Genomic DNA, 72,089 nt, shown 5'->3' with positions numbered 1-72,089 from the left:
GATGAGTTCTTCTGTTCCAGATGATTTCTTCCTGTAATTGTGGACGCTTTGTCATCCTCATCAACAGCTTCCTGAGCTCGCTAGGATTTTAATACCTTAATACCTAAAACTTTCCCTGTGGTGTTTCTACCATCTGGAATCTGCCTCCCATCTTCCCTTTGACCTCCGTGTTGTCATTTCTGACACTATCTCTCATTTTTTAAAAGACTGTATTTTATGGCCTTATAAAAGTAAACCTTTCCGAGTTTGAATTCTGACAGTAGTTTCATCTACTACTCTCCCCAGTTTCTACTAAATGCTCATCTCTTTGTGACAAACCATGAAGGAGAAGAGAATTTGCCACCCCAAAATATGTCCCTTTGGCATATTGAGTCTCTTGAAATGGTTATTTTTAAGAAACAGCAGACACAGAAGCTCTGAAAAACATGTAGAAGTTACCTTTTTGTAAGAGATATTTGTGTTAATAAGGAAAATCTCCATTTGTAAGGGTGCCTCCCCCTCTGTACCAGAGAGAGAAAGAGGACAAACTCTCTAGAAACTCTTATCAGTGGAGAAGGACTTAAATCTGCACAGCTGCCTTACACTTGTTTATGGTGCTTTTCTTGGTAGTCTTCCATAACTGACTCCCTCATCCGCCTCAACACTGTCTTATGTCTTTAGCTGGAGATGGTATTTAAGGTGGTGGGTTGGCCATTTGGGTGAGTTATCGCCCATGGATATCTCCCATGTTTACAGGAGGTAGGCATGTTATTAAACTTCTGTTTGTTTTTTCTCCTGTTAATCTGTCTTTTATTACAAGGTTTCTTAGCCAAGAACCTAGAAGTGTCGAGGGAAAATTATTTTTCCTCCTCTATGACTATAAACTTTTAGAAGGATAAGATCGTATTCATCATTGTATTCTTGCAAGGCTTACAGTCTATTCAACATATAATTACTAAATTGAACTTAAATAGTAATTATTTTAAATTTCTCACATATTTTTCCATGTTTCCATTTGTACCATCTCTTTCAGCCACATCTCTACTTTAATTTCAATTTAAAACTCCTTTATTGTCACTAGTCTTAATATTTGATGTGAGCCTTCAACTAAGTCAGTTTTCTCAACTTTTTCTCTAGTCATTCTTCCCCCCCCCCCCCCCTCCAGATGGGAAAGTCAACTTTCAAAAATTATTTATGAAGAACACCCTGGGATCATGTGCACTCATCAGCTGACTACTTACGATAAGTTGTGGGCTTACTCCATTCCTCTAAATGAGCCTCTGGTTGGAACTGTAACTCTGATTCATCTGAACAAACAATGATGTCAATCTCTTTGTAAACTCAATTGATTTTTCCATTCAATTAAAATCCATTTTCCAGACATACAGTTATCTGCACGTACACACCCACACCCACATATACTATCTTACACATGAAATGCATGTAACCCAGACATTGGAGACTTAGGTAAATGTAAACCAAATGCCCAATTTCTTCATCTATGTGTAACCATGCCTTGCCCATAATCTCTGTAAATTCCAAGCTCATTTCCCTTTGGCTCTTCCTATCTCCACTCTTGCATCTTTATAGGTAATTAACTTGGAAAAACTGATGATGGATTTTGGAGTCAAGCTTATTTTGCAACTTAAACTCCAATTATAACACAAGCTTTGCCTACAATCCACACGTTAATGAGCTGCCATATTTAACTAAGGATGCTCCACATTGTAGTTACTATTGATCATACTTATAATCTTCTCATATCAAAGAAAATATTGAGGTGCTCACAAAATCACTACACCCCATGTGTAATGCTCAAATAATTGTCTTATAAATTTCCATTTAGAGTAAGATCAAAATGAGAGCATTATAGAAAAAAAAAAAAAATAATGTCCCTAGCAACTTTCTTCTTTTGCTTTTCTTAGTTTTAAAATTAGAATGTAATCCAGAGTAAAAACTAGGATGGATTTTTATTCAAAGAAAAATTTTACCTTTTTTTTTTAAATGTTACAAAGTCTGAGAAAATTTCTGTAGCACCTGTAATACCCAAAACAGAACAGATGCACTAGAGCTACCATTTGCTAAGAGCAGATTTACTGAAACACTTTTTCTTTCTTTACCTTAAGAAGGTAATAGATGCTGAATTTGGAACATGATGGTTTATGTCATTAGTACTCCTTGGTCCTATTTTTTCAAATTAGATTCTTTCCCGAGTGATCCTGATAAGAGTCTCACTGCTTTGAACTCTATCTATTCCCTAACAACCTCCCAAATTGCATCCCTGACTACCCAGATCATATACTCTGTCACATCCTCAGCAGCCCTACTTAGAAGACCATTAAGCAAACCTACCTCCAAAAACAAGTTTTGATTCCTCCAAACACCTTTCTAAAAATATCCTTCTTCTCTAGTGTTCTCCATTTCGGTTGTTGGAAGCATCATTCACTAGGTTGCACACATCAAAAACTAGAAGCTATTTATAATTTTTTCTCACTCCCTATCATTTCCAAGCTATCAAAACCCCCTGAGGTGTAGGTCCACCACCAGTATGTATTCCAAATCCAACTGCTTTTCCTCACTCCATTATCGCATGCAGGTGTAAGCCATCAGTGCTCCCCTGAGTTGCCAAAAGAGCCACTAGGATAGTGTTCTCACCGACAGCCTTGATCTATTTCAATGAAGTCGCCACACAGTAGCCAGAAATTTGTTTTCTCTCTCTCTCTCTTTTCTTAATGTAAACATATTGTCGTTACCCTCTGCTTAAAATCCTATAAATGTTTCCTACTATGCTTAGAATAAATTTCTGTCTGTGGTCTGGATCATCTCGAGTGGGCCTCTGTTTCCCTCTCTACTGTCATACCCTAAGGTTCTTCCCTTCTGTCTGTCTATGTCAAGCACACTGGCCTCTGGCTCCTTCTCAAGCATACCAACCATTCTCCTCAAAGATTTTCAATGAACACTGTAATGTTTAGCAAATATTCATTCCCTGCTTCCTCCTAGAGTGGGTCAAATATTCTTTCCCACTCTCTGACCATGACTTTGGCCATGAGGCTTTCTTTAGTCAATGGCGTGTTAGCAGACAAAAGGAAAACAAAGACTTGAAATGCGTTTGCAGGGGCGCCTGGGTGGCGCAGTCGGTTAAGCGTCCAACTTCAGCTCAGGTCACGATCTCGCGGTCCGTGAGTCGGGCTCTGGGCTGATGGCTCAGAGCCTGGAGCCTGTTTCCGATTCTGTGTCTCCCTCTCTCTCTGCCCCTCCCCCGTTCATGCTCTGTCTTTCTCTGTCCCAAAAATAAATAAACGTTGAAAAAAAAATTAAAAAAAAAAAAAAAAGAAACGTGTTTGCAGCATAGGGCTTGCCTCGTTGCTCTTTTGCCACTGCCACAAGAAGAACTTTTCCTGGATGGTCCCCAAATGAGGAGAAAAATGAATCAAAGCTGAACTAGCTGCCCTGCAAACCTGCAGTTAAACTGAGCTTCCTGAGCTTAAAGCTGAGTCGCCTTATCTAACTCACATAAAAATGGGATTAAACAATTTGTTTTAAGTAACTGAGTTTTAGGGTGGTTTGCAATGCAGCCTTTTTGTGGTGTTAATTGGCTAATGATACAACCTTCCATTTTAAAACCCATCCCAGTGCTACCCCATTCAATCTCTATAGTCTTTATTTTTCCATTAATATTTTGTCTTTGTAAGTAACAATAATAATCTTTGTGTGTGTGTGTTATTTCTTGTATTTTTGCAACACAAAATGATTTTCCCTAGTAGTAACTCATTAAATATTGTTAATTGAATGAATTAAACTAATGCAATTAGTTTGTTAAATGAATGAATAAACTAATGCAACTCTAAGTACCTCTCCCTGATGGTTTTAGGGTAGTGATCTCTCCCTTACCTCTCACAAGGACATATTCATTCTCCAATCTATGGAGAATGAAACCCAGGAAGCAAATTGCTTTTGGAGAGACTCCTAGCTACGTGGTATGAGAGAATGCTTTTCTTCAAGGGAGTCTTGAATATTATCTTAAAGTATAATTGACATTTTGTAAATTACCATTAAAAAAATTGAGAGTATAGTAGTCCTAAAGGCACATATTGTTCTTTCCAGTGTGGTGAGCCAATTTGTGCAGAAAGTGCAGGTAAGGTCAAGTAGTTAGAGGCAGAGGTCTAGAGGGAACAAGATAGCCTTCTGAGCCTAGAAATAGCCACCAGAACCAATACCCCAGGCTTCAGAGTAATCTAATGATTAAACCTGAAATTTATTTATTGAGAACCTACTCTATGACAGTCACTGTCATCAGGTTAATCTGATTTCATGTAACAGAGCATACTGTGAAAGAAGATGCACAGAATGATTTTTTTTTTTTTTTTGCCATTGTGTAGGTTAAAAAACAATAGAAAGGGCGGTAGATAATTTAAATAAGGATAAGGGGATTTATTAAGTAGAGCCTGGATGAGACTAAACAATGCTTTCTATTACAACAGCTAATCTTTCTAATATTAATACTGGATCCAAGTACAAGTTAAAGAATATCTGGTATTAACATGTTGTAGAAAATAATATGCCAAGTAAAAGACAAACACTTTAAACTTTAAAAGTACATTACTAAATTTTACTAAAAATGTCAGATTGTATTGTATTTTCAAATTGATTGTAATTCATCAGTTTAGCCTTGTTTCTCTCCCTTTCTGGGCTTAGATGTGTTTTATGCATATTAAACAAATAAAGAAACTTTTTATGTCAGCGTCCTTTTTCCTGTTATAAGGACTATGTAGAACTTAAGTGGGCTCTACATGCATTGACTTGTTTAAACTGGGGTGGAGAATGAGAAAATATGAACAAAGAATGAGGGAGAAAGCAAAGTTACTTACACCCCAAGGGGAGTCCAAGTGGGCCTGGGAAGGAGAACATTTCCCACTTTGTACTCTAGGTGGAAGCACTGGTATGTATAGAATAAAAACACCAGAAAAGCACTCTTTGGGGTACTAGAGCATATTTGAATGCCATCCACACTCATTAAATCAAAGAATGTAGGAAATGAAAAAGGGCTGTTTGGAACAGCCATATTCTACTTTAATTTTACAGGGAAGGAAATACAGACCTAGATACTCTAAGTAGGTTACACATTCTCTCCACCTTCCAACCTTTCATCACATTGGTCACGACTGCTCAGTCTAACCTCACTTCTTATGCTAAGAGAAAGGTTATTCTCCAACATCAGTCAAGCTATTTTGAGAAATTAATTAATCTTCTGTGAATTTCTCTATTATTAGTACAGCATTTCCACAACGAGTTGAGAAACATCCAAAGGGTATTAGTCACTATAACACGTGCTTTCCTTTTGGAAAGGCCTCTCCTGTTGTCCTTTTCTGTATGAAATGTCTTGCTTTTGGCATTATCAGTTTCTGTTGCTAACTTTCAGAAAACACAAATCTGTTAGCTTCTAAATCATGTATTCTCTCTTCATATGATCTTTTGTCTCCCCCTTATGTTATAATATCATCACCTTGTTTTCTATGTCCTCTCCGGCCTTAATGTCAGATAATCATGGTTATAAAGCAAGGACCCACACTCAAATGCCTACAGAGACCAGGTAGGTAATATGTCCCACTTAAATCTTGTTTAAGGGAGGGGCGCCTGGGTGGCTCAGTTGGTTGAGTGACCAACTTTGGCTCAGGTCATGATCCCGTAGTCTGTGAGTTCAAGCCCCACGTTGGGCTCTGTGCTGACAGCTCAGAGCCTGGAGCCTGTTTCAGATTCTGTGTCTCCCCCCTCTCTCTGCCCCTCTCCTGCTCATGCTCTGTCTCTCTCTCTCTCTTTCTCGATAATAAACGTTAAAAAATTTTTTTAAAAATCTTATTTAAGGGAGTTAGCTACTTGCAACTGAGCTTAAATTATTTTTCTTCATATATACATGTAAACATAGACGCAAGTGGCAAATCTTCCAATTTTTCAACATTTCACAGAAATTCAGACTTTTATGGAAATGTCACAATCTTTACATGAAAATATTTAGCTCAATTTTCTTTTCGACAACACTCAGCAAACTCTAGGGCCCAAGGTGGGCCACTCTGGCCTGAATAGTATTCTGAGCGGAAGGCAATTGAGACACTATGGGCTCAGCAGAAACTTTTGCCCCTCCCTTAACCATGTAAAAGAATCTAAATTGGGGGTCTTTCCCAGAACAAGAGTTATTAGCAGAAATAAATTGTCTGAGTGACACAACCGTATGGCAAGGCAAACATCTAATTACCAAACATCTGTTCTTCTCATTGCCCTATGAATTGCATTCCTTTCCCGACCCCCTCCCATTCTCGTTAGTTCAAGATGACATCTATAGCTCATTTTGCCTGATTGTCTTTGGGATTTCTATACTGTATGAATTCCCTGTATGTACGTTATTAAATTTGATTTTCTCCTGTTAATCTGTCTCATTTCCATCTGAGTCTTACCCCAGCTACAAGGACCCTTGAAGGAGACAAGAAATCTTGCTCCCTGACACGACAAGTTGAAATGTCTATGTCTGAATTCAACCTCAAGATCCACCATTTTGTTAGTCTTGGTTTACGTCTTATGCCAATAACTGTTGAGCTGTGTCTTTAAATTTTAACTCTCTGAAACTTTTCCATCATCAGCAAATATAAAAATAATAATTACTGTCTAAAACATGGCAATGTAAGTTACATATGGGTACCATATATCACAAAGTGTGTATGGACCGAGCATTCAATACGTTAGCTTATGCATCTGACTCTAAGCTACAGACACTCCTCTCATTTATAATTTCCCCTGTCCTCTAACTTCCTACTTGACATTTACATATGTTAATCTTTTCAGATCATTCTATTATCTGTTCACGATATCTTAAATTAGACTCCATCTCAGAGATTCTATGGAAACTTTTTTCTTCTTTCTTTCCAAAGACCCTTTAATTTTCAAATTGGAGATCTTTTAATGGTAGTTCAATATATAACTTTTGTTCCTCTGTGGCTTGTTTTTTAATTGAGGTATAATGTACACACAGTGAAACGCACAGATCTTAAGTGTAAAGGTTAATGAATTTATGCAATTCACAACTTATTAAAGATGAAGATCATCTCTTTCACACTTGAAAATTTTCTCAATGAATTCCTCTGATATCAAAAGCAAACACTTAGTTTTGCTTATTCTTGATTTTCATGTAAATGCAATCAAACATTGTGTACTTTTTTGTGAGCGTCTACTATTTCCCAGTGTAATGTTTTTCAGACTATGTTATTGCACATATGAACAGTTTGTACCTCTTTATTGCTATTATTCTATTGTAGACATATACTATAATTTGTTTACACGTTCTCTATGAGAGGAATATTGCGTTTTTCCAGTTTGGAGTCATTAGGAATAAAACTCTTATGAATACTCACGTTTAAGTATTTTCCTGGACATATATTTTCATTGCTGTTGTATAAAATACTTGGAATGGATGTTCTGAGTTATAGAGTAGGCGTGTGCTTAACCTAAAAATAAATTGCCAGTTTCCCATGTGGTTGTACCATTTTAAAATTCCACCAATAACATCCTTGCTAATATATGGTGTTGCCTTTTTTTTTTTTAATTTTAGCCATTATGTTGGGTGTAAATTGGTGTCTGATTTTAATTTGCTTTTCCTTGATGACTAATGATGTGGAACTCTTTTATGTGCATAGTAAACATTTTTATATTTTCCTTTGGGAAGTATTTTTTCAGGTCTTTACCCATTGTTTAACTGGATTGCTTGTCTTTTTTATTGCTACGTTATATTTTTTTTTTTGAGCATATATATGTATTGCAAATACTTTACTCTGGTTTGCAACTTGGTTATTTTTATAAGAATGTCTTTCAATAAGCAAAAGTGTGTAGGTTTGATGAAATCTAATGCCATACTCTATTGATTACTGTGGCTTTACAGTAGCTTTGAAATCAACAAGTATGAATTCCTCAACTTTATCTTCTGCCAAATCATTTTTGCTACTTTAGGTTCTGTGTCATTCCCATCAATTTTAAAATTGGATTTTGTTTAAATTTTAAAACCTTGGTTTGATCAGGTTTGATGCAAATCTAGAGAGCAAATTGAGGATGATAGATATCTTTGAAATATTGAGTCTTCCACATGGCATATTCTCCATTTATTTGGGTCTTTTTATTTATTTGGGGGGGTCTTTTTAAATTTAACTTCTCTCAGTAATGTTTTGCAGTTTTCAGACTAGTGGCCTGTTTTGTTAAATTTTATCTTCTAATTGTTAATTGTTAGCATATAGACTCCAGATAGATATTTGTATTTTGTCATTGTGTCCTGCAATCATGCTAAATTCACTTATTAGATCTACTAGCTTTTTTGTATATTTCTTAGGTTTTTCTTAAACAATCATAGTATCTATCATTAAAGTAATTTTTATGTGTTCCTTCTAAACTTTAAGTCATTTGCTTCTTTGTGTTCTTTTTCTCCCAAATTGAATTTGCTAGAATCTCTAGTACAATGTTGAGCAACAGTGGCAAGAGCAGAATTACTTAACCTATTCTTCATATCAAGTGAGAGGAGTTCAATATTTCACAATTAACTTTTATGCTACTTGTAGGTTTTTCCTTGTTTTTCTAATTTGCTGAGAGTTTTTATCATTAATGGGTATTTAATTTTGTCAAACACTTTTTTCACATCTATTAAGAGATCATATGGATTTTGTTCATTCCATTAATGTAATGAATTATTTGTACTGATTTTTTAAAAATAATAAATCAACATTTTGTTACTGAGATAAACCTTCCTATGTCTTCTCATTATATTTTTATATTATTGAATATAATTTCCTTGTACTTTTTAAAGGATTTTTCCATGTCTTTTCATGAGAGATAGTGGTCTGTAGTTTGTTTTCTTGGAATATATTTGACTAATTTTAGTATTAAGGTTTTTCAGACCTTATAAAATGAGGTGGGAAATTATTTTTGTTCTTCTATATTCTGATAAGTTTGTATAAGGTTGTATTCTTGTTTTATCATTCGTTAGAATCTGCCAGTAAAAATACTTTGGCCTGGTAGAATTTTGAATTTTTAAAAAACAAATCTAGTCTTATTAATATGTTCTATTTATCTTATCTAATCTATCCTTTATCTAAAACTAATCATGGGAGATAACAGAAAGGTCATCTGGTGCTTATTTTAAGTCCTTTCATGTGAGTTTGCAAGAGGCTGAAGGAGTACCACAGATTATTTAAGACATGGATAATCAACAGTTTAAATGAACATAAATATTAAGACTAACACATCTCAATAATTGTCTTCCATCATGATCATGCTAAGAAATTGTCTGCAAATTCTGACAATATTTGTCAATATTAGTTTGAAGACAATACTAGCTTAAGATGTTGCTTCAGTAAGTATATCTCTGTTTTTAAATGCATATATAGAACCCAGCTGGATTATTCTGGTTCTAGTGATTAATGTCTTTCAATGAATTTTACTGTATTATCTAAATTATCAAGCATTCATTAGATATCTGCTTGTATTTCTTTATTATCTCTAATTGACTGGAGGATGTATAGCAACATTCTCTTCTTCATTGCTGACATTGTTTGTGTTTTTATTTATTTTTTTTGATCAATTTTGTTAGAAAATTTTTAGTGTTATTTATCTTTTCAATGACCAACTTTTGGTTATGTTATTTTTTTTTCCATTATTTGTTCTTTATTTTACTGATTTTCAGTCTTATTATTATTTTCTTTTATTTACTTTTGGCTTGGATTATTCCTTTTCTGTTTCTTTTTCTTTTTTTCTTTAATGTTAGGCTTAGAATATTGAGTTCAAGACTTTTTCTTTTATAATATAAACACTTAAATCTATAAATTTCCATCAAATCATGGTTTTAGTTATTTTCCACTAATTTTGATAATTTGTATTCTCACTACCATTCATTTAAAAATATTTTCTAGTTTTCTTGTGAACTTTAATTTGATATAGAGTGCTGGATCCCGTCTGCAGAGTTTCTGATTCAGTAGATAGGGCTGGAGTCAGAGAATTAGCATTTCTAACATGTTTTCATATGATGCTGACACTGCTGTTCTGAGGACCAGACGTGAGACACCACTGCTTTCAGGCACCATTCTTATTCTTAAAGTGTGGCCTCTAGTGATTTGGAAATCAAATTTCTCCCAACACCTGGCTAATTCTAGAATCTCTGTTCTTTTCTCATCCTTCCAACAATTATTCTGTGGTGGGCCTGTGGAGTCAAGCCTTGTACCATTGTTTTGTGTTTAGCCAAATGTCTGAAATATGCAGATTTCTGAAACTCTTTCTCTATGCAACTCTCTCATTTCTGCTAACGTGTGCCACAGAGTACAAGAAGCCTCAGCAGTTTCAAAATGGGACCACTGTTTGTCCAGCGAGGCTACTGTCTTCCTTTTGGGCCCTTCTTCCTGGTGTTGTGGTTTTGAGAAGTGCTCAGAGGAAAAACCAGGGCGAACAAGGGACTCAGCTCACCAGTTATCCATCCTTCAGGAAGTATAGTCAGATGCTGTGCTTTTCCTAAAGCCTCCTAAGAGTTCTTTTCTATATTTAATCCTATTTTGCTGATTTTTTATGTCAGGACAGTAAACCTGATGTCCATGACTCTGCTGTGGCCAGAACTGGCAGTTTGTTTGCTGTGTACACACACACACACACATCATATTGCAATTCTTCATCCTCAACCCAGTGAAAGATATTACCTCAAAAAGCTAGTTCCTTTTCCTTTCTCCTGTTCTCATCTTCCACTCTTCAGTGCCTGCTCCAATTACAAAACACAGCAAAATACTTAATATTTGGAACTCAGTTAAATGGGACCATCAATGAAATACCTCCCTAAGTAACATGTTGACCAAAACTAGATAAATGTAAACAGCAAACAAACTGATATAAAAAATCTGTTTTTCAAGTAATCACTCAGTTTTAGTTAATACATTCAATTTATATTTATTGACAATTTACTTTTTGTCAAGCACTGAGCTAAAGATTGGAGATTAAACAGTGAATAAAAGAGCGATGGTTCTTTTACACTGTTTGCAAAGAGAAAATCTGAAAGAAAAATCTACTGATGAAAAAAAAGAATATTCTAACTGCCCTAGATGCCAATAGTTCGGTTTGGTTGGCATCTATCTTGGTGAGTTTGCCATGGTTTAGGGTCCAGAGAACTGGATCATGTCTTAGTTCCAGATATAATAAAATTCTAGGCAACTAATTCATAATAACTGAACTCACCAGATAATAAAGTACTTTAATTAGAATAGCAATTCTTAAATTATTCTAAGGTCTCTAACTACCATAGTGTTTGCTCTCACACGCTCAAGCCAAGGATTCTTTCACTGCACACCACGTCTATTATAATCAGGAACTGTTCTGTGAGAATGAAATCAGCACAAAGACCATTCAATGATAAGAATGGTTTCTGGCACCAGTCTCTGGTAATCTAATATTTCATCCTTAAAGGAATAATAGCCAATATTTATGAAGTCATTACTTTCTCACAGCATTTTGATGTACATATCACAATAATCCTCGTTTTTCACACAGAGACATTGAGGCACAGAGAGCTTTAATAACTAGTAAATGGTAGCAGGATGCAAATATATGGAGTCTGGCTCAAAAACCCAAATGCTCAATCTCTCAGCTGTATGGTTATACAGAGTCTACTATAGCAAGATCTGATATATTGATTTTGGGGATGGGCGGTACTTGTATTGACATTGCTTGGGCAAGTCATTTCTTTCTACTTTTCTACATTTCAGTAGCTGGCTAATGTCTCTTTGATTAAGTCATTATTTCTTTATATATAATAATGAATTTAATTTTCTTTCAGTGAAGTTTGTCAGGTGGCCTTGAATAGTTCTCCTTAATCGATTATTGCTAATTTATAGTAAGATCTCAACCTGGAACACTCCAGTTGGTCTCTGCATTCAGTAATATTGTATTTGGCTTTAGAATCTTTAAAATGATAATTTTGGCCATGCATTTAATATGGTAAGATGGCATATTAAAAAAAAATTTTAATGTTTATTTTTGAGAGTGAGACAGAGAGACAGAGCACGAGCTGGGAAGAGGCAGAGAGAGAGGGAGATACAGAATCCAAAGCAGGCTCCAGGCTCTGAGCTGTCAGCACAGAGACTGACACAGGGCTTAAACCTACGAACCGTAAGATCATGACCAGAACGGGAGCTGGATGCTTAACTGACTGAGCCATCCAGGCGCCCCGTAAGATGTCTTATTTTTTTTAAATTTCATTGGATATTCTTTCCTGCTTTGTTGAAGATTAATTGACCGTATAGTTGTGGTTTCGTTTCTGGGTTTTCTATTCTATTGATCTAAGTATCTATTCTTGTGCTAGTACCATATTCTTTTGATCACTACAACTTTGTAATATAACTTGAAGTCCAGAATTATGATGCCTCCAGCTTTGCTTTGCTTTTCCAAGGTTGTTTCGGCTATTTGAGGTCTTTTGTGTTTCCATACAAATTTTAGGATTGTTTGTTCTAGCTCTGTGAAAAATGCTGGTGGTACTTTAATAAGGATTGCATTAAATGTGTAGATTGCTTTGGGTAGTATCGACATTTTACCAATATTTGTTCTTCCAGTCCGTGAGCATGGAATGTTTTTCCATTTCTTTGTGTTATCTTCAATATCTTTCATCAGTGTTTTATAGTTTTCAGAGTACAGGTCTTTCACCTCTTTAATTAAGTTTATTCCTAGGCATCCTATTGTTTTTGGTGCAATTGTAAAGGAGATTGATTACTTACTTTCTCTTTCTGCTGCTTCATTGGTACATAGAAATACAACAGATGGTGTGGGGAAAACTGGACAGCAACACACAAAAAAATGAAACTGGACCACTTTCTTACACCACACACAAAAATGAATTCCAAAAGTAATAAGGACCTAAATATGAAACATGAAACCATTAAAAATTTTAGAGAACATAGGCAGTAACCTCTTTGTCATTGGCTGTAACAACTTCTTTCCAGATATGTCTCCTGAAGCAAGGGGAACGAAAGCAAAAATAAACTATTGAGACTTCTCAAAATAAAACATTTCTGTACAGTGAAGAAAACAATCAACAAAACTAAAAGGCAACCTAGAGAATGGGAGAAGGTATTTGCAAAAGACATATCTGATCAAGGGTTAGTATCCAAAATATATAAAGAACTTACAAAACTCAATATCCAAAAAACAAATATTCCACTTCAGAAATGGACAGAAGACATAAATAGACATTTTTCCAAAGAAGATATACAGATGGCAATAGACACATGAAACAATGCTCAACATTACTGATCCTAAGGGAAATGCAAACCAAAACTACAATGAGCTATCACCTACCACTTGTCAGAATGGCTGAAATCAATAGTGCAAGAAACCATAGGTATTGGTGAGGATGTGTAGAAAAAAGAACCCTCTTACACTGTAGATGGGAATGCAAACTGGTACAGCCACCATGGAAAAGAGTATGGAGGTTCTTCAAAAAGTTAAAAATAGAATGACCTATGATCCAGCAATTATACTACTAGGTATTTACACAAAGAATACAAAAATAGTAACTCAAAGGGACACATGCACCCTGATATTTACAGCAGTATTATCTACAATAACCAAATTATGGAAACAGCCCTAGTGTCCATCCACTGATATATATCTGATATATATATATATATATATATATATATATATAGGCCATAAATAATGAAATTTTTCCATTTGCAAAGACATGGATGGAGCTAGATAGTATTATGCTAAGGGAAATAAGTCAGTCAGAGAAAGACAAATACAATATTCGTTCACTTATATGTAGGGGTGGGGGGGAAAGGAGAGAGAGAACCAAACCGAGAACAGACTCTTAACTGTAGAGAACAAACTGATGGTTACCAGAGGGGAGGTGAGTAGGGGGGGTGGTGGGTTAAATGGGTGATGCGGGTTAAGGAGTGCACTTGTGATGAGCACCGGGTGTTGTATGAAAGTGTTGAATCACCATATTATATGCCAAAATGAATATTACATGTATTTTAACTAACTGGAATTTAAATAAAAACTTTTTTAAAAATCGAGATTTTCATGAATTCTCTTGAAAAAAATTAAAAAATATAGAAATAACGGACCCACATTCTGCATAGTGATGATCCACTAGAGCTATCCAGGCCACTATATTCATTAGTATCACGTGCTTAACAACCTCAGGCATTGTCCTTAGCAATCCTTGATATATAGGGTAACTGGAAGGAAAGTGATTACTGCTATCATTTCTTCAAATTGTATATATATCTAACTTTTTATTTTTAATATTCCTGGAGTTATCTGTAATTGGAGTGACATTTATTTAAACATTCTCCTACACTTACATGAAAGATCTAAGTCACTAGATTGGGGTAGCAGTGGAACGACATCTCAATATATCTCCTATTAATCATTTGAGTAAATGCCTATATTCATCATGAAATCTAATATCAGCTCTTTTTCCTTCACTTCCCTCCTCTTCATCTATAAAAACAAAGCAGACCTGCTAACAGAATACTGGGAAGGGAATTTTGAAAACGTGAATAGCTTACTTGCAGCTCTTTTTACCTGCCCGTGTTGCTCTTGCTCTCACAAAGTTTTGGCCTCAAAGACTGGATCCACAAAGTCACATCTGTGCCCACTGCAAACAAGCTCAGATCTCTGAAAATGTAGAAAAGGCAACTTTGAGAATCATACATTTCTTCCTAACCTACACTAAAAAACTTAGCTAGAATTTGAAAAGCTATGGCATCTGTGTCTAACTTTTCCAGAAGGAGTCTTCCCTTACAAGGCTGCATAGAGTACTCTAGTGAGGAGGATACAACCTGCAAACTTCCTGACAGTCGGATTTGAATCACTCTTAGCAACTCTGGTACCCTTTCAGTCCAGAATGGCACTTTTATTCATTGAGAAAGTCTGTAACATTGAGTCTCAAAAAGAAGGTGTGAACCAAGAGCCCTGAACAGCCCAGGAGGCTCCCAGATCCAGATGCCAACTCATCCACCTCTTCTCCCAGAATACTATTTGACATTACAGGAAGTAGGTTTTCTTTCTTTTTCCCAAAGGGGAAAAGATAATGTGATGTTCTTCCTAAAGGAAACTTAGTCCAAGTTCATATGCTTCATGTTATTGCTATATTAGTCTGGTTGAACTGTCATAACAAAATATCACAGACTGGGTGGTTCAAGCAACAGAAATTCATTTTCTCAAGGTTCTGGAGGCTAGAAGTCCATAATCAATGTTACAGAAAATTCAGTTCTGGTGAGGACTCTCATCCTGGCTTGTAAACTCCCACCTTCTCTCTGTGTCCATATAACCCTTTCCTGTGTGTGCTTGCAGTGAGAGAGAGCTCTGTGTCCCTTTCTCTTCTTATAAGGATACTAGCCCTATAGGATTAAGGCCCCACCCTTATGACTTCATTTAACCTCATTTAGATAATTCCTTAATGCCCTATGTTTGATTAAGTCACATTGGGGATCAGAGCTTCAACATATTAATTTTGGGGGGACACGGTACAATTGGTATTAGTGTTTTGACACATATGAAGCTAATATGCTCTCCATATCAGAGGAAAGGTATAGTGGTATAGTGAATTAAACTTGCACTCACACAACCTTTAATAAGTTTAAAAATAAAACATTCCTAATCTAATTAATACACATTTTATTAAGTATCAATTAAGAAAAAAAAATCCGAAGGCGAGGCGAGTAATCGTATTATAATTTTAAACCATTATTGTTGTCAAATCTATAAAATAGCAATACTAATACTTCCTTCTCAGACTTACTAAAATTTCTCTCAACTATCCTTAATAGATTTAATTGCTTCCCTCCCATGTCACCACTGTACTTTCTGAATAGCTCAATTCAAGCAATGATCCTTTATATTGTAATTGTTTTTCCTGTTCTAGTCAAGCTTTTTAAAAGCCGGAACTGCGCCTTCCCATCTTTGAATAGTAGGTTTTATATCAGTTGCTTCCAATACTCTAGTCATCCAATAAATATTTATTATATCAAATAATTAGTTAGCTTCAAGTCAATGTGTTTTTTAAAACATGAACAATACATGGTAAGAAGTAATGAGTGGTAAATTTAAGATTATGTTTGGATCTTTTCAACAGTAATAATTTAACTATTTTTAACCTTTGTTAAAAACCATTAACATCTAAGGGTGCCTGGGTGGCTCAGTCGGTTGAGTGTTGGCCCTTGATTTCAGCTCAGGTCGTGATCTCAGGGTTTCTGAAATGGACCCCCACATCGGGCTTGCTCAGAGCTGACAGTATGAAGCCTGCTGGGATTCTCTCTCTCCCTCTCTCTCTGCCCCTCTCCCACTAGTGTGCACTCTCTCTCTCTCTCTCCCTCTCTCTCTGCCCCTCTCCTACTAGTGTGTGTGCTCTCTCTCTCTCTCTCTCAAAATAAATAAACATTTAAAAAGTCATTAGCATCTGTTATTACACAATATTCACTTCAAATTACCACAAATTAATTTTAATCTCTCACATGATGCATATCAAAGGGGAAAACCAGATATAAGATTTTTATTTTGGAATTAATAATATTTGAAGTAAACCCCATGGTCTTAAACCAACAAATGATTATTCTTCGTAACATATTTAAGTGCTCTATATTGAAGAATATTTAAATTATTTTCCCTGTAAAAATGCTTACTCATCTTTAATATTTACTGATGCTATCTATAACCTAGTCAGACCTGAAGACTGATCACCAACTTTAATTCCTTACAAGTAATAATTCTAGCATTTTCATGTGTGAATAGTTGAAGAGGTAAGAAAAGAAAATTAGTGATCTTAATTCTGTGTAGGAACAATCCATTCTAACATAATAATCTTAAACTGAGTCATACAAACTCAAGGTGGCAGGAACTGCAGGAGATCGAGCTAACCTTTATTGGTCAAGTACTATGTACTTGGTCAAGTATTAAGTGTACTATGTATGCAACCTATTGCAATTTTCACAACAATAATATTAGGTGTGGATTCTATCCATTTGAGGTTAGTTAGGAAAATAAGGTTCAGAGAGTTGAAATAACTCAATGCCCCAATATCACAGAGCCACCAAATAACAGAGGCCAAATTCAAATTCAGATATGTCTGATTCCAGGACTCATGATCTAAGTCAGTAGGAATGACCTCATATGGCAGTAGTTCATTCTCTTAGTACATTTATTCCTTTCCTGAGGGAAGGGAATATTAACTGGAAGTTTTCTACTATCAAGTTCTGAGCACCCATTGTTATATTTTTAAATTTACATCAATCATATAATTTGAACCTCAGAAAAAATGCTCTTGCTCATGAACATGTGTTAGCATAGAGTAGAACCAAGAATAGAACTTGTGCACTATGTTAGTAACTCAGATACAGGTTTTCAGTTAACATATAAAACAGAACAAGATAAAAATATCCAATAGCTTTGCCTTTATTCAGCCTCTCTCCTTTGGAAGTATGTACCACGGTCCTGAATTGTTTTATCCTCACTTAGTTCATACATACAAGGTGTGTCTTTTGTCATTGTAATCTTCCAGATAGCAATATATTGCAAAACTATCAAATGTCAAATTGTGCATGATTTAATTATTCTCAGCTCCATATCCTTCTGTGTTTCCTCCTGTGCCAACAGGGTTAGAAGTCCACAAACTGTATTTCAGAGACACTTTGCCAAACTAAAGGATTAAGTGACAACTTACCCTTAAATTCTAACATTGAGAAATATTAGCAGAGGTTTGAAAAGCAGGAGGAGCCAAGAACCATGCAAATATTGGCCCTTCTCTGTTGGAGTACCTACTTCAGGGCTTTTGAAAAGAGGAGACCTTCTAACAGGAGTGGAAGGTCAAAGAAGTTTCTCTAGCGCCTAAGAAGTCATTGCTGGCTCATGGGTTCCAGCACAAATATGCCAGCAGCTTCTTGGTATTCTGCTTCTGTTTCTCCATTCTTTACAACACCTTCGTAACCAATTCTCTGAATCAACCTTTGCTTGGCCTTAATACTTAAAGTAGTTTAATATCTTAAACTAGTGGCTTAATATCTTAACTAATGTTTTAACTTAATATCTCAACTGGAAACATATGGTAATAACTTTTCTTTCCCTATCTATCCCATATTTGTTAAAGGAGAGTTATGAATTTTAAAATCATTAGTCTTTGACACATTAAAATTTAAAGAACAAATATCTAGTTTGTTTGCACATCATATATCTTTATAAGACTTGCTGTTTTTTTTTTAATTGTACTAATGTTTCATGAATTCATGAAAATTCTTATCAATGGATTACAACTATTTCCTTTCTTTGTAGAACTGGAAATAGAGGATATTTAGCCCTGTGAAATTCACACCCATGTTATTTAAATACTTGCAAAGAGACTGAGTATATACAGTTATATAATTTAAAAAGAATACTGAGAATTGTCTTTCAAGCCTACTACTGTGTGAAGTGTGAAGTTTGGATATTCATTTATTCTCTTCTGAACTCAAAAACCTTTTCCTTAGTAGAAAAATGAGTCCTGGCATGGATGAATTGTAAGGCCTGCTTACAAAAATCCCTAGATTTTTATCTTGTTCTGTTTTATATGTTAACTGAAAACCTGTATCTGAGTTACTAACATAGTGCACAAGTTCTATTCTTGGTTCTACTCTATGCTAACACATGTTCATGAGCAAGAGCATTTTTTCTGAGGTTCAAATTCTTCATTTATATAATGAGAGATTTGAAACAGAGTTGATCTGTTTCTTACCTACCCTAAAATCATCTTTGATTCCAGTTTAACTATTCTTTGTTTTGAGCAATAGTGAAATCAGTTTATCCCATGGCTCAAACCTTGGTTTACTTATTTATAAAATTGAAATAATATGTTCTTTTTACTGAGCAGATTATAATTATGAGATGTCAGGCATAAAAGTGATTTGTGCAAAGCACTACAACAGGATATAATGATTCTATTATTTTGTGTAGTAAGTGAATGTATATTTGAGGGTGTTCATACGTTGACATGCACCTATCTAATTTTATTAAAGTATCTGTGTTTCACAACACTTTGAACACTTTGAAGTTGAGCAATTTCCAGTAGCAACCATCCTTATACAGATTTGTCACTTTATCTCATTAGAGTTAATAAAAGCCAAGGCTAGTAAGTGAAGAAATTTGGCCTTTTATTTAGGACACAGGTATCTGGACAACACCCAACTAGTCAGCTATTCAAATACTGTTTAATTAATTAAAAGCTTGGAGCTGCCTATTGAAGCTGGATGACTAATTAGACGCATTATTATATAAGTCCTACAAAAGCTTAGAAGTGCCATTCTAAACTTTTCTGGAGAAGCAAAGGAATATAAAACTCAAGGGATGAAATGGAATCTCTGCTTCTGGGCTTTTCCTAAACTACACAAGATACTTATTTCTAATCTTTTAGATAGGTTATTTCACAACCCATAACACCAACTCCATTAATCAAAACATTGTGAGAAAAGTCACATCCATTCCAATTTTTAAACATGATTTCTATTATCAGGAACAACTAAGACAGGAGGGAAATTCAGAAGATGGATACTCATTGGAGCCATCACAATTATATTAATAATAATGGCTCTGGAGTTCAGTTTAGCTACTTATTCTCTATTAACTTTTGGGGGTGGTTTTCTACCTTCCACTATAAACAATGCTCTAATGAGTAGAGTGCCCTTTGCCATGTCTTGGTAGTCCAGAGATTCTCATTCCAGGTCTGATTTTACTCTTCTGGTCAATTTTAGTTATTTCTGAGTCTTTAGTTGTCAAAAACAAAAACAAAAACAAAAACAAAACAGGCTCCATATCTATTTTTCCGTTAATTGAGAATGGGCTTTTGAGTAAATCAGATAAACTGATTGATTATAGCAAGCCATGTAGTGTGTTATTTCCTCACAGATCACCATGTAAGTGGTGACAAATGAGCTCAGAGTTAAGTATCTGTGTATAAGCCAAGATCTAGCATCTCAGCTTTACTGTGTTTTTGTTTTTTTATACAGGCCCTGGGGAAAACTGGCTCTTACCAGCACCAATGTGTATGATAACTATACCAGTAAGCCAAAGTAATCATTAAAATGTGAAGAGTAAATTTCTGGTAATAAGAATACAACACATTGGCACAAAACAGTATTTTCAAAAAAAATTATTTTAAATTTGCATCTAATGGAAAATGAGAATGCATTATTATCATTTTTTTTTTCATTTTGGAGATCAGAAAATTGAGGCTTCAGTTAATTAATTTATCCATGATCTTTACCAGAAAGTGGCAGAGCTATGACATGGATCCCTGTCGACGTAGCTTCAAAACTTATGACTTTTAAATCCCTATATCTACTACTCTTTAAATGAAATCATATGTGCTAGAGCTAAAAGGCAGACAAGTTCACATAATAACAGAAAGCCTTGATGTGGTTATGAGAAATGAGGTGGGGGCAGTGGAGGAAGGGGGATTTGGAAAAAGGTGGTCAAGAGGTACAAACTTCCAGTTACAAGATAAATAGGTACCAGGGATATAAAGTAGAGCATGATGATTTTAGTTAACATTGCCGCATAATATACATGAAAGTTGTATGGGAGTAACTCCTCAAACTTCTCATCACAAGGAAAAATATTTATTTTTCTTTTTTGCTTTCTCTTCTTATTGTACCTATTGAGTTGATGGATGGTAACTAGACTTATTGTGGTAATTATTTCACAATATCTATAAGTCCAACCGTCCCGCTGTATGCCTTAAACTTAAACAGTGATGCATGCCAATTGTATCTCTATACAACTGGGGAAAAATTCAATTAAAAAAAAACTTTCTAATACAAAGAGAGGCTGGGTTTATTAGACGAAGAGTTGACATACTTATTTTCTGTTTCTTCGTTTCTTTCTTTCTTTGCTCTTTCAAAACAGGTTTTCCATTAGAATACATATTCTCATACTGTTTAGCTATTGATATCAACTCAGCCACAGAGTACATAATCTTCCTTTGATTGGAGAGTATTCATTCTTTCGTTACATATAATGTACCATCTTCCATTGTTGATTTTTCATATGTTAATCTAAATATGTAAGGTAATAGCTCATTATTTTGCCTGAGCTTCATATTCATAGATGAGTGCAAGGACATTCTAACTATTCTATTCTCTACCATCAAAACTCATTTTTACACATTACACCTTTTAAGAAAAGTAGGGATTGCAGAGGTAAGTAACCATCTTTCTTCTATGAAAACTAATATTGGTTCAGAAAAAAAAATGATGCAAGCTTAGAGTTATTAAAAGTATAATTTTCAAAAAAACCTGAAATGTATGGGGTGCCTGGGTGGCTCAGTCAATTGAGCATTTGACTCTTGGTTTCAGCTTACTTAGGTCATGATCCCAGGGTCATGGGATCAAGCCCTGCCTAAGGGTCCTTGCTGGGCATGGAGCCTACTTGGGATTCTCTCTTTCTCCCTCTTCCCATCTCCTCCACACATGGTCTCTTGCTCTCAACAATAAATAAATAAATTTAAAGAATAAAAATTAAAATATGCTGAAATTAAAATAGGTTGGGTATAAATTTGGTTGATGTCCAAGGCACCTGAGTGGCTCAGTTGGTTGAGCAACTGACTTTCCCTCAGGTTGTGATCTCTCAGTTCACAAGTTCGAGCCCCATGTCAGGCTCTGTGCTGACAGCTCACAGCCTGGAGCCTGCTTCAGATTCTGTCTCCCTCTCTCTTTGCCCCTCCCCCCGATAGTGCTCTGTCTTTGTCTCTCTTTCAAAAATAAACATTAAAAAAAAATTAAATTGGTTGATATCCTATAGGGCAATAAAACCATAACCTGAACGAAATTCATTTGCAATATACCTTTAAAAACAAAACAAAGCAATTTAACACCTAATCTCACAGAGTCTGGGCCCAATCAATAGTAAATAGTGAGTTTAAAAAAATGTGTTATTCCAGAGAATTGCAGAATCTTTGGGAGGAACTCTTAGACAATACTCCACTATATCACTGAAAGGATACACTTTCATTAGTTTGCCTTATTTTCAAGTTGAGATAATTTTTCACACTATTCTCTACCATGTACAAAAAATAGTACTTTGTCTAATACTATGTGTCAACATTTTGTAAATAATATATCATTTGGTTGTCAAATGAATGTGAATAAGCATAAGGTTTTTTATGAAAATGATTATTTCCTTGGGAAAAATTCATATGATATTAAACTTGGATAAAGGACTTCGAATATTTTGAAGGTTATTGATACATATAGCCAAATTCATTTCTACAAGGGATAGGGCTATCTGCACTACTCATGAGGAGTAGTCCACTCTGACCATCATACTGACAGAGTTGGGCCTCATCATTTTAAAAATCATGCAATTTGGTGGGTGCAAAATAAGACCTCATTTCAATCTATCCATATAATATCTGATTACTTATAAAGTTGATATTTTATTTTATTTTACTTTATTTTTTAATATGTATTTATTTTGGGGAGAGCACAAGTGGGGGAGGGGCAGAGAGAGGGAGATAGAGGATCCGAAGCAGGCTGGGCACTGACAGGCTGACAGCATCTAGCCCATGTGTGAATGTGTGGGTTTGAACCCACGAACCATGAACCACGAGATCATGAGATCATGACCTGAGCTGAAGCAGGACACTCAACTGACTGAGCCACCCAAGTGCCCCTAAAGTTCATATTTTAGAACATGATTTTATTATTTTTTCTAATTTGTTACTTGCTTATTTTTCGATCTAAGTATTAGTGCCCATGTTTTCTATTCCTTTCAGCTTCTAATATCTAAAGGACATTAACACTTTGTGTTTAATTCTTACCCATCAAAGGGTTTGTCATAATAGTATTAATAGAATATTTTATGTGAGGAATAATAACATCCTAAATGAGATTCATCTGTGCTAACTTGAAACTCAACATAAGATTATGCTAATAAAGATGTAATGTTGTTTCCTCTTGTTCCATTAAAACTCTCTTAATGAAAAATGAAAACTGTATATACAAGTAATGTTAATAAGGGTGGAGAACCGAAACTACAGGAAACACAGAGATATTTGTAAATGCAAAATTCTTTGTAAATTGACTGCAATCATTATATTAATCAGTAACTATATTAATCATTATATTAATAAGTAAACAGTATAGCTTTAGGGGATTATATTTTGAACAATTTAGAACAACTGGACAATCATCCATAATAGTTAAAATCATTGTTTTTGTGATGTGTTTGTAAAATAAAATAAAAAACTGAAACTAACGTATACTCAAGATTATTTATGTTGTATATAAAGTGTGTGTGTGTGTTTGTGTGTGTGTATGTAACATATATGTATAAAACAAAACATATCATTTCTGCTTTTAGTAGTTTAAAGGCTTTCTCTGGTAACACTACCATAGATCCATTTAAAAGATGAGTATATTTTTGGGGTGCCTGGGTGGGTCAGTCAGTTAAGCCTCCAACTTCAGCTCCGGTCATGATCTCATGGTTCGTGAGTTGGGCCTCTGTGCTGATAGCTCAGAGCCTGGAGCCTGCTTTGGATTCTGTGTGTGTGTGTGTGTGTGTGTGTGTGTGTGTGTGTCTCTTTCTGCCCCTCCCCTGCTCATGCTCTGTCTCTCTCTCTCAAAAATGAGTAAACTTTAAAAAATAAAATAAAAGATGAGTATATTTTCTTAAAATTATCCATTCTTCCAGTAATAGAAGAGAAAGTCATTGAATTGAGGGATTAGCTGTTGTAATGTTTTCTAATTTATAACAATTGGAATTTATATATAATATTTATGTTCAATTAGAAAAAATACATAACAAATTTAAAATAAAATAACGTCATATAAAATGCATATGTGTTTATATACATGTAGAAATATATAAAATATGGAGAACTGGAGAGCAATTATGATAGTAACTATTGGGGGGGAAATGATTTTTTTGAGCTCTGTGAAATCTTGTCTAAATCAATGCATATAAAACTTATAGAAACATTTAAGATCACTTTTGGTTGCTGTTGTTGGGGGTGAGGAGGATTCAAAGAAAGTGTATGCCTGCTTCTTTGTCAAGGTCCAGAGATCCGCGAGCTTGAAGTGTGAGCCAGAGGGAACCCACGGTCCTTAGACTTCCTTTCCCTGGCTCCCTCCCCTAGCCTGGGAAGCCAAGCTGGCGTTGGTGGGAGGAGGGGAAGTGATGGGGCCGGACCAGGGTCAGCAGGAAAGGAGTTGGTGGGGGGCCCGAAATCCTAGCGTCGATGTCCTTGGGGAAATTATGCGGGCCCTGGCCCCTGGACGGCGCTTTCCCACGGCGGCGTGGCGGGAGCAAGGGAGTTCGGTGGCCACTGCACCTTGGCCTCCCGCACCCGCGTCTAGTCGCCCAGCTCTGCCAGGTTGCGCGGGTCGTGGGTTCGATTTCGCGTGGGAACAGGTGATGCCTCCTCTCACCGCTAGACCTTCACTGCGCGCTTCAAGTTCCACGAAATCCTCCAAGTTCACTACTTGAGAGGCAGGAGCACACAGTTGGCTGGCTCTTCCTTCAAACTCACACAGCCCCCAAATCTCAGTAATGTTAAAGATGCGGCAGGGGTCGGTGTAAACACCCCAAATCCCGTCTGGTTCTGACTGCCCGTGCTGTGATCAGCCCTGGAGCACTTTGGTCTTTTAGGTCCTTCAACTTTCGGAAAATGAACTTGAAAAGTGTGGATGCGTGGAGTTGGGGGAAACTCTTAGAATCTTGAACTCGGGGGCTCCTCTGAGTCCACCTTGATCCAGTCTCCGGCTTCGCTCCTCCTCCACGCATTTTAGAGCCCTGAAACCCCTCCCCCCCTCCTCTGGGCAGGGGAATTTTGTGTCGAATCGGTAGACAGAAAGTTCTTGGCCCCCACTCTTGCTTGCTACGATCAGATTACTTCTCACAGACTGGAGCTGGTTGGGAGGTGGGGGTATTTACTTTTAATCCTTTTATATGTGTTCAGTTCACCTTGTGTGGTTGGGTGTGGAAAGCGGGGGAGGGGGGTTTCCCAAGGGAGTGAAATTCCCATTCCATGGGTATTACCATGCCCGTGGGGTTGGCAGTTCTTAAAGTTTAACAAGTCTGCAAATAACTACAGAACACAATAGAGCCCCCCTCCCTTCCTCTCCCTCTCTCTCTCTCTCTCTCTCTCTCCTCTCTCTCTTTCTTTTCCTGCTTCCAAACGCCTTCTCCGAGGCTGAAGCTGGGCAGGTCTCCAAAGGTGCAGCAGCCACAACAATCCAGCAGTTCAAAGTCAGGCAGCAATTGCACAACTACCAGCAACTCTCTGAGCCTGCTGCTAATGAGCTGAAAGCCAGGACCGTCTGAGGAGGTGAAGAGGAAGCTTCCAGCCCTCCTCCCTCCAATTCGAAATCCAGATATCTCCACCCCCCACCCCAGATAACACTGAGATACGGTCCTTGCTATTCGCTTGCCTGGGGGACCATGGCTCCCTTTGGAAGAAATTTGCTGAAGACTCGGCATAAAAACAGGTAAAGTTCAGCGTGTGTGTCCTCGGGGGCTTCTGTGTGAAAGTGTTATGTTTTGTTGCAATTAGATTATGATGAAAACTGTTAGGGGGGGAAAGCTCTAGGGAATAAGGTTTTGTATTTATACTCAACTGGTGAGGTTATTATTCCAGTAACGGGGATCTCAGTGGCCTCAAGGATCATTGAAAACGAACAAACAAACAAACAAAAAACAAAAAAACATATATATTCTTTTTGTTCCCCCTTTGACCAGTCCTGGTTCCACAACTAGCATCATCAGAATCTCTCTTTGTGTTGCGGGGCGTATTTGAGAGTAGTGGGAAGGCACGTTTCATTTTGGTTCAGAGTTTTAGCATATTATAGGAAGGGTTAAATTTTTGATGAAGATAGAACTAGAATTTATTGGCCACTAATTAGAAGGAAAAACACAGCTGTAGATACAATCCGGAAACAATGCTTTGGCTCCCCTTTGAGTGGGGCATTCCTGAAACCTGGAAAGTTCCCAAAGTGAAAATACTTTGTAGAGAAACTTTTTGTGAACTGATTCTTTCAAGTATCTTTGGGAACTTTAGGTGGTTGTAGGCACCAAAGGAGGATTCAATCAGCTGTCCTCCTTTGTCTGCATTATTAGAATTTTACTTTGGTTTGATTTTTTTGCTATTTCAAGCCTGCAATGCCCATAGTGTAAATGTGTAAAAAAATGTATTTCTCTCTTTGTTTTTCTCTGTCTCTCTGTCTCTGTCTCTGTCTCTGTCTCTCTCTCTCTCTCTCACACACACACACACACACACACACAGATTTTCATTGAGTTAGTATGTGTGTTTCAGCCCTATTAAGTATTTTATTAAGACTTCAAATGTTACATTTTTATGCCAAAACAATTTGAGGATCATTTTAGACATGGGCTTTACTCTTTTAAAATGTATTTATTTTGGAATAAAGGCTTTTCAATAACTCTTCTTTCCATCATGCCTGTTTGTACTTGTCATAATTTACTTAGGGTAAACTTAAAAGCATACAATTACATGGTAGGAAATGATACAATTATTTTAAGGTGTCTGCATGATAATATATAGTGATACAGTTTTAAAGTAAATCTCCATACTTTGAGCTTAAATATCTACCTGTTTTTATTCCAAATGTATCCATGATTTAGTTGATTAAATTTTCTGAAGAAACTAAAGCAACAATAATTAGTACTACAAAACTTTCTAAACCAGTTTTATTTGCTAATGATTTGGTAATGTGTCACAAATATGGCATTTCTGGTAATTAGTGAAACTATAGGTTACAACAAAGAAATATGTCTGATTATTTAAAAATATATATTAGTAATGGCTATTAAAAATAAGTTTGTATTTTCCTACTGTCAATGCATTAAAAAATATACCAGAAGGCTTCTCTTGCCAACAGAAAGTCTTCCTGCTTTTTAAGCGATTATTTAGTAGCACTGTTTGTGAAGTATGTTTGTTTAAATGCGATCAAAATATATAAAAAATCACTTGGGGAAAAGTTCGTGGTTTTATAAAACAAGTTGTGTTTTTGGCATGCTTTCTGAATACTAACTACCTGTGTAGTTCAGGGTTGTTGCATGTGTGTGCTTTTGTTTTTGATTTTGATTACTATTAATTCTAGAATTCTGTCAATGGTAAGCCAAATAACAGTTCAATATCACCTTGTGTGCACCCCTGAGAGTTTGCCCAGGGAAGTGCGTCCACTTTCGCTATCTCAATTTTGCCACTGTACCCTCTACCATTAAACTAGCTTTCATTCAGGGAGGTGTGTATAACAAACAGTTTTTAATATGATATTTTCTATACAAAATTGTGAGAAAAATGGAGAGAATAAAAAATGAGGAGTTTAATAGTATTTCAGGTTTCTCTGAGGAAATGGAATGGCGTTCCCAGTGGTGATGCTTTATTGTGAATGTGTTTTGATGAAAGCGGTAATAGGATATGTGTAAGTTGCTCTAATAATTGAGTGTTTCCTGTTACGAATTTGTATTTTTCCAAGCCTTAAGAGAAATTTAAGCCACAGCAGTGGTCAGAAAGATAAAATATGGATATCTCAAACTAAGCAGCACATAAACCATGTGGTGTTTTGAGATAGAATAAATATATATATTTTTTCAGTGTCCAGTATTGCTATAGATGAGATATTTTTATGTGTTTTTTTGTTCTGTTTTTTTTTAACCTTTTCAAAGGTGAAACTACAGGTGAAACTTAGTTACATGATTAAGTCTATCATTTTGTTTACTGCATTCCATAATGGCTTAAATAATCTTACTTGGACATATAGGAACTAAATACCTTTCCTTATATGACAGGTGACTCATCCTTTGATAGCAAATATGATTGGTGATAAAACATTCATCTGATAAGCCATTCCTCAAATATATAGTATAGAATTCCTTGTAGAATGCAGAGGAAGAATTCCAGTGTTTGTGTATCTCCTGATACATAATTTCTACAAGTAAATTTCTACAAGTAAAATTTCTACAATTTGACCATAAATGCATCTTTGTCAGCAGGGAAAAAATACAGATTACTAGAAGAAATATCAGGGATTTGAGATCATGAAATTTTGGCAAAGTTTTGTATCAAATTTTTCCGGATCTGTTCTCTTTCTGTCTTTTCAAAGCATGAGGCAGAAAATCTTATAGAAAATATAAACTGTAAAGCTTAGAGAGGGCAGTGCCGTATCTGTGTAATCACCATTGTGTGTTGTGCGTAGGACAGTGCCTGGCATATTATGGATCTGTAATACAGTTATTTATATAATTTTATAAATTACCTTATAAAAACCTTGTTACTATTTTATTCTGTGCTCATCATCTGAGGTCAGCAGGTATTGTATAAAAGTGAATACTTCATAAAGGGTAAAATCTAAAACCCAAATAAATACACAAATAATTTTATAGATTTGGACACCAAGTTAATCCTACCCCACCAGATAATCTTTTCTAAATTTTAAGAAGCATTTAAATTTTTTAAAAAATGAGGTAACAGTCTCTTGGGAATTTGAGAATAATGTATGATCACAAATGATTATATTCTGGCACACAAAAATGGAGCCAGCCGAAAATCTTGATGTTCATAATCAGAATTAACCTTTTAAAATTTCTAATTGTAGTAACAATGCCACAAATGTTTCATCAGAAGGAAGAAATAAGTTTTGCGGTTAGGATAAAAGTTGCTGGCAAGATGGATGTTTTCTCTGAAATTAGAAGTATGGTTATTTGTGAATTCAGCAGAATGGAAAGCTATCATGTACTGTTTTGTCTAACCTCAAATAAACACTTAAAATGTTCCTGAAATTGGATTAAGAAATGCCAGCTATTTGAGCATGTGCATCTTTTTAGTTCCCAGGAGTTTCTGAAAGAGATTTCCCCTGATGATACCTGGTAACTTAAGTAGTTCTTAGTTGGCAACAGACAGCCCATTAGGAACAATGACTGGAATGCTTTATCCCTGGCAAAAATATACCGAGAGCAGGGAAGGCAGTGAAATTGAGCTCTAGGTTAAATCTTGAATTGTTGCTCAAACAACTATCAGCCAACTTAAAAATCCTCTACATAAGATCTTGTATTATGTACTGTATCAGTTCATGAAACATGTCAAGGTGAAATGTTCTTAAATGGACTTTTTGAGAAAAATGTTTAAAATTATAGCTGGTTAACATTTTGATTTAAAGAACATCTTTATTAGCTGGACCACATTACAGAAAGTTTTGCTGTTATTTGATTGGTATGCAGTTCCAGGAGATCTGATAATAGTTCTAAAAATTCACAAAAGTGTGTCTCTCTTGTTTTCATTTTAGTTCTGAAAATAGAATAAAGTTGAGGAGGGGCATATATTTACCTCTTCCGGGTGTATGAGGATACCAGTCTTTGATAGGGAATTTCTTTGTCTCTAGCATATTGGGTTTCTGAAACAAGGCAATATGTTATCTGTACTGTTCAACATGCTTCTGTGCTCTAATATTCTTTAATGTATGTTTTCTTAGGAGTTTTTAAAGACGTGTTTTTGGCAAAAGACACACAACACATATAACATTTCCTTTTTTAAAAAAATAGGTTGTGATTGTCATTCCTGTGTAACCTGTTATAATAATACACTTTCTAGACAACATTTGCATATTTGTTTATTATCATTTAAGAAAAATTATTAATGTGAATGGTCACCCAAGGGCAAAGTAATTACTTCCTGTAGATAGAATAGAATCTTGGGTACATGTTCAGCAGTGATAAGCAACATATTTTAAGAATAAGAATGATCAATGAGGATAAAATATGCTGACAAACAAGGGAAATTATCCTCAATGGTTTATATCTGCAGGCTAGAATGCCCTCTGTTTTTATGAATAAAGTGACTTAAGAGATCTATAAAAAATTCTTGTTGAGTATACTCAGTAAGAACAGGGACCTAGATAATCAGTGAATGGGTTCTCAAATATCTGTTGATTGAATAAATGAATTCAACATATACTCTTCAAATACAGCTGGTCCCCATACAGTACTTGGATCAGAGTACATCAGTACATTTTCACTGAGTGGACGCATAGATAACTTAAAGAATGAATCCTTAAATTCAAGGTTGCCCTCTCATTATACCTGCTCCTAGGCTCAGCTCCTCTCTTTCAAATGGTGAATGGCCCTATTTGACAAATAGACTTTACCAGGCTTCTGATAGAAAACAAACCAAGTGGCAGGGTAACTCATTCTTCTCAAGAAAAGCTCTTATTTCCCTTCATGTTCCTTGAGTGCAACCATGTATGTATATGGGTGAGGTTTGGCAGATGATGGTGAATGGCTATTATAGATATCACTGCAAAGTGTGGAACATTGCCTCCTCTTTTTGAGATAACAGGAAAATATGATTGGGAACTATTTGTTTTCTTACATGATATGAGGATTTATTCTCTTTGTATGAGAAAATTGTAGTTCATGAGACAAACGGAAAATTCTAGAACTAGGCAGAAAAATAAGAATTCCAGCAGGGGCACCTGAGTGGCCCAGTTGGTTAAATATCTGACTCTTGATTTGGACTCAGGTCATGATTTCTCGGTATCATGAGATCAAGCCCTAATCAGGCTCCTAGAACTTGCTTGGGATTTTCTCTCCCTGGATCTCTGCCTTTCCTCCTGCTTGTGCTTTCTCAAAAGAAAGAAAGAAAGAAAGGAGGGAGGAAGGGAAGGAAAGAAGGAGGGAAGGGAGGGAAGGGAAGAAGGAAGAAAGGAGGGAAGGGAGGGAAGAAGGGAGGAAGGAGGGAAGGGAGGGAAGAAGGAAGGAAGGAGGGAAGGAAGGAAGGGAGGGAGGGAAAAAGGGAAGAAAGGAAGGAGGGAAGGAAGGATTCCAGTAGGCATTGGGTTATATCTCCCATTTGCCATTACTAATTGTGTGCCCTAGGGCAAATATTTAATCTTTTTAATGCAAGAACAACAATAATGATAGCATGCAAAGGAAAATCCAAGTTTGACAATTGGAGGAGGATTGCTCTTTAATAGAATACACAATTATGAGTAAAAGTATTACTAAGATCATTCTGGGGAAAACAGCTATGCAAATGAGGCAGCACTTATGTTTAAGCTTCATTAGCTGGCTTCAGGGTAAATCCACCTTTGCTAGTTCTTCTTATAACACTATGTGCCACTGTTCTGAGTGGTTTACATAATACTTAAAATAATGCTGTGAAGAAGGTACTATTATTTTTCCTATTTTCCATTTGAGGCAATTAAGACACAGAGCAGTGCAACAAATAATAAGTGGCAGAAACAGGATTCGAATCCATGCACCTAACCATTATTCTGTATGGCCCATTTAGGACTTAGTTTTCTCATCTCTAAAATAGTGTTAATTCATAGACAAATGGAATAGAATAGAGACTCCAGAATTGGACCCACAAAAGTATGGCCAACTAATCTTTGACAAAGCAGGAAAGAATATCCATTGGAAAAAAGACAGTATCTTTAACAAATGGTACTGGGAGAACTGGACAGCAACGTGCATAAGAATGAAACTAGGCCATTTTCTTACACCATTCATAAAAATAAACGCAAAATAGACAAAGGACCTGAGTGTGAGACAGGAAACCATCGAAACCCTAGAGGAGAAAGTAGGAAAAAAACTTCTCTGACCTCAGCTGCAGCATTTTCTTACTTGACACATCTCTAAAGGCAAGGGAATTAAAAGCAAAAATGAACTTTTGGGACCTCATCAAGATAAAAAGCTTCTGCACTGCAAAGAAAACAATCAACAAAACTAAAAGGCAACTGACGGAATGGGAGAAGATTTTTGCAAATGACATATCGGACAAAGGGCTAGTATCCAAAAACTATAAAGAACTCACCAAACTCCACACCTGAAAAACAAATAATCCAGTGAAGAAATGGGCAGAAAACATGAATAGACACTTCTCTAAAGAAGACATCCAGATGGCCAACAGGCACATGAAAAGATGTTCAACGTCGCTCCTCATCAGGGAAATACAAATGAAAACCACACTGAGATATCACCTCACGCCAGTCAGAGTGTCCAAAATGAACAAATCAGGAGACTATAGATGCTGGAGAGGATGTGGAGAAATGGGAACCCTCTTGCACTGTTGGTGGGAATGCAAACTGGTATAGCCACTCTGGAAAACAGTGTGGAGGTTCCTCAAAAAATTAAAAATAGACCTACCCTATGACCCAGCAATAGCACTGCTAGGAATTTACCCAAGGGATACAGGAGTGCTGATGCGGAGGGGCACTTGTACCCCAATGTTTATAGCAGCACTCTCAACAATAGCCAAATTATGGAAAGAGCCTAAATGTCCATCAACTGATGAATGGATAAAGAAATTGTGGTTTATATACACAATGGAGTACTACGTGGCAATGAGAAAGAATGAAATATGGCCTTTTGTAGCAACGTGGATGGAACTGGAGAGTGTGATGCTAAGTGAAATAAGTCAGGCAGAGAAAGACAGATACCATATGTTTTCACTCTTATGTGGATCCTGAGAAACTTAACAGAAGACCATGGGGGAGGGGAAGGAAAAAAAAAAGTTAGGGGAGGGAGCCAAACCATAAGAGACTCTTAAAAGCTGAGAATAAACTGAGTGTTGATGGGGAGTAGGAGGGAGGAAAGGGTGGGTGATGGGCACTGAAGAGGACACCTGTTGGGATGAGCAGTGGGTGTTGTATGGAAACCAATTTGACAATAAATTTCATATTAAAAAAAAAAAAGAAAAGCTAGATCTGAAAAGTGAAAAAGTAATCAATCTGAATTGAAAACAATTGAAAAATTAAATGAAAATTAAAAATAAATAAATAAATAAATAAATAAAATAGTGTTAATTCTAAACCACCTAGTGTGAGACTAAATCTGATTATATTTAAATTTTTTTTTTCAACGTTTATTTATTTTTGGGACAGAGAGAGACAGAGCATGAACGGGGGAGGGGCAGAGAGAGAGGGAGACACAGAACCGGAAACAGGCTCCAGGCTCTGAGCCATCAGCCCAGAGCCCGACGCGGGGCTCGAACTCACGGACCGCAAGATCGTGACCTGGCTGAAGTCGGACGCTTAACCGACTGCGCCACCCAGGCGCCCCTAAATCTGATTATATTTAAAAGACAGCACAGTACTAAGATAGTAATGAAATCTCAGTAAATATTCACTCCTGTTCAGGCCTGCAGGATTGAAATGCTATGAACTATATCTCTTAAGTTTTTAATATTTACACATGGTATGATATTTTGGGCCTTGAAATCTCAACTCAGAACTTCTGTATTACCACTGATGTCTTTTCCTCCTTAGATACAAATAAGTATATTATAAATTACTGAATATGATGAGAAATGAGTTTACCAAAGTTGTACAAAACTATCTTTGCCGGGGCACCTGGGTAGCTCAGTTGATGACTCAGTCAGATGTTTAGTCTGACTCTTGATCTCAGGGTCCTGAGTTTGGGCCCCATGCTGGGCATGAAACCTGCTTAAAAAAAAAAAAAGAAAACAAAACAAAACTATTTTTAGAGCTTGATGTAATATTTGAATTTGAACAGCTTTTAGGTTCAATCCTCACACTTCTTTAGAGCCAAATTAATGAGCCATTAATGATTTTGCAAGGTGTAACACACCATAGTTTAAGGGATGTTTCCTGATGTGTCTTTGAGAAGTTTTCATAAAAAGAAAGGATACATAATTTAAATATTTCTATCTTATCTTTGTCTAATAAAATGAAAGATTGAGTTAGATTTTTAAATCCCTTTAATTTCTAAACTTCTATGATTTTAAAATGTCCTCTGCAGAGTAGAATTTAATTCTCTTGCCTTGCTTTTACCTTTTAAAGATAACTTTTAATAACAGCATTAAAAGAAGGATTTTTTTGTGCGTGTATAATTTTATTTTACCTAAAACATGATGCACTGCCACATAACCTCTACCACAAAATGTTGCCTTATGGTAAAGCTCAAAAGTGTTTATTTCCACTTATAAAAAAATGGGATTACTTTATAAATTATACTAAGAATTATTGAGTGTTTGCTATTTGATATGCACAAGTTTTAGTTTAATAAAACAAATATATGAATGTTAAGAGTAGCTATCTTTTTATTTTAGCTCTTTAGGATTGGTAAACTCTGCATTTGGTATTGTACCAGACATGCAAAGACACAACCTAATTCCTAAGAGATTAAACTAATTGAGAGAACAGTACTGTAGTTAAATATCTCAAGCATGAACTTTCTTTTAAATCACCCTTCCATGGGAAACTGTCCTTGACAGGGTAGGTAAAATCACAATCTTTATGATGCAATTAAGAAGATGAGAGTATACTTGCTTGCAGTGGAAGAAGGCTGTTCCTTGGTACATTAGGTGCTCAGTAAATGTTTTTGATTGCCTCTAAGTAGAAGTAAAAGAGGAGTGCATGGAGGAAAAAAAATAATAATAAAAAGAGCATCATCATAATTAGATAGCATTTATTAAACTCCCACAGTTAGGTGACAGGCTTGGACAAGAGTATGGAACACAGTAAGATGTGTAAAAAGATGTAGGAGGGGGCTGAATCACACAATGGTAAGACTGACTAAGATAGGATAATCAAGAGATAAGGATCGAGAAGCAGACAGAAATATGGTCAGTTTGGCAAGAATCCATAATCTTGGTGGGGTTGGTAAAAAGAAAGCATTTACAATTGAGGAAGTGCACAGAAAAAATTTAAGGATGTGTCTATATAGCAGTATTAGATTTACAATCTAATAATTATATTACATTGGTCAGTGTATCAGTTCATAAAACTGAGTTATTCTGCTTTGTAAATATTTTAAATTTTTGTTAATGCGATAGTGGTCCAACTTTAGCAAGTTTTTATGCTCACTAATTATGGTATACAGTTGACAGGAGTTTTGTAGCCAAGCCTTCCTGATATACTGCACAGTACATGCTTGTTCTCAACCAATGACTAGGATTTTTTACAGCCACCTCAAATACTTCTAGTTACTCTACTCTTCATTTACTCTGATTTTTTTCTGTCCAAAAATTCCCTGCAGCTATGGGTAACTGAGGGTACTTAAGATCCAATAGCAGAGCATTAGTTTGGGGAGACCATGGTCTTTCATAGTAGAGCCTGAGGATACCCACCCTCAAATCTGCACATAAGGATCTTACATTTGCCTAGAAGCCGTGAAAGATGATATTGAAAATCCATGGGTAGACATACAATAACCACAATCTCATATGAAGAAAATAGTTGTATACAATTAGGAAAAGTACTTATGAGGCTATAGTGGATGTTTGAGATTCCATCCTTTTTAATAGTGTGGGAAGTTAGGCACTTTTTAGCAGTGGGCCACAATGTATTAGCCTTGGTTTCTTGGCTGCCTGGGCTATTCTTGTAGTGAAAGTCAAAGAATTTCTTCCCAGTGCTATTAATAATAGGCATGAGATTTAGACTAAGTTACTTTTTTAAAAAAAATGTTGATCATCTTTTTTTAAATTTTTTTTAACCTTTTATTTATTTTTGAGACAGGGAGAGACAGAGCATGAATAGGGGAGAGTCAGACAGAGAGAGACACTGAATCTGAAACAGGCTCCAGGCTCTGAGGCTGTCAGCACAGAGCCCGACGCGGGGCTCGAACTCACGGACCGAGAGATCATGACCTGAGCCGAAGTCGGCCGCTTAACCAACTGAGCCACCCAGGCGCCCCAAAATGTTGATCATCTTTACTGGTTCTACCTTTAGTTAGGAGAACTTAACGTGATTATAGTTTCCAGGATTAAGTGAAATGACAGTGTGTGTTATATGACACCTTACAAAGTCTGAGCATACTACCAGACTACTTACTTATCTGCCTTAGCTTCTAAAAACAAAACATTCATCAACTATCCTGCTTTGTCAGATTTGGCAACTACTTACATATATTTGCTTTGTGATGACTCAAGATGATGGTTATTCGATGATTTTTAAAAATTCATAAATATTAAATTAACCACACGTTTTGGGGGGCATGATGAAAGAACAAAGAGGAATCAGATATGGATCATGCTTTTAAGGAATTTGCTGGTTAGCAGGTACACAGACATACATAAATTATTAAAGTACAGGGCAGGCGTTTTAAAGTATATTCAATGATAAATATTTATTTACCTTATAATATGTGCCACATGTTATTTTAGATGTTAGGGATGAAATAGTGAGAAAGATCATCAAGATCTCAGCTCTTGAACTGATGGTGTAGTGGTGGACAGGCAGGCAATAAACAAACAATAAATGAACAAGACATGTCAGATAGTGATTATTAAAAGAGTCACTACGGAGGCAGAATTTTTTAACTATTTTTATTAGTTTATTTATTTTGAGAGACAGAGAGTGAGCAGGGGAGGGGCAGAGAATGAGGGGGAGAGAGAGAATCTCAAGCAGGCTCCAGGTTGTCAATGCAGAGCCCGACGTGGGGCTCAATCCCACGAACCGCTAGATCAGGACCTGAGCTGAGACCAAGAGCTGGATGCTTAACCGAATAAGCCACCCAGGCACCCCTGGAGGCAGAATTTATACGAATTCAACACTGAGTGGATAGGGCAGTAGACAATATCAGGATGAAAAACAAAGAATCAATGATAACTATAAATTTGGGCTTGAGTAACTGGGAACATAGTGGTATGATCATAAAGAACAGAAAAAAATGGCAGACGTAATTTTAGGAAGGGAAGAACATCAGGATGAAGAGTGAAAAATTCAAGGTGTAATTTGTGTGTTTCCAAATATTCCACCTCCAAACACCTGGTGTTTGGACACAACACACCTGAGTTGGGACTGTGAAAGCAGCCTTTCATCCAGCCTACTCTGCTGCCTCTTGACATCTATATGGGACTGATTGATATGGAGCATACTGCACCTGGAACAGGGCTCGAAAGGCAAAACATTGGTTTCCCAGTCAGGGCCTTCAAGCTGACTAATCCTATGTCAAACCTACTCAATCTCCAGGAAGCATTTAGTGCCCATCCTTTTAGTGATCCTTTAATTATCACCTTAGTTGAAATTACTTCCAAGCATGGCCATCACTTCTAAGGGATTACAGATTTCTTCTGTTTAAAGATTTGGTTATTTAGAGAGTCATATGTAGAATTATGTAGATATGGGAGTTTAAATAATGTCTTAGTATTTAGATAAATAAAATCTAGATTTTGGGTGCAGGTAAATCATCTAGGTCAGGAGTTGGCAAACATTTTGTGTAAAGGCCACATAACCAATGTTTTAGGTTTTGGGGGCCATAATGTCACCATCCCAACTACTCAACTCCGTCAGTGTAGCATGAAAACAACCACGGACAATATATAATTAAATGGGCATGACTATATACCAACAAAACTTTATTTACAAAAATAGGTGGTGGGACAACTGTAACTACCCGGCCCTAGTTGACTGAAAATTTCTTTTTGTTTACTTCCCCCAAACACACTTCTACCTCCCTGCTGCAAAATAATAATAAATAAATAAATAAATAAATAAATAAATAAATAAATAAAACCAAAACAAAACAAAAGAAAGAACATTTAACATCGACTGTGTTAGGCACTTAGGCTTCAAAGATGAATGATTCAGTCCAGGACCTACCTGGCAAACTAGAAAAAAGAAAGGTAGAAAATGCTGTTACTGAACGCATCAAGAAGGAGCACCCATTTCCATCTGGGGTGGCAGGAATGGGGTTATTCAGAGAAGGTAAGGGAATTTTCCTAGTGAAAGTGACATTTAAGAAGAGTAAGAGTTAGCTTCAGGCAAGGAAATAGGTTATAGAAAATCTCAGAATGAAAACAAAACCATGGCAGATGTAGTCCAGTCTAGAAATCCATAGGGTGATACATATGGCATCCCTTGGAACTATGAGAGATTAGGGAGAAGTTAGGGGTAGCTAGTTATGTGCATATTAATATGCATATCAAAGAGTGCTTGCCTATGATATGGGGGAATCTGATCACGGAAGGAATCCTAGGAGTAGGCAGGAGAGAGAGAAAGCAGGAGAGAGAGGGGGAAGGGCAGAGACAGGAGAGACGGGGAGAAAAAGGAAGAGAGAGTAATTGAAAAAGGACTTAGAAACCATTTAAAGATTTTAATGAAGGAAGGTATACTGGTAGACTTACAGTTTAAAAAGGGCAGCCTGGCAATATTGTGAAGCACAAATGTGAAGTGGGCAAAAGTTTGTAATAAGACAATATGTAATAACTTACTATAGTAATCCGTTGTGAAACTGAGAGTTGTCTGAATCATAGCAGTGGTGATTGACATAAATGTGCATATGTGAGACATTTGGGAGAATGAATAAGACAGACTTAGTGACTGGTTGTTAAAGGGGGATGAGATAGAGAAAAGAATCTAAGGGAAGGGAAACAAAAATAATATAAAAACAGGGAGGGGCCCAAAACAGAAGAGACTCATAAATATGGAGAACAAACTGAGGGTTGTGGAGCAGGGATGGGCTAAATGGGTAAGGGGCACTAAGGAATCTCCTCCTGAAATCATTGTTGCACTATATGCTAACTAATTTGGATGTAAATTTTTAAAAATAAAAAAATAAAATTAAAAAAAAAGAAAAGAATCTAGAAAGATCCAAGTTTTTAAGCTTGAGAGAAAAGGTGGTGGGATGGTGATTACAGTCAGTAGGGTGGGGAATCAGGAGGTGAATAGTTTGTAATATGAGTGGAGAGGATGATGAATTAGTTTTGATCAGTAAAATTTGAGTTTCCTATGGATTATACACTATAAATATGAAGTAAGCATGAAAAATGGAGGTTGAGAATATGGATCCACAGCTCAAGGGCAAAATATTTAGATTTGGAATTATTAGCATACAATTGACTGATAAGGTTGTGGACAATATTAGACCTACCCACAAAATGTGTACAGTGAGACAAAAAATGAGTCACAGGAACTTGGGGGATTTTATTTGTATCAGCTATTACCTATTGCATAATAAAACATCCTAAAAATTAGTGGCTGAAAACAACTTGTTATTTATCTTGATTCTTTTTTTCTTTGGAGATATTTTTTAATTTAAATTTTGGTTAACATATCATGCAATATTGGTTTCAGGAGTAGAACTCAGTGATTCATCACTAACATGCAATATCCAGTGCTCGTCACTAGTGCCTTTCTAATACCCATCACCCATCTAGCCCATCCTCCCCTGCCACCTCCCTCTGTCAACCCAGAGTTTGTTCTTATCATCAAGAGTCTCTTGCGGTTTGTTTCCGTCTCTCCTTTTTTCCACTGTCTGGATTATTTTTTATTTTTATTTTTGTTATTTTTAATTATTTATTTATTTATTTATTTATTTATTTATTTATTTATATGTCTTGATTCTGTGGGTGAACTGGGGGTGATTCTTCTGCGGGTTTCACCTGGGAGGGAAAGGTCACGGTGCATAATGTTACAAAGAGGTCAAGTCAGATCTGTTCCGGAAATGGCTGCTGGGTTTGACAGTTAGGAGATCTCCAATAAGCCTAAGAAGAAATGTGTCTGTTGGGGGTGGGTGGGGCGGAAGTCACTTTATGGTGGGTTGCTATTACTGAAAAGTGAAGAACTAGAGAAAGTGACTGTGGATTCCTATTTGAGTTTGTGAACAAAAGATAGGTGGTGGGAATATGTGGCCAAAATGAGGGTGGTTACAACATGACAGGATAGTCGGAAGGGCCAGAGGAAAAGGTAGAAGATTAAAAAAAAAAATTAAGAAGGGATAAATTCTGAAGCAAAGTTCTAGAGGAGGTGGAGGCAGCGAAATTTGGAGCATATTTAAAATTTAAGGTTTGGGGAAGGTAAACGGATTCAGGATGCTTTTGACATGGATGAACAGTTCTCTTATCAGCGATATTTTCAAGTATCTCCTTTTTTAAAACAAAATGGCATCACTGGCCCTGGTATGTTCATATTTCTACATGTAAAGTTGTTATTGCCTTTTAGGTAATTTATTTGCAACTAATGTGAAGGGCTGATTATTTCAGATGAAGCTTCTATTTGGAAGCTGTGTGCTATTACCTTTTATTATAGAATATGTTCAGAAAGTGGAAATCAGGGGTAAAGGGTCTCATCTTGTGTTTTCAGCTATCCTATTGAGTAATTCAAATTCTTACATGTCTCTAGTGCCATGCCAACACATTTCAGAATACGTTTAGAGAGGGAAGAGTAGGTGGCTGCCGGCAGATGCGAGCTAAAAGAGTCACGATCATCAGGAAATATCTTCCACCAAGTAGGCAAAACCAATTATGGACTTAGCTGCCCACAGGAAAACTCATGTTAAAAGTTGACAGAACCACAACTATCATTAAACTAAATATTCAGGCTAAGCAATGTTCCTTTAATGAATATGCTTTCTTGTTATAAAATATTTCTCTGAAAAGTACAAATCAGCAAGGAAACTTAAGTTATTTGCCAGGCACAGGTAACACTGGGAAATAAGCATAAGAATTTCCAATGAGATTAGATATTTGCTCAACATTTCTTCTGGTAAATACTACATGTTAAATATTTATAGTTTGATTAAATCAATTTCTGGAATCCGAACCATGAACCTGGTTTACTTAACCCCCATTGTCTCCAATACACATTCTTTACACATTCCTTTCCCTTTTGTCTGTTTATGGGAATTATGTATTATAGCAACCCTGCAATTATTTTATGTAGAAGGCTTTTCTTACTCCGCATGCTTGGCTTACTTCCTAGAAAATTAAACTAGCATTAGAACATAAACCTAGTGTTTTTTTTCTGTGTGTGTGTGTGTGTTTGCGTGTACCCTTAACCTCCTGTGCCTCAGTTTCCTAATCTGTAAAATAGATTTAACAATACCACCCATATGGTAGGGTTGTTATTAAAATTAACTGAGTTAATATATATAAAGCCCTTACAACAATGCCTGACATGTACTAAGCATTCAACAAAGTGAGCTATTATCCAATGTATCCTCTCACACACACACACCTCTCCCCAGTCACTCTACTATTTTCTAAGTACCTGTCCTTCAATTACCAAGTCCACACATAATCATGTGAAATCACTATTTGAAAGGATCTTCTTGGTGCACCTAGGTAGCTCAGTGGGTTGAACATCTGACTCTTAATCACAGCTCAGTTCTTGATCTCAGTGTTGTGATTTCAAGTCCCCTGTTGGGCTCCACACTGGGTACATACTTAAAAAAAAAAAGTGTGAGGTCTACTTTACAGATGAAATCTTAGATATTTTTATTTATTTATTTTTAAGTAAACTCTACCCCCAAAATAGGGCTTGAACTCATGACCCCAAGATCAACAGTTGCAAGCTCCACCAACTGAGCCAGCCAAGCACCCCTATGGACAAGATCTAAATCAACATATTGCTCAAATTAAATCTCTTGAACCTCTTTTATTTACTCGGACTTTCTACAAAGAGTTATAGAAGTGGAGAATATATTGAAAACATTGAGGTCAATTACTGTTTTTATTATTATTTATTAAATAGGACTTAAGTTTTGTTATTTTTTTTTAGGTTTTGGAATTCCATAGCATATTTGTTCAGAGTGTATCTCATGATTTTCAATATTGTTTAAGATGATCTTGAATTTTCAAAATATCTCTTTGTAAGCATATCTTTGCTGCTTCTGAGCTATATGACAAATTCCTGAACATAAGGATCATCTTATCTTGCATTTTATCCTCCCCATTTACTCACATTAGCTAAAACTACTGTTTCATTGACAAATGAATGTTGAAGCAAGTTATAAAAACTCATACACCATAATTCAGAATGGACAGCTTATTTGGAGGATAGCTAACTTGGTATGGATTCAGTTAATTTATATAGAACTTTTTTTATTTTTAATACCTTTTTTTCTTTTGAGAGAGATTTTGTACTCAGGAGCCTGTGCAAGAAGGGATGCAGGGGACAGGAAGAAGGAGAGAGGGAGAAGGAGAAGGAGAGGGAGAGGGAGGGGGAGATGAAGAGGGAGGAGGAGAGGGAGAGGGGAGGGGGAGAGGGGGAGGAAATCTTAAACAGGTTCCACACCCAGCATGGAGCCATCACCTGAGCCAAAAGTCACCCAAGCATCCCTTTTTTTTTTTTAATTTTTTTTCAGCGTTTTTATTTATTTTTTGGGACAGAGAGAGACAGAGCATGAACGGGGGAGGGGCAGAGAGAGAGGGAGACACAGAATCGGAAACAGGCTCCAGGGTCTGAGCCATCAGCCCAGAGCCTGACGCGGGGCTCGAACTCACAGACCGCGAGATCTTGACCTGGCTGAAGTCGGACACTTAACCGACTACACCACCCAGGCGCCCCCAAGCATCCCTTTTTAAAAATACATTTAAGCCTTTATCTTTACCCAATTTTGTTTCTAGATTTCTGTTTGTGTTTGGGTCATTCCTTTACTCTTATTACAAAGCTGCCCAATCATATACAAAATAAAAATTTTCTATAACATAATAATGACAAAACTAAGTAACTTATTAGCTAAACTAGTTATAGTTGTACTGTGATAATTTTGATTATCGGGAAAAGATGCTATTAAATTTGAAAGTATGATATTTTATGTTGAAAATAGCCTGTGACTTATAATTTAACATTCAGCAACCAAATTGATTATTTATGGCATCTTCAGCATTTTAAATTTTATCATTGGTATGGAGTTAAGCTTGTAAACTCAAATATTAGTTTATAACCTTTGGTATGGAACTTAATTTGGTAAACTTGCTTTTTATCATCATCCATTTTTATTCTTTAATGAATTATATGCTTTAATTCAAAGAAATGTGAATTCCTACAAGGTATTATCAGACTTGAGCCTGAGATAAATATACTGAAATCAAATTTCTTTTCTTATTATTGTTTTGTAGCTCTCTTTTCTATTCATCATTTCTGAAACTTTCATTGTTGGGTTATTCTATCTCTATATGTTATTTACTGACGTGTTTTTAATATGAGTGCCACATACAGTGAGCTACATGTTGAAGAGTTAAAAGGACGGGACTTCATACCCTGTGAGAGTTATAATTTATTTGGGTACGGTGTTTTGCAAAAGAACTGCCTAAAAATGGTTTTTATAACTTCATACTCATCCATCGTACCTATAAAAAAAATCTATTATGAGGCATTAAAATCTTCTTTCTCCTGGATCAGAATCTCTTTGCAGGAACTTTTTTTTTCTTTCTGTATTGCTATTTGTATTTCATTTATCAGAATAGAGGACACAAAAATGAATGACATATGTATTCATACTGTATCAGTTCCAGTTGTGTTCCTTGATATGGCATGGAACTGCACAGTGATATCATAATAAAATTAACTCCTCTATCTTCTGAGGATTAGAAATGTGTTTTGAGGTTTAAGAGATAATTTGAAGGGAATATTCATAATGTTTGCTTTGTATTCAGCAATTGGCACAAATGACCAGATATCTATCTATGTATCTATTTATTTATTTATTTTGATTTTTAAAAAATGTTTATTTTTGAGAGAGAGAGAGTGCACAGGTTCACTATCTGAGCCACCCAGGTGCCCCAAGTCCTAATTAGTTTTAGATGTCAAATTTCAATTAAAGTTTAATGTCTACTATGTACTAGGAATAAATGTTACTCTTTGATTTATTCTCCTGTGCCTCAACTTCAGTGCCCTTTTCCTCTGGATAGCTGAATAAAGATGGCCAAAGTTTGGGGCACCTGGGTGGCTGAGTTTAAGTGTCTGACTCTAGGTTTCAGTTCAGGTCATGATCTCACAGTTGGTTAGCTCGAGCCCTGCATCGGGCTTTGCGCTGACAGCATAGTGTCTCCTTGGGACTATTTCTCTTCATGTTTCTCTGCTCCTCCCCATCTCTCTCTCTCTCTCTCTCTCTCTCTCTCTCTCTCAAAATAAATAAACTTAAAAAAAAATGGCCAAAGTTTATCCATTTATCTTCATTTTTCTCTGCTTTCATACTGAATTTTTTGTCAGTAAATATATATTTTCTGAGATCTTCAAGTTGGCATTGTAGTATCTTAGTAAATTCTTTATCTTAAAACTTCCTGATTGAGACAATTTATTTTCTGATGCTTTGTGCATAATTACTCAATAAAATTATTGAAGAAATACTTGAGTGTGTGAATATTGCATTTGTAATTACAAGCCAACTCATCATAATTCTGTATAATTGTTTTTGTGATGTTAATATTAATTATCAATGGAGAAATATTTTTAATTTCCGGTTTGACAGTAGAGTGAATTCAGAATTCCAGTATTTAATTTTAATTATTATTTCAGCGTGAATATGGAAAAGTACCTGTAAGTGAAGTTAATACATGCTGTTGAAGAATTTTACTTAGCATAGAAATCTTAATTTTTTGGTGATATCCCAAAAAAGGCACACACTGAATAATAAAATTCTTGCAGAATAATATATATATTTTAGTGTAGTGCAACTCATTAGCACAATTTTAATCAAAATCAGAGAGTTATAAAATGAGAGAAAGATTAAAAGCATTCTTGGATCATCTGTGAGCTACAGATTATATTAATGATGTTTTTAAGTGTTTCTTATTAGCCAAACAGTTAGTTATATTGGAAGTACACATGCAAAAAAAAAAAAATTGACAACTGGAACCAGGTGGAAAAATATTGTTAGACAGGTTGGAAAGTATTTGTAAAATAATATTGTTAACTACTATAGCAAGGTCAGTAAGATTGCTGAATAAGCATACTAAAAACACTACGCCCCTCTCTGCATTAAATAATAACAGTAATTTTGTTATTAGTTTAATAACCTGTATTTACCCAGTACATTTTTCACAATTCTCTAAGCTCTTTTACTCATTCTCTTATTTGATATTTGTAGCAACCTTGTGAAAAATGTGAGTCAGATATTACAGTATCACAGTGAAGGGTACAGAGGATTAGAAAAAAAATGATTTCTCGGAATTCACAATGACTTAGTGATAGCTAAGATGAAATCATAAATTGAAAATTTCAGGTCCATTTGTTCCCACTACACTTTTTTGCACATCTTCACAAATAAATGTTATTAATGTTTCAGAGGGAAAAAATTTGAAGCATGTGATAAAATGCTGTAAATGTTATTTTCTTCTGTATAAATAACTAATTTTCTAACTAGTTTAAAATAAATTAACCAGAGGTGTGATAAGTGAGAAAACAGAATATTTTCATGAGAATCTTGGGGTATATGCAATATTATCATATTTAATAAAGTATTAAAATACATAATTAAAAACAGTATGCGAGTAAGAAATGTCATGTATACTACATAGTTATAGACATAGTGTAATATATATTTAGAATATGTAGTAAAATCTGTTGAATATTTCAATTTAGTTTTAATTCAGTTTCCAGTGAGTACAACATAGTAAAAGATGATTGTATGAAACAGTTCTGTATTGATGGGAGTCACAGACCTTAGATATTTAGATATTAATAGCATTTTCCTCTATTTCTCATTAATCATTCTTGAAATAGACTAATGAGTTCAAGTCAAAACACAATATAATCTTATTCAATTTTTCAAATATATTTCATTATACAATTCCTTAATTTTTATTGATCTTTCTGTTTTTAATTAGAAGCAAAATTTGAGGTTCACTACTTTATGTAAGGCATTTAAATTTTTTTTTATTCATTGGTTTTGCTTCCTTAAAGTGGATACCATAACGTAAATAACCTTGATACATGTGAAAATATGATAACTGATTTACATCTTCCTGGTTATATTATTTATTCAGGAAATTTCATTGAAAATAAGATATGAGGAATGTTTAGTACCATACTTTGAAGTTTATTTATATATTTTTCAGTAATCTCTACATCCAACATGGGGTTCGAACTCATGACCCCAAGATCAAGAGTCAAGAGTCACATGCTCTTCTGACTGGGCCAGCCAGATGCCCCACTGAGTACTGTACTTTGAAGCCATGATCTGACTAAATTCTGGTTTATAGAATTTCATATCTTCTTACAGTTTGTATGAGTGAACATTTATCAAAATAACGGAGAATTTAGATCGGTGTCAATTAAATGTGAGCATAGTAGTTATTTTATTCTTATACATGTACAATTTTTGAGTAAATGTTTTTACTTTACAACATAATCTAAAAGTTATAAATTTTAAATCCTATAACCCAAGCAAACCCCAGTTTATAACCATTTGAACTACATGAATAATATACACTTGCAGTTATGGTATTTTTATATAACCTCTTATCTGGATGTCCACCTGTTGGTTACTCCCTCCTAGACTATCTAGAGAGAATCATTCCTGCAGCCTCCATCCATGTTAACCTTACCATCTGCCATCAATCCCTTTGTCACTACTCCTTTCATATTATACACTTAGATACATAAGACTCTCTCAATACTTGCTTTTATCCTAGAAAGTCAATGAAATAATTACAGATTTGAAGGAAGGCAAATTTATATTTATAAATGTATATTTATAATAAAGCCAGGAGTTTGATTATACTAGGTGGAAAATTAATTTTATATGAAAAATGCATTGAGCTTTAAGCAATTAATTTAAAAATAATTTTAAGAATGTAAGCAGTTCATAAATAGGGAAATATTTGTGAGTAGGTATTCATAATGGCTATTATAATTTATTTTCAGGGATTAGTCATAAGTTAATATCAAAAGCCAGAGTTGGAAAGAACACTTCTACCTTCTAGTTTTGTGAGTTTTGGCAAGTAACTTAACTTCTCTTTGTCTCAGTTCCCTCATCTGTAGGATTGGGATGATATTACTGTCTACAGTACACATGAGTTCTTAAAAATCAAGGGTGCTGCAAGTCAAGAAATGCCTAAAGTAAAAGTAACTTTGTTGGTTTAAAAATACCAAATACTAACAAACACATTTCCAATATACAGGAAAAAAAAATAATTTGTGCTCTTAAGTAATTTTGAGTGAGCAAGGGCAAAGTATAGAGAGCTGAGAAGAAAAAGAAAAAAAAATATTGTTAATCAGATTGACAATGTGTCTATTTATAAGTGAAACTAAAGCACTGCGATAAAAATAGAAAATAGACATGAATTATTGAGATAAGGCATTTATAAATTAAAGCTCTATTACCTTTCACTTTTTGTGTGGTTATAGTATGTTCTCTGTAAAGTTTCAGGTCCAGTAAAATTTTGATCCCTTATTTCCCCAATAAACATATACAAAAGCAATACAGGGGCACCCGGGTGGCTCAGTCAGTTGAGTGTCCGACTTCAGCTCAGGTCATGATCTCGTGGTTTGTGGGTTCGAGCCCTGCGTCGGGCTCTGTGTTGACAGCTCAGAGCCTGGAGCCTGCTTTGGATTCTGTGTCTTCGCCTCTCTCCGCCCCTCCCATGCTCATGCTCTGTCTCTGTCTCTCAGTAATAAATAAATGGTAAAATTTTTTTTTTTAAAAAACGAAACAAAGTAAAACCAAATAAACAACACTCTTAGGCATGCTACTTGTGTATTTCTTTTGCATTAAAATTGGAGATTATGTCTCAACTACTAGATTTGAATCACTAGGTGAGAACTGTTTGTGACATTATATTGCTAACAAACCAGTTTTTCTAGTCTAAGTTTGTATTTTTAACCTTTTGTTGCATATGTATTTGCAGATGTCATTACTTATACTAGATGGTGAAATCACAAAAGTTGGGAAGGGAATATTTTAAGAGTTCTAGTCCTAGTATTAAATTCTTTATATCACATGACTATGTCTGTTGAGTGTGTGATCAAATGAAAACAATTATTTCTACAAGGTAGTGATTATTTAAGACTCCTAAATTGGTGTAATTTTGATTAATATCTATTTTATAAATATTTTGGCAAATTACATTGGCCTGATGCTGGGTGCCATCAGGCTAGCATTTAGAAACCACTGATGAAATAATAATCTTAAAACTACAACTGACACGTATTCCCTTCCCAACCCTACTATTGTTTCCCGCAATAAGCCAGGAATACTGCCTTTGAAATTATACATGTCTTTTTGTCATCTGCATTTCCATGATTGTGTTAACCACAGAGGAGGTGTCAGCTAGTATTTGTCAAATAAATGGATAGAAATTCAATTGGAGCTGTACTATAAAATAAATACAGTACTTTTAAATACTTTAAGCCTGCTAAAAAGTATAATTTAAACATGATGAATCTTCTACTAGGTATGGAAGGTTTATTACTGAAATTCACTGGTCATTACTTTTAAATGTGTTCAATCAAGAGGCAGAATTTTTAATATTATTAAGTTTGAATAATGGTTGTAAAAATTCCTCAAAATATTTAGAGATAACTATCTGGGTGGCCCAATTGGTTAAGTGTCTGACTCTTAATCTCAGCTCAGGTCATGAGCTCATGGTCATAAGAGTGAGCCCCACATTGGGCTCTGTGCTGACAGCACAGAGCCTGCTTGAGATTCTCTCTCTTCCTCTCTCTCTGCCCCTACCCTGCTTGCTCTCTCTCTCAAATAAAGAAATAAATATTAAACGACAAAAAAGCAAGGTTTGGAACCAGTCAGATGGTGAGGTTATCACAAAGGCACTAATTTTCTCATATGTGGAAATAATGCGGAATTAATAATATGGAATTAATAATGTGGAAATAATGTGATCATTTTTGATTGTGCAAAATGACCATAAGGGTTACGTTATCCACATGAGCTGAAAATTAGCAGATATCTAGGGGAGGCCACAATAGAGAAACATTCCATCCTTCCAAAAGAAAAAAATAGATCCCAACTGGAGTAGATGTGGATGTGGAGTAGATGTGGATGTGGATGTATTGGGGAATTGTCATGTACATCATCATTCTTATTCTTGGTAGGATACCAAAGGATTTCCTGACCTCTGCTTCCCAGTCTTCTTCACAGCTGTAGTGTAGGGCTGAAGAGTTTATAGGTCATGTGTCATTCTTTCTTAGAGACCCAGAACTTATGTTTCCCATCCAAAAACTGGAACAGGACATGGGGACTATTCAAAGACAACAGTAAGGACTTATATATATGAGTTTTGTCAGCCAACAGAGATGCCCAGACCTGTCAGAAATCCTTTAGTACTGCATCAGAGTAGGGACATGCTTAATAAGGAAAAAGTGCAGAAGGTAACATAGTCTTACACACTTTTCTCTATAGCTGGCCATTGGGAAAAGCCCTCCCTTGATCAACTGAGTGTTCTAACGGCAAATTAGAGTTCCATTGTTCCATTCCATTCTGGAAAATTTATATAATAAAGTTCTTTAAAAAATAGTTTATTTTATGATTTTTTTTCCCAATTTAATCCACATATCTAAATCACCAAACGAGACGTGCCTGGCTGGCTTAGTCAGTAGAGCATGTGACTCTTTATCTTAGGGTTGTAAATTTGATCCCCATGTTGGGTGTAGAGATTACTTAAAAAAAAATCTTAGAAAGAAAACCATCAAACCAATAAACTTGTTTTTATAATATCAAGGTTAGACCTGTACTCTAGAGCTTGTTTTCTTGCTTGGGTTTAAATTCTCAATGCACCACTAACTGACTAAATAAGTCATTAAAAACCCCTGTGCTTCAGTTTCTTTGTCTGTAAAATGGTGACAATATTATTACCTACCTACAGATTTGTAAGGATTAAATAACTCGATAAATGCAAAGAGTTTAGAACAGTTTTATTTATTAAATGTTTTCTGACTGATGGTTATAATTAGTGCTACTTATTTTTAGTAAGATTGTTTTTAGAGTTTAACCATGAACACTAAAAAATAAAATAAAGATGCCCTACGGTCTTAGTTTTAATGTAATAGCTATTGACGTCATCTGACAAGGTAGATAATTACAATTACTCAATTTTGTTATTTTTACCGTTACTTACAAAAAATACATATTGAAATAGTTATAATTTAACATACAGTAAGTGCATGGAGTGTGCCTTACTTCTTTTCAAATCATGCATTTTAGTAAGTGAACTTCTAGCTTCATAAAGTAAAAAAAAAAACAAAGTTTGTTAATTTTGGGTATTATATATACACGATCAAAACAGATGAAGGTAATGATTAATGTAGAGGCAATTTATGCTGTAGACCCATGACCCAGATAGTAGTTAGTATCAAGTTACTTTGAGTATTTATTTGTTTTTGCTTAGAATGCATTTGTGTGCTGTTTTTATACTAATTGAAATATGAAAGCAATTCTGTTATCCTACTTTTTGACTGCTTCAAATTATTAAATGAGTTGTAGATATTATCAAATATCACATTATTCAATGCTGGGTCATTAAATGTGAAATACTTTATAAGAGAACAATCATAGCCCAGTATGATTTTTTGAATATTTGTTTATATAATTTGGATACAATTGGATATTTAAATTGTACTGGGGACTCTTTGTCATTTGGTGTCGGTGATTTGTTCCTTCATCTTATAACCTCAGGAGAGTCAATAAAGATAATAATGTAGGATTAGTTACTATTGGTACTAAAACATAAATACTGTAAATTCTAAATGTTAAAAGATTCTAGAAGTCAGGGAAAATTTCTTCCATACATGCCTCATGAGTCATATGCTTTGAGGGTGCTACATAAATAAAGTAACATAACTCACAACAAGCCAATTCTATTCAAAAATCTTGTCTCCATAAATCATATTGTATGATAACTCACTTTATATCATCTTTTCTTAACGTTCTTTTAAATAGATATAATGAAAGACACGGTCAATTTGATTTATACTCATGATGCAAATATCATCCCAGAAATTCTCTACTAGGTGTAGCCTATAAACCACGGAACTTTCTTGCTTCTTTTACTGTGTGTTTTTTTTTTCTTCAGAAAACTGATTTTTCCCCATCCCTCTTTGCTACAAAGGAAATTATTAGCAAGTCTTTACTTGTATGTATGTCCCAACTTTGACCACATCCTAATACCTCTGCAGCTAAAACCCTAGTCCAGGCAATTCTTCTCTCTTTCTTATATGTCAGCACTAGGCTTTCAACTAAGTCTTCCTGCCTCTGCTTTTGCTCCTTTTTTTCTTTACAGTCCATTCCAAAAATAATCCAGATATACTTAAAGCATAAATTTGATCATATCCCTCCTACACTTAAAATTTTCCCATGGCTTCTCACTAAAACTGGAACAAAACCCAAATTCCTCATAATGGGTATGCCTTTCTGCTAGATCCCATCACCTATCACTTGACCTTTCCTTCCCTCCAGCAACAACCCCTGACTCTACTACCCTCAGCCTCCAACTACCTTCCTGTTCTTTCTGTCCCTAGAATGTACCTTGTGACATTTACACTTCTGTTCACTCTAGAATTCTTCCCTTAGGTCTCTGATTGCCTTCTCAAAATGTATGCCCTTGTTCGAGTGTCATCTTCTTAGAGAAGTATCTCCCAAATACTCTGGATAAAATTGACTTCTCTTTCTTCCAAATGATTCCCTATATCTTCATCCTGTTTGATTTTCTTTCTAGTATTTACCACTACCTGTTATTATACTGATCACACATTTATACCCGTTCTCACCTTTGTGTACTGCTTTAGTATTTTCAGACATGTCTGGCACACGGTTGACATATAATAAGCATTTGTTGAATGAAAAAATGACTGTTTTCAATAATGGGATTTTTAAAAAATGTTTATTTATTTTTGAGAGAGAGAGAGAGAGAGAGTAGGGGAGGGGAAGAGAGAGAGGGAGAGAGTAGGCTCTTCATTGTCAGAGCAGACCCCAATGTGGGGCTCAAACCCATGAGCTGCGGGATCATGACCTGAGTCGATATCAAAAGTCAGATGCTTAACTGAATGAGCCACCCACGTGCTTCAATAATGGACTGTTTTTAACTCTGTGATTCTCAGCATCATCCCACCATTCCTTCCTATGCTATGTTTCCATGGTCTTTAGTCCCAAGGCTCCAACAAAACTTACCTTATTTTATCTTCCCTTATTCATTTATACTTTGATTATTGTTTTAACTCTAGAAGTTCTAATTGTAGTTATATCACCTCTGGCTTCTATAGATAAAATGGCCTCAGTTGTCTTTGATGACAACTGCTCTTTCCAGAGCCCACTAAGAAATAAAAGGAAGTTACGATATTTTCCTTGATTTTTTTTCTTGCAGTAAAACTTCTGATTCTTATGTAGTCTCAGCCTCAAATGCATCTCTCATTAAGGATAAAATCTAGAAAGGGTATTAAAGTTAAACCATCTTTCTGAGTTTACACAGGTGATGACAGAAATATAATGTACTTTGTTTTTCTTTCAGATCTCCCACTAAAGACATGGATTCAGAAGAGAAGGAAATTGTGGTTTGGGTTTGCCAAGAAGAGAAGATTGTCTGTGGGCTAACTAAACGCACCACCTCTGCTGATGTCATCCAGGCTTTGCTTGAGGAACATGAGACTACATTTGGAGAGAAACGATTTCTGCTGGGGAAGCCCAGTGATTACTGCATCATAGAAAAGTGGAGAGGCTCAGAACGGGCTCTTCCTCCACTCACTAGAATCCTGAAGCTTTGGAAAGCTTGGGGAGAGGAGCAGCCCAATATGCAATTTGTTTTGGTTAAAGCAGATGCTTTCCTTCCAGTTCCACTGTGGCGAACAGCAGAAGCCAAATTAGTGCAAAACACAGAAAAAGTGTGGGAACTCAGTCCAGCAAATTACATGAAGACGTTACCACCAGATAAACAAAAGAGAATAGTCAGAAAAACTTTCCGGAAACTGGCTAAAATTAAGCAGGACACTGTGTCGCATGATCGAGATAGTATGGAGACATTAGTTCATCTGATTATTTCCCAGGACCATACTATTCATCAGCAAGTCAAGAGAATGAAAGAGCTGGATCTGGAAATTGAAAAGTGTGAAGCGAAGTTCCATCTCGATAGGGTAGAAAATGATGGAGAAAATTATGTCCAGGATGCATATTTAATGCCCAGTTTCAGCGAAGTCAAGCAAAAACTGGACTTGCATTCGAATGAAAACCAGATTCCGGACGACCTGACCGAAAGCGATGGAATTGTACACCTGGAGGAGCAATTAGCATATTACAGAATGCTCATTGATAAGCTTTCCGCTGAAATAGAGAAAGAGGTAAAAAGTGTTTGCACAGAGATAAATGAAGATGCAGAAGGGGCAGCTGCGAGTGAACTTGAAAGCTCTAATTTAGAAAATGTTAAGTGTGATTTGGAGAAAAGCATGAAAGCCGGTTTGAAAATCCACTCTCACTTGAGTGGCATCCAGAAGGAGATTAAATACACTGACTCATTGCTTCAGATGAAAGCAAAAGAATATGAATTCCTGGCCAAGGAGTTCAGTTCACTTCATCTTAACAACAAAGATGGATGCCAACTGAAGGAAAACAGAGGGAAGGAATCTGAGGTCCCCAACAGCGGTGGGGATGGTCCTTCCCTTACTCCGAGAGCACTTAACTTGTATACAAATGACACAGACTCAGACACTGGTATCAGCTCTAACCATAGTCAGGACTCAGAAACAGCTGTAGGAGACGTGCTGCTTCTGTCAACGTAATTTGAATGGCTTCTTTCTGAGCTACTGCAACGTTGTTCACGGTTGTTTAATAGGAAACCTTATTTTAAACATCACGTTCCGAAAAATGATGTAATTCATGTTAAGTATTCGGAAGTTAATAAAAGCTAGAGAAATTTGTAAGTTTATTTTTGACTTAAGATTTCCAAAGTGACCTCATGATTACAAGTTTAGACGATGAGCTGTTTATTAGGAATGCAACACAAATAGCGTGCAGGTGTATAACAGAAATGATTTGATGGGAATTATAATATTTTATAGCTTCTGCAGGAAATGATTTATACAAACAAAACTAGTTCTTAATAGTGCAGTCAGTATATTGAAACTGTACACATGAACAAGTAAAATTAAAATGTGCTGTACTATATTTTTTCAAAGCGCTATCATCGGAATTTTTAAATCTGTAAACTACATGAAAGCTATTGTATAGTAAGTGTATTAATTCAAGTCTTGGTTTTTCTCATTGATGCTTAGAATGTACATCATCTCTGTTCACTTTCTGAACCTCTCTACTTGTTTAGACCTAGACGACAGGAGGTGGGAAGGGCTGCCTTTGGGACATGTGCAAATTCTGGCAGTGAATGGATGGATTGGATGAGAGAGGGCCAAGTGCTGCATTACAATAGCAGTTTTTCTAAAGAAGCCTAAAATTAATAAAATTGAAATATGCACGGCCTTTCTCTGACAAAGCAAATCTGATCAAACAAATAACCTGTGCAGGTGTGTTTTATGAGTGAGGTATGATGTGGGTTACCGAGAAAATCACAGGGTCACAGTTCTGTTTCTTTATGCCCTGTCTGCAAAAGTCGAAGAGAGGCAACTTGGGGTCCTTTGTGTGGGTAAAATAGAGGTCTATATGCCATAAGTATTAGCATTTTGTCTCTGAACCTACAGAGAGGAGCTCACATGGACAAAAATCTTTTATTCTAGTACACTAGAATTCAGATTATGTTTGTAGAACTTCATCTAAGGTGCAAACAAACAAAAAAAGTACTAGTTCTAACCCCACTCCTCCCCCAAGGTTGCTGGTAAATGTCCAACAAATTGAATGGCTTGTTTCGATCCTTCCTTCAGTGACACTCATTATAGTACGAGACTAGGTTTGGTTTCACCTGGTTTTTAGGTGGGAAGATTTTTTTTTTTTTCTCTCTCTCCCTTCTTTGCTTCTTGCTAGTAAACACATGATGTAATCATATTGAAACAATTAGTTTACTGTTTTATTGTACTGTTAAATAAATACTATTGCAGTTTATTTTTTCTTTACCTGACACTTTTCCTATATGTCAGTGCACATGTAAGTAAGAACATTATCTTACTTAGTTTGAATATATGGATATTGGTGAAGATCCAGTATTTCTTATTTCTTCCCTTTTATTCCCACGCTTACTGTAGTGCATGTTTAACTCAGTTTCTTAGCCTACTTTTTTATTACTCCATCCTCCAGGCTTTTCACCAATCTTTGGGAAGATACATAGAATATTTTAGTATTTCACTTTTGGGGAGCATCTGTGTTATCATTTCTTGCACCAAGATAATGCTAAAGGCATTAGTTGAAGTTGGCTGGTAAAGAAAGTACGAATTTCCATTCCAGATAAAATATAGTGATAATAGAGTAAGTAATAAGGCTAATACGGGTTTAATAGGGAAAAAAAAAAGCAGGTCATTGAATAGTCATCTGAGAAAGAGAAATTTCCAAAAATCCCATTAAATCATTCAGCAATGAGGCAAATTACTGATATATTCATTGTTCACTACTGGGGATTAAATTCAGAAGATCATCATCAATGATAAACCAATTGCAATGTTGTTTTCCAAAAGTGAAAGCCACTTCTTTGGGTTACTGTTCAGTGAGAGAATAATAAAAAGAACATTACTTATCTGCTATATAATAAAATTAATTGTCTGAATTCAAAAGAAGTTCTGATAAGAAATAGTATTAGACTAGATTTTAGAATCTTTGAATTCTGCTTTTATATATAGTTAAGCACAGTGATACATTCTAAGAATTACACTTCTATATTTCTACAATAATTTATGTTAAAAACTCTTTTCAGAAAGCAGAAGCATTGACTTAAATTCACTTTAGAATTTCTAGTTGTTCTTTTGTTATACAAATGTGTCTGTGCTTCTGATTCACCATGGTGCACCTCTAATTTAGAATAATAATACAAATAAATATACTAAACTATAATGCCCTCATCTCTGGAGACGGAACTATTCTTTATTAAATTGAGAATCTGAATTATAAGTACAGAACTTGATAGAAACGTTAATGTTTTAATCATGTAGAGAATCTTTAAAACAAAGTGTTTATAAATTATTGAGTAACCTGACAGGTTAACTATGAAATTGGTGTATGCAGCTAAGAAGTAGCAAACCAAAGCTGACTATTCTTCCTTCATGGAACTTTGATTTTCATAGACTGAACCTTGTTCATCCTTCCCCTCGGAATGCCTCTTTTCTCCTCGATCTGTCATCTGTCCATCTGTCATTGAGATGTACCCATTTTGTCTTTTTAACATGTTATTTCTTCTATGAAACATTTATTCTGTTCAATCAGTTGTGAGATTTCTGAGCCCAAAACTATTTTAGATGTACTTTTCATAGAGGAGCACATATATTACGGCTTAGCTTATATTTATTTATGGACTTCCCCCTACCAATGTATTTTTTATCATTTTATCACCTTATCTTCTATCTTGTTAACCATACTCCCTCCAATCAACCTCTTTACCTCCTTGCCCATACTGAATTTTTGCATTGAAATGCTAAATTTTGAAGGCTGCAACCATTTTAAAAATTGTTTCTAAAACATGGTAAATAATGGTCATGCATTTTATATATAAATATGCATCTTAGCAGACTTAAAGCATTAATAGTAATCCGACTTATAGATTCTTTAGGGGAGACACTAAGTCTTTGTGTTATTATGAAAAAAAATAAATTGGCAGGTTTTTTTTAACTTTATTTTTAATTCACAGTTACTGATTTAAGGGAATGCAATTATTGTCTTTTTAAAAGACCCTAAATTGTTAAATTATGGTATTTTCCTCTGCATTGTATGCATGTAGGGCAAAAATATATTCTGTAGAACTGAATATAGTAGTAGACCAAAAAACCCTGAAATATCCTAGATGAAATATCTATTTTATTTTCTCTTTCTAATTCAAAAAATAAAAAAAATAAATGGCCATTCAGTGTGTAGAAGCTATTATAATGCATTAAAATTTTATTTTTATATTATTTAAATATCTACTGTGCATGACAAAATATATTTCTGTGGCTGCATTTTATAGTTTTTCAAAGTAGAATTATCATTTTGTTTAGAATGTATTTTTCTAGTGACAAAAGGAATACCTTTTAATCCAGATATAGATTTTTTAAAATATTAGGCTATTTCTTTTTATACTACCTGATTGGTTTAAAAATCTGATGTGACAAATATAAAGTATATATAATTTCTTCAAATGTAACTAATCCAGAATAATAAAAGAAATAGTTATACCCTTTTATGTGATATTGTTTGTTTTTTCTGAGTATGTTATATGACATATTAAAAATAAATTTTCTATTATTTGGAGTTATAATTACTGACCTAACTTACACAAGTTAAGATCAGGTATTATTTCATAAGAATACCTAGCAAATGAGACCTAATAAAACTTTTTATTAGGTTTCATACATCTCTGTCTCAATTTGTCATGAAAAGTGTCCTCATTTATATATTGGATGGCTGGTTTTATGGCCTGATATCTTGCTTTCTAGAATGAAATCCACTTTAATGTAATAATATTTGATTGTAAATCTTCCCTGCTATTATTTACTTCGCATCAGGTTCTGTGCCAAGCATGGAGCCTGCTTAAGATTCTCCCTCTCTTGGGCGCCTGGTGGTTCCATTGGTGTATGACTACTGCTCAGGTCATGATCTTATGGTTCATGGGTTCAAGCCCCACGTCAGGCTCTGTGTTGACAGCTCAGAGCCTGGATCCTGCTTCGGATTCTGTGCGTCCCTCTGTCTCTGCCCTTCCCCTGCTTATGCTCTGTCTCTCTCCCTCTCTCTCAAAAATAAATAAAAAATTAAAATAAAAAAGATTATCTCTCTCTCTCCCTCTGCCTCTCCCCTGCTTGTGTACTCTCTCAAAAATGCTTAACCTGTTAATGTTCCTCAACATTAGCTCTCTTGGCATTTTGGCAGCAGAGTTTTTGGCATGCAACTCATTAATTGCAGAACATTTAGCACCCCTGTGTCCTTCTGCTGGATGTCAGTAGTGCGCCTCCAACCCTACATTGGGACAAACAAAAATACCCTTATTAACCCCTCTGGGAGAGGGTGATATTGTCCTTAGTTACAAACAAGGTAGTAATATTGGAGTTTGATTATTATTAAAAGAAAACAGCCTTTATCTTTTAAAAATAAAAGAAGAACCATATTGACTACAAATGCATAGAACATTCCACTAAAAAAAGGAGGTAGACATGAGGGTGGGGTCCAATTTAGGATTGTTTTTGTAATAATTGACACCATCTGCATTTGCCAGAAATTCAGCCAGCCCAAGTTGATTTCAAGAATTTTAAAACTTTGTTATTATGCTTCCATAGGTACTGATGCTTGAGAAAGCACTAATCAAGTTACCAGTTTTTGAAACCACTGTCTCATTATGACTATTCTGTAGTTTCTGCTACAATGAAATCAAAGTTCAAAAAAAAATGTCAGTGGAGGGAAGCATATTTCCCTTCAGTATTGTTTAATCCTTATCTATAGGGATGCTTGACAATAGGTTCAAACACTAGTTATTCTTCCGAGATAAGAGAATGTTGCTTACAGAAGTTACTATTTGAGATTCCAGACAATGGCCAGAAAGAAAAACAAAAAGGTAGAGGATTAAAGAACCAACAGTTACTAAATTTACCCATAGTGACTCTGATTTCTATCAGGGTTCCTGGTATATAGTTCTTAGGCTTCTTGACATCATTAGGATTCAAGCTGATACCAGGCACCAGTTCCACCATTCAGATTACTGAGGAATTTTCCACTTGGAACATAAAATAAATGAAATAGTCACCTAAATTTACTTATGATGATAGCTATAAATCATTAGAAAGTAATTTGGAAATATTGGCATCTATCAACAATCCACACTTATTATAGTTTTCAATCAGTATTCCTATCATTCATCATAAATGAAAGAAAATCTTTCAGAATTTTTGAAAACAAATGCATTTAGGTATTCATCTAGCTTTATGTATAACAGCAAATTAAAAGCACGATCATGAATTTAGTTAAGTTCTGAGGTATTATTTGGGTGAGAAATTTGTAAATATTGATGTTGATGAGACTATACCATAATGTAATCCAGTTTAAAAGAAAGTAATTAAAATGTATACAGAGCACCTTTTTTTTTTAAGTTTATTTATTTATTTTGAGAGAGAGAGCATATGTGAGTGGGAGAGGGACAGAGAATCCCAAGCAGGCTCCACACTGTCAGCACAGAGCTCGATGCAGGCCTCAAACTCACGAACCTTGAGATTATGACCTAAACCAAAACCAGGAGTCAGATGCTTAACAAACTGAACCACCCAGATGCCCTTCAACTATGTTTTAAAAAACCCATGCATACCAAAGAGCAAATACATATGAAAATGGAAATGCATAATTTTTGCTGAGAGTTTTTAATTAAAGTGATAATTTGGGCTTAGTATATTTCTTTTCACTATAAGTATATTTTAGGGACATCTGGGTGGCTCAGTCAGTTAAGCAGCCAACTCTTGATTTCTGCCCAGGTCATGATCTCAGTTTGTGAGCTCAAGCCCCACATAGGGGTCTGCATTCACATCGCGGAGCCTGCTTCAGATCCTCTGTCTCCCTCTCTCTGCCCCTCCCCCCACCTCTTTCTCTTCTCAAAAATAAATAAATGTTAAAAAAAATTATAAATATATTTTAAAATATAGAACATTTAGACTCTTATCTATAGAGGTTAAGTGAACTGATGGTTACCAGAAGGGAGGTGGGGAGGGGCAGGGTTGGGGGAATGGGTGAAGCAGGTAGAGGGGATCATGATGAGCACTGAGTAATGTATAGAAGGTGTTGAATCACTATACTGTATAACACTGTATGTTATATACTAATACACTATACACTAATATAACACTGTATGTTAAGTATACTGGAATTAAAATTTAAAACCTACATAGAGCTTTTAGAATTTAAACACATTAAAAATATTTCCTGTGTATGATATCATTCTTCTATCTTTGCTAAGGCTCTTTAGAGCCTTTTACAACATCAAACAGCTAGAGAGTGATGTGTAATGAGAAGATCATCTAACTGGGAACTAGAAGCCTAAATGCTGTAAGCAAACCATTTGAATCCCAGAAAGTCAGATTCCCAACTATATATGTTTTTTAAGACAAGAAGAAGTTAAAAAATCAAATTAGATAACCCTTACAGTTTTTCTCAGCTTGGATTATAATAGGTAATGCATTCAATGGTTTGGTACATACGTAACAAATACTAGATATTTGCTTATTGTTCTTGGCCTTATTCTCTTTATCTCTGGTAAAGCTCACACATGGTTAAATTGAAATAGCCCACTGACAAAAGAGGGAGTTAAAACTCAAAACTCTGTCTCTGCCAACATTTTCACTCTTATCTCATGTATTTCCAAATTATTTAGGGTGGGACTATAGCATTATTAGCACAGACCTTGATAGACAAAAAAAGTCACATTTATGTTAGCTAAACAATATACGGCCAGGAAAAAGAGAACACCATTTGTGTTTCCACAACAGAAACCCTATGCTGGAAATAGAGGTGGAGAGGAAATTAACCTGTTTTATTTTTATATTGCCCAAGTGTCTAACAGAGATTAGCACGTAGTATTTGCCAAGAGGGCTAGCACAGATTTTGGAACATAAGAGTTGTTCTATAAATGTTAACTATTATTATTGTAAGTAATGAAATAACAGTGAAACTTCTATTCTTGAGAAAAATATGCTTACAAACTAGATTCAAAATGAACATACCTCTTTCCCTTCCTGCAAATCCATTCTTTCCTTATAATTTAAGTATCTTGGAAAGTACATATTATAGTGTCTATCATTCAGCACAATTACACTGGCATTCATACAGGTACATATTCAAAGTAAAGTTTTTCCATTCCAAGTCCTATTTTTAAAGGTTTTTCCCCCCCACTCTAAGTAGCGTTTGTCATACTTCAGACAAGAGAGTGGAAAAGGTTTTATACCTTTTTAGAATTGAAACTAAGATTTTAAAATGCTTCTCAACATTACCTTTTATGTATGTGAAATTTTCATGAGTCACTCTCCCCTGGTTATGTGCAGATATTTGGTATAGCCATTGCTAATGATTTTTCTGCTTTTCAAGTATAGATCATTGACCAAAAACTAAATTACCTTAAGGACAAAGGGCCCAAAAATGAACAAGTAGGCTATATCAGCATCCAACAACACTACCCACTCCTGAGTCCATCTTCCAGTAAAATGTACAGTTGTCAGCTAAAAAGAGGACAGATCACAAAGGCTGGATATTTGTGAGGCCATCCTGAGCCATGAGTCTCTCTGTGGTAGTTCCCAAACCTGTCTCCACAACAGAATCACAAAGAGTGCTATTTAAAATACAGATTCCTGAATTTCACCCTGGAGAATGTGATCAAGGAAGTCAGGAATGTGGCCCCATCTTTTGTGTTTTCAAATAGCTACCCAAATGATTCTAAAGCAACGCCATTTGAGTGTGGTTTATGGATTCTAGTAGAGCTGGTGACTAAAGAGTTCATCAAGCTAAAATAAAAGGATGTGAAGAGCAAGCATTCTCAAGATGACCAAGAGAGGTCATTGGCTTTGAAAAAGATGTAAAAGTTTCTAGAGTCCCAAGCCAAAGGCAATCTGAAATTGGAAACTTATTAAAAGTCAGCTCTAGAGACTGTGGGTGCCCAAGGACAGAGGGTTATTGTTTCATTTCTAGATAGTTCTTAATCGGAGGTGAAAATGATAGAAGAAATTAGGCTATTGTGGGACTACTATTGTCATATGAGTATGGCAACTATTTTTGATGTGACTTATACTCTTTTCCTCCAAAATGCCAAGAAGATGGCTTGTGTATTAAAAATGATACACTTCTGGGGTGCCTGGGTGACTCAGTCAGTTAAGCGTCTGACTTCGGCTCAGGCACAGCTTGTGAGTTCGAGCCCCGCATCAGGCTCTGTGCTGACAGCTCAGAGCCTGGATCCTGCTTTGGATTCTGTCTCTTTCTCTTTCTGTACCTCCCCTGTTCTCTCTCTCTCACTTTCTCTCTGTCTCTCAAGGACAAATAATAAAACATTAAAAAATTTAAAAAAAAAACATTGAGCAAATATGCATTATTGTAAGTATAGTACATTTTATTTTATAACAAATATTTTATAACAGATAACATCAAGAATGACATTAAGAGATCCCAATTTCCAAAAGAAGCATCTTCCTCTAAATTTACTTTGCTTTAGTTGAGCTAGAGAAAAGACAATTTGTGAGTGACCTTTGGCCTGGAAGGAATTACACAGTGGGTGTGATATAATCGGAGAGAGACCAAATCTGACCTTCTTCTCAATGTCAAAGTTTTAAAAATATTGTTTTAGCAGTTAATATGTTGGAGATGGGGCACCTGGGTGTCTCAGTTGATTAAGTATCCAGTTCTTGATCTCAGCTCAGGTCATGATCTCACAGTTTGTGAGATGGAGCCCCAAATGGGGCTCTGCAGTGACAGTACAGAGCCTGCTTGGAATTCTCTCTGTCTTCCTCTCTCTCTGATCCCCTCCCTGCTCTCTTTCTTTCTCTCTCTTAAAATAAATAAATAAATAAATAAATAAATAAATAAATAAATAAATCTTAAAAATTTTTAGATGTAATGGAGATAAAAGGGATAAAAAATACCATAGGGGAAAATCACATGACTATTACATATAAGCCAAGTATTAATTACAGTGAGTGAGAATGAAAAATTATCAAATGGCTATTAAGAGATAAAATTATCTACTTATTTTGAACTTAAAATATTTCACACTTGTCATATACATACAAATAAACAAGGAGCTTTTTGTAGATAATGGAATCAGAGTGTGTGATAAGATTAAAGCCTTCATGCCATCACGTGCCATTCCATGTAGACTTTTACAGCATTTCAGGTGGGCCTTTGTCACCATGAAGCTCAGCTGAAACTGGCTGTGTAAGCCTTTGTCTGCACCTTAGTGCACATAATATCACCATTACCTGAGATCATGGGTGGTCACTACTTTATGCTTTACCCCACTATCTCACAATCATAATTCAAGCCCCTGCTTAGTATTCATCATTCCTTGTAAATACAGATTAAATGAGGCTTGAAGAGTGTATGCTTTCTCCATACTAAGTGAGTAATGAGTTTTTATGCATTATGCCAGGGGAATTTTCTAGAATGGTGGAACAAGAACACACAAGTCAGAGACAGAAAAAAAAAATGGTTATAGCTCTCCCAGGCAATCAGTGCTTAATTGTCAAACATGTGAATCACCTTGGTTGCTGCTTTCTCCTCGTTTTGCCTGCTTTTTGAGGGAGGTAACAGTGATCTAATGTCTCTAAAACTGTTACTTGGGTATCTGCTATCCAAATTGGAACCCTGAAGATCTCCTTAGATTCCCCATTCTACTAAATCCTCATATTCAATGTTTCCAAATACCACTGCCTTTTGGCATCCATGTATTTCTCAAAAATCCCATCTTTCTTTAATCATGGTCTTAGTACAGTTGGGGTCTGAAACAAACTTAAGAGATCGTATGCTCCAAATGTCTTATCTTATAAAAGAGTAAACAGAGTCCCAGACAACTGAAGGTTTATAAATAGTTAATAATGGAATTGTGACTGAGATTCGGGCCTCTGAACTCTGAACTCTGAAAAGTGTCCTTTTCTTTTCTTCCACATATTGTCTCTAGGAAAGGGACTTCCTCACAGTCTTTGCATTAATGTAGCTCTTGGCGTTCCAATTCTAATTTTCTAAGAATATTTACTTTAGTGTCATTTTCTTTTGGGGTGGGGGGCTCAAACCCGGGAATGGTGAAATCATGAACTGAGCCAAAGTCCCACGCTTAACTGACTGAGCCACCCAGGCCCCCCTAGCATTGGTATTAAAATGCTTCATTGTTGTTTGTTGCCCTATTGCAGTCACTATATTTGATAGACCGCCTGAGATAAATGTCTCAAATTCAGAGACAATTGTCTCTGATAAATGATAAATGATAAATGTCTCTGATAAATGTCTCCTTAGTGAAGAGTATGAATTACTACCATCTTTCTTCTGTGAAATGTATTTATTTACTTCACGTTCATGAAGCCTCATGAAGTAAATCTCATTTATTCATCCACTGAACAAATGTTTGCTGCTGGAGGCTCTGACTTTTGTCAGGTTTTTCATCCATGAGAAGGGAATGACCCAGGGACATTGCAGAAGTTACCTGTGAAGCTACCCTCTGCAGCTTCTGGTCCCTGTGAGGACTCAGGTGGCCTGCCTCTCCTACCCTACCCTTTCTGCCACTCCCAAGGGATCGGAGAGTTTACTCAAGGTGACAGATCCCCAAAGCAATTTGTTTATTTAGGCTCTCCAAGTAACCCATTATCACAGATAATTGAGAGTTTACTGTACTCTAATCATAATAAAGACACAGTCTGAAACTTAATGCATACAACCCTAGGGGTGGGTGAAGAAGCCGAACTTGGCTGAGCCTCAACTTGAGGTAGCACATTCAGCAAGGGAGGCAGGGGAGGAAAGTAGATCATATCATGTGTCATGAATGATATGTAAACATAAAACTATGACTAATAAGAAATCATAAGAATCAAGCAAATATTAGAAATCTGGGAAGAAACACATCTATACAATATTTATGGTATATACAATGATGATCTCATTTTATGTATAGTAAATTTTACAAAAGCCTTAAAATTTCTTTGTATTTGATATTGTCCTATCACCATAACTCACATGAAAGACAGTTAAAAGAGAATTTACCTACATTTTAGAGATATTAAAACTAGGGCACACCAGAGTATTTTCCTCCCAATATTACTATGTGGTTAATGTTGTAGGCAGAGAATAAAACCAGAGTTTTGACCTTCTCATGTCAGTATCTTGTCTTAAACTGTATACATATTTTGCTTTTCAAAAATAAGATTTTAATCCTTCCTTCCCTCCCTCTCTCTTTCCTCCTTCCTTCCTTCTTTCCTTCCTTCCTTCCTTCCTTCTTCCTTCCTTTTGTGTTTTCTTTTTAAATACTAAAAGTTAGGTGGCTTTTTTTTAATGTACACATTAAGAGTTCCCATGAGATTCTTCACAATTTAAACTTGCAAGATTTTGATTTGTACTTCAGTAGAAGATTTCATAATTTCTTTAGCAAAATCCATTCAACAAATATTTGATGATCCTAACAATGAATGTAATACATGTTAAGTACTATGGTGGATACAAAAGAAGTACTCAAGGCAGGGGTGCAGCCTCCTAAGAGCTTACTGAGGAATCAAATGATGATTTTAATGGAAACATAATAGAAATTTAAAGAAGGCCGATATGGGAAGGAAAATCAGTTAGGAAAGGAAGCTAACATTTTGAGGATCTAGATTTAGCGAGAGACTTTACAATCATTGTCTCATTTCAGTTTCACAGCCCTGAGAGATATCATCTCAACCTTACGGATAACAACAACAAAAAAAAATGTCAGATTTGAAACTAAATGCATGAGTCAAAAATCTCATTCTGGATCCTGAAAGACTTGGAAAGTTATAACTAGAGAGAAAAGGCATAAGCAAAGGAATAAGAAGATTAATGACTAAGCAAGAGATCGGTGTAGTCTAGTCTGGCTAAAGGAAACGTACTTGGGAAAAGCGTTTTTAAAAAGTATCTCATTTGTTTATATTTGATTTGAATAGGCAATAAATTGGCAATAACATGACAAAATTTTTTGAGATTATTACTGTGAAGGGTATACTGCATAGATGCTATTGCAAAAGCGTAGGCAGGAGGCGATGAGGCACTTAAGGGTGGCTGCAGTTGGGAATATATAGGAAAAGATATGAGAGATGTTCAGCAATATGTGTAAGAAAGTGTTTGAAAACTTGAGTCATGGTTGAGGAAGGAAACAAAAGCTATACAAAATTGTAGATCAATTGAGATCCAGTACAATCAAGAACAGGTAAAAGATAAAAGATTCTCAGTCATTTCAGTGTTCTCAGTCACTTCTGCTCAGGTCATGATCTTGGAGTTGGTGAGTTTGAACCCCTCATTAGGCTCTGCACTGACCGCATGCAGAGCCTGCTTCAGATCCTGTCTCTCCTCTCTCTCTGTCTCTCCTCTGCTCACATGCACACACTCTCTCTCTCAAAAATAAATATTAAAAAAAAAGATAGAATATTCTGACTTGCTGATTTTAAGGCATTGTTGGAATTGAAAAACTTGTTGCTGTAACTAGGAGAAAATACACAAAGCAGTGGCCTTAAATCTAGGCTGTTCATTACAATGACTTTTAAAAGAGTTCCAGGGCCACTTGGATGGCTCAGTTGGCTAAGCCAATCTTGATTTGGCTCAGGTCAATATCTCACAGTCCATGAGATCCAGCTCCTTGTCTGACTTTGTGCTAACAGCACGGAGCCTGCTTGGGATTGTCTCTCTCTCCCTCTTTGTCTCCCTGCCCCCCCCCCCACATACCGTATGCTCTTTCTCTCAAAATGAATACACATTTTTTTAAAGAGTTCCAATTGATTATATTGATAAACAAACCCAAGGTGGAAGAAAGAAGAAAGAAATACATTGAAATATGGACTGTGATGCCTAGTGATTGGAAATTTGTTCAAATCAAGGAGAGAAGTGAGAGAGGTGGGACAGAAGAGGTGATAAAAGAAAATCTCAGAGTTGAAGATTAAGCAGTAGAAATTGATGTTGAAATACCTTGGGGACTAACGAGTAAAGGTTACTGAATTTAAGAGTTTAGTCATGTGAGGTTATCATGTTAGAAAATTTGCATAAGGCTAACAGTCCAACTTAGACAGACCACTAAATAGAAGCTACAAAATAGAATGTGCCAAGCATACAAAAAGAATGTCAAGAATTTTTCACTGAAGGACTAGTCAGATTTTCTAAATATAGGGAGTGGAGAAGTTCCTTGGCCAAAAGTTTGGGGGAATTATTGCATCCTACTTTCCATTACTGGACATTTGCAGTATACATTTGCATATTAAAGGATCTAGAGAGTCTGGGGTGTCTGGGTGGCTCAGTTGGGAGAGCGTTCAACTCTCGATTTCAGCTCAGGACATGATCTTGTGGTGCGTTAGTTTGAGCCCCGCATTGGGCTCCACACTGACAGTGTGGAGCCTGCTTGGGATTCTGTCTCTCTCCCTCTCTCTCTGCTCCTCCCCCGCTTATTCTCATTCTCTCTCTCAAAACTAAATAAATAAACTTAAAAAAACAAGAAAACGAGCTAGAGAGCCTGTATTTAAGATCAAAAGAAATACACACTAAGAAACAACCATGACAAATAAACTCCTTTACTTAAGATACCTATGTCCAAACGTACCTAGTTACTAAACTCCTTTCTTCTCTGTTACACCTAAAAAGACCAACTGACATAGCATTTTATGAAACATTTTAGGTAACAGTGGCTTATCTAATCCAAATTAAAATGTAGTTTTAGCAATTATTTTCTCATAGTCATTGAGAAGTAATTTAGCCCAGAATCTTTAATTTTTTCTAATTTTACTTTATTAAGTAGTCAGCTAATTTTATTTTGCCTTGAACTCAGTAGATAAAGCCTTGTTTCCATTACATTTGATTTTACATGAGTTGAAGAACACATTTGCATACTAGATTCAAAGGGATATACAGATGTTCATATTTCTAAAATAAGGGGGCAATTGTTAATAGGTTAGTGTTTGCCCCAAAATGTTCATAGATGCAGAGGAGCAAAAGATAGATACTACAGTACTAAGAATTCATGAAAGAGCATGTTAACATAAGGTATGTCCATCAACCATCCATTTTTTTCTATGCAACTACACACACACACACACACACACACACACACACACACACAAATAAATAATGCATTCACCTATATTGATTTATGTAAATATAGGGGAAAAACTAGAAGAACATACATCAGAATAGTAACAGAGGTGTTCTAGGTAAAAACTTGTTTTAATTTTTTCATTTGATCCAATTATATATTCCAGTTCTCCACAGTGAGAATATGCTATATCTGCAATAAAAAAAAAAGAAATAAAAAATCAAGTTGGCCAAAGGTTCCACCGATCACAAGAGAAGCTCAGTCCTGGTAAAAGGCTGAATCATGTTCTTATAGAAAATCATAGACAGCTGAACACAAATATGGGCCTGTGTCAGCTGCAGGCGCACCCCTCGGTCAAGAGGCAGTCTAGTTGGCGTTATATATAATATTATGTTGCCTCAAGTCTAGACATATGCTGAAAAATGTGATTATAATTAAGCTTGGAAAAGATGAAATCTCTTCTTACGCAAACGTGTTCAAGGTGTTTTAAAAACAATGTGGGAAACAAATATTCCTTTCAAGTGAATGATAACCCAAATGTAGGCTAATGTTTCTTAAAAGAATAATTGGAAATCAAGTATTCTGCTAGGTTCAGCAATATAAAATTACTGCTATTAAGCCATTTTTTACTTAAGAACTTTGTAGTCTCACTTGGCTCAAACTAATACTTGAACATGCATGAAATCAGGATGTTAATCATTTAAATAGAACATATCTGCTAAATTGGGGGTTAGTTCCTGTGTAGAAAATAACTTGTTATTTTGTTGTTCAGATTGAAAATTCATTCTGTTGTTTTTTCTCTCCTATTTTCTTATACCTGAAAGTAAGGACTTCCAAGGACAAATAATTAATAGTTTGACTTGCATTATATTGAAGACACATAATTATGCTCCAGGGTATAGTTATACATGGAGACATATCACTAAGTCATGGGAGGAAAGAAATATGGTAGTTTTCTTTCAGGAATTTAATGAGATGAAGGGTATTCCTCCAGGTTACAGCCAAACTTTAATTATATAGAAATGTAACTCACCAGTAGGAAGAAGAGGCACAATAATTGCTTTCTTTCTAGCATGAGACTATCTTAAAATCTAAAGACTCCATTTTCAAACCTCATCTGTTGAAAACTGAGTATATTTTACTTGATCCTATGAGCTCTTTTTAGTCAAGATATTGACCACCCACTTCTTTCATGGAGGTTTAGATACAGAAATTCTGGGTCAATGATGCTTATTTTGTGACTTCTAAATTCTATTAGCTTCAATTCCAGTCTGTTCTTTTTCTCCATAGAAAAGCTCCTCTTGAGTTTCATGTTTTTACAAATGACCTACTATTGTGTTTTAATATGAATATGCTAAGGTGACTTCATGGAAGTATCACATTATGTAAAGTCTTAGTGGTCTAGTGGCTTGTTTTTGTTGATGTTGTTGTTTTTGTTGTTTGGAATATAAGGCCTTAATTACATCAAGTAAAATAAAAAAGTTAATATATCACTCTGAGAAAAAAAAAATTCCGGTAAATCAAAGGAAAACAATGGTGAGTCAGAAAGAAAAAAAAAGTGAACATAAACTTAGATGAGAGATTCTGTAGGCAAAGCCTCATCCCAATGATATGGCAAACCCAAAAACAAAATAAACAATCAAAAATGCTCTAGAAGAAATAGGAAATGGAAAGTTCCACAGATAAGCAATTTCTTTTAGAAACAATGAAATATATTATGTGGAAAACCAACTGACCACAGAAAATAACTCAAAGGAATATGTAACCTTTACTTGTAATATGTGATGGAATGATTTATCTAACATCTCCTCTACTGAAAAAAAGAAAAGTGTTTTCATAAAGCTTTGATTATTCTTAGATCTGAGTGATGATGGCTATGAGGGTTCAGAAAAATTTATTTTGGAAGAAACTGTCCTTTGCTAATGATAAATTCCTGCACTGAAAAATTTAATAAATAAATAAGTAAATAAGTAAGTAAGTAAATAAATACATAGTGTTTAGGAAACACTAGGAAAAAATGTATCTTTCAAGTTCTGTGCACAAATAAATTCATGCAAAATTTACTTCGTCTGATTAGTTATTGATTGCAGGAGAACAAATTGTCTCAAAACTTAACAGCCTAAAAACAATACAAGTTTATTACTTCACCGTTTCTGTGGGTCATCAACCTGGTGAGCTAGACCCCTCCCTCAGAAGCTGTCACAAGACTATAAATAAAGTGGTCTCGGCTGATAGTTCAAATTGGAAAGGATACACTTTCTATTACTTGGTAATGGAAAAAAATACAAATATGTGTCATATTTACTTTAAAGTCACACATCTGACTCCAATGGTACAATTCGTCGAAATTATTTAGAATAAAAACAGCAAACTTTGAAATGAGAATGATTGAAGTAATGGCAATGGATAGAAACACTTACAGATATTCTTAAATGTTTCAGTAAAGAGTATAGATGTTACTATTCCATTCATTTATTATTTCATTTATTTATTATTTCATTCAGTAGATAGTTTTGAGCCCTCATTTGTTTCTGGGGATATGGCAGTGAACAAAACAATGTCCCTGCCCTCATGCAGCTTATATTGTAGCAAATGGAGATAGAAAATAAACAAATAAACTTTCAACATATTAACTGGTGATACTTGCCATGAGCTAGTAGAGCATGTTACAAGAGTGTGGCTAATATATATGATGGTCAGTCAAGGTCTTTGAACATGCGACATTTGCGTAAGGATTTGACGGAAGTAAATAAGCAAGGTGGATATATTACAGGTCACAGAGCATTTTGGAGAGAAGAGAGAGTACATCCCCTGAATTATGGGCATGCCGGATGTGTTCACAGAACAGTCAGGAAGAGTGGGTAGTTGGAAGATGGTGAAGAGCATCATGGGAATCTGAGAGGTAACTGCTAGATTGTGCAGACATGATAGGTCATCATACAGGCTACAGTTTCTTTAAGCCAAGAGGACATAGGAGGAAGGAAATCTAAGCTACTTTTTATAGGATCCCTATGATACTGTATGTATAACAGAAAGCTGGAGGTGGGGTATATCAGACAGTAAAACACAGTGACTAGTTAAGAAATAATTCAGCTGAGAAATGATGGTTAACTGTAGGTGATAGAAATGGAGGAAATAAGGACTAATCAAACAGGATATGCTTTGATGTTATCGTGAACTTTTTATTGAAAAATTATACGTGGTATATGAGTTAAATAAAGAGGGGATTTTGTGTTGTTGCTATTGTTTTTTGCAGATGCTAAATACAGTAGATGAAATTAATACTTAATTTTGCTGATGGAATTTTCATAAAAACAGCTTAAACTAGATGTTTTTTAATAAAAAATATTTTTACTCAAAAAACCCCTGAATGTTACCTTTTTAAATTTCACGTACTCTTCATATGATTTAGAATTCTTTATAACTTTAAAGTATTTACACGTATTTTTGAACGATTTCATTTTTCACTAAGTACTCTGTGAACTGCTCATAGAAAATATTGCAAGGCTGATTCACATTAATGTTCACTGTTTATTTCTAATAAAGGAAAAAAATCTTTAAAACGTTTCAATGGATGGTGCTCAAAAACTAAAGAATCATTTATGTATCCTGGAGTGTCATATTGAAAGTCTCACTCTCTTCATCACTTGATTTACTTTATGTGGGACAAACGTAAGTGTATAAAAGGAAAGATATCTATTTTTTATAGTGGTTAGAATTTTAATTCCTGGGATCATTGTTAAAAGCAGAAGCATTGTTAAAAGCAGAAACAATAAATATAAATAATAGAATCTATGAATAAATGGAAGCAATGACATTAATAAAGATGATGAAGTAATTTTATGCAATTTCTTGAATTACTTTTACTTGGATATTCCTTTTCTTTTTTTTTTTTTTTTTTTTTTTTTTTGGTCCTCTTGCCAGTGTAAGGTTGAGAAGATGGTCAGGTACCATGTGATCTTGGTAAAATTTCATCATTTGGGACCTATATACTCCATTTGCAAAATGATTACACTGGGCTTTATGCACTGCAATCAAATACTATAATTCATAATTTTATTATGAGGAAAAAGTTAAATATTTACAGAAATTTATTATTTCAAAATTTATAATTATATGTAATGTTTAAATTGCTTTCTTTTAAAAGCTTTTCTAAGGCATCTGTTGAAATATTTATTCAATTATTATGTATTACTTATTGTGTTAATATTTTGTAGAATCAGATATGAGGCACCATCGTCTCCCTTCCTCCTCCCCCACAGTTTTCAGTCTTTTTTGGGGAATAAAATAAGCAAATACAATAAAACAGAAAACAAAAGTGCTCTGATAGCATGTGGTCCAAGGTGGGCAGTGTTATTAGGACTCTGGTTGCAAGGACAGAAATGCAACTCACTTGCTTGTAGAAAAAAAAAAAAAGTAACTATGTTGGGAAGTTAAAGGAGAAGCTCTCACAATGGAAGTTCTATAGCAACCCTGATATCTCTGGGCACCTCAGGGTTTAGAGAGGAATTCAACTCTGCCAATACTATCTTTCTATCTGTGTTTTCTTTCTACTTGACATCATTCT

General features: G+C 35.5%; 1 protein-coding gene across 1 annotated transcript; it reads left to right on the top strand.

The window, feature by feature from the left end:
* Positions 1-25,446: 25,446 nt before the first annotated feature.
* On the top strand, positions 25,447-53,429 carry RASSF9 (Ras association domain family member 9). Its single transcript, XM_047066396.1, has 2 exons — positions 25,447-25,493; positions 52,169-53,429. Exons 1-2 carry the CDS (start codon positions 25,447-25,449, stop codon positions 53,427-53,429), a joined length of 1,308 nt encoding a protein of 435 aa, XP_046922352.1.
* Positions 53,430-72,089: the final 18,660 nt, after the last annotated feature.

Source organism: Lynx rufus, unplaced genomic scaffold (assembly GCF_022079265.1).
Source record: "Lynx rufus isolate CCGP_SWC_20201006 ecotype Redwood Valley unplaced genomic scaffold, mLynRuf1.p SCAF_7, whole genome shotgun sequence".
In the NCBI taxonomy this organism is placed as follows: domain Eukaryota; kingdom Metazoa; phylum Chordata; class Mammalia; order Carnivora; family Felidae; genus Lynx; species Lynx rufus.
Note: the sequence above shows the minus strand (reverse complement) of the source record. Positions and strands in the feature narration are given on the sequence as shown.

Excerpts from the sequence above, each read along its gene's own strand:
- RASSF9 (XM_047066396.1), top strand. The coding sequence starts at position 25,447 with ATGGCTCCCTTTGGAAGAAATTTGCTGAAGACTCGGCATAAAAACAG. Across the intron at positions 25,494-52,168 it reads AAGACTCGGCATAAAAACAG|ATCTCCCACTAAAGACATGG; the intron begins GTAAAGTTCAGC and ends TTTTTCTTTCAG.